Source organism: Lampetra fluviatilis, chromosome 9 (assembly GCF_964198595.1).
Source record: "Lampetra fluviatilis chromosome 9, kcLamFluv1.1, whole genome shotgun sequence".
NCBI classification, from domain to species: Eukaryota; Metazoa; Chordata; class Hyperoartia; order Petromyzontiformes; family Petromyzontidae; genus Lampetra; species Lampetra fluviatilis.
This window is the reverse complement of record NC_136283.1, coordinates 12462325-12522588: the sequence shown is the minus strand read 5'-3', so window position 1 is coordinate 12522588 and position 60264 is coordinate 12462325. Positions and strand designations below refer to the sequence as shown.

Sequence of the window (60264 nt, the reverse complement as noted above, 5' to 3'; positions counted from 1 at the left end):
CCGGATTGGTTGAAGTGCGTCACGTGACCGCGAGTTTTCTGTCGTGCACGAATGCACTGTCCAACCAAGTTCCTACCTGCCCACTCCGAAGGAACGTGTTAATTAATTGTTCATTCGTTTCTTAATCCGCTTGTCCTGGGGAAGGTCGTTGCAGAAACATATTGAGTAGGGCGGTACATACCTCCCTTTCCCTGGCGACGGACTCTAGCTCTTCCTGGGGAATTCCCAGGCCAGCCGAGAGACATAGTCCTGCCAGCGTGTCTTGGGCCAGCCTCGGGGTCTTCGCCCAGTGGGATGTGCTTGGTAGAGTTCCAGAGGAAGTCTACCGGGGGGAATCATTACCAGGTGCCTGAACCAACTGGCGGCTCTCGATTCGGAGGAGCAGTAGATCGACTATGAGGCTCTCCCAGATTACCGAGCTCCTCACCCGATCACAGAGAATGAGCCCGGCAACCCTGCGGAGAAACCTATTTTCAGCCCCTTGTACCCGCGATCTCATTCTCTCGGTCATTACCAAAAGCTCATGACCATAGGTGGTGGTGGGAACGTAGATCGACATGTTAACGAGAGCTTTGTTCGAAAACTCAGCTCCCGTTTCACTACCACGGAACTCTACAGTGCCCGCATCACTGCAAACGCCACACCTATCCGCCGGCCGTTTCTCCCGCTCCCACTTATCATCACTCGCGAAAGAGACAGTGAGATACTTAAACTCCTCCGCTAAGGGCAGCTGTTCCCCCATCACCTGGAGAGCACAATCCACCATCTCTAAATCCTTTATATGCGTGGCGGCTAGAGTCCTCTCGTCCTCTGGCTTGAGATGGCTGCCACCTATGGGTCAGATGATTGTCTGCCAGCATTAAGCAATTGGTAATTAAATATAAAAAAAAAAATTCCCTAAACAGTGTAAAATTTTGGAAAAACATTTCACGAAAATTAAATGTCACGCACAACGAGTCTGTGTGGAAAATGTCAGCTCGATTGGATCACGGGAAGTGGGTTAAAAAACGACCGAAAGATTTGCACGGTCGTAAGCAAGCAAGCAAGCACGCAAGCACGCAAGCAAGCGAACTTAATATAAAGGATTTAAAAAGCAGAGGTGCCACTTCCATGCCCCGGTACTGGATGATCCCCATACCTCGGCTGCGCCTTGATAGCCTGTCTATGAAAATCACAACCAGGAGTGGAGACAAGATGCACCCAGAGTGAACGACTTTGATTTTACGCCAAGAATACGGACGCAGCTCTCACTCCAAGAATAGAGGGACCGGATAGCACACATACGTGGCATCGGTGCATCATACTCCCACAGCAGTTCCCACAAGGTATTCCAGGGAACACGGTCATATGCCTTCTCCAAGTCTACAAATTCAGAGGTAGAGTGGAGAAGCGTACTCCCATGACCCCTCAAATATCTGTGAGAACACCACGACCCTGAATCTGAGGCCACCGGGGGCAGCCTCCTCTCCAGCTCTCTGGCAAAACCCTTGAACCAACGTTGGTTGGGGTGGCGGGAGGGGGGGCATTGGCATTCAACGTTACATGTTTACTGGGTACATGGCTCGGTCCTACAAGGTCACAGCAAACCTGCACATTAAAGCTTGTTTGTCTATGGGGCTCTTACAATTATTACGCATGTTACAACGCAATAAATAAAGAGGCCAGTTGATAATGTTGCGACTGCTGCTTATGCATTCAGCTCACCGACGGCCTAACAGGATGTGAAGTGAGCAAATGCAAGTTGAAGTGAAACCGCTGAGTCAATATTAATTAGGCTGGTGAAATTCGGCTTATAGCGGATTTAACGAATCGGAAACTCTAAGCTCGTCGCGTTCATGCATGCGGAAGAGGCTCCGTGTGCTCGTGAGAGTGACGCGTCAAGTCGTGCTCTAAATATGCACGGGATCATTTTGAGGCTAATTTTTTTGGATGCTGCAAACTCACGTGTCTCATTTCCACATCTCGCTCGAGTGTGGTTACCATTTGCCCAATGCAACGCGGTGTGATATTGAATGTGTAAGTGGAGACGTTACGTGTTTCCTTGCATTAAAACACATGAAGAGATAATCCTTGTTAATCCTGGTAGGAACCTCCTGGTTACACCAGCCCACAGGGGATTATTGTGTCCGTCGTGCAGGGAGGGGTTGGGTGGGGAGGGAGGGGCTGGGTGGGGAGGGGAGGGTGGGGAGGAGCTTGGTGGGGAGGGTGGGGCTGGGTGGGGAGGGGCTGGGTGGGGAGGGGAGGGTGGGGAGGGGCTGGGTGGGAAGGTGGGGAGGGGCTGGGTGGGGAGGGTGTGGAGGGGCTGGGTGGGGAGGGTGGGGCTGGGTGGGGGGTGGGAGGGGTGGGGCTGGGTGGAGAGGGGCTGGTCACCCCGTGGTGCCCTTATAAAACTCAACGTTTAACCTACTCACGCCGGCCTGTGCCCGCCCTCAGTCGGCCATATTTGCGGAATACACCACACCGCCGTTGACCCTGGCCATTGACCGAGCAACCCAATATTTCTACCAGCTCCCTCCCCAGGAATGTGTTTGTCATATGCGTACATGGAACACATACACCTTCATAGCGGCTGGTGGAGCAGTGTTGGCACTGAGAAGGTGGAGAGGATGGGGGCATTTGCATTGCGCTTTGCCATCGGGCTGTCTCACTGTTCTAATAAAATCAAACTCAACGTATATTCGTCAACAACACTCCCTTAATGGAGAATAAATGTATATTATTGGCGACGTTTCGAGCAATCTTCGCAGCACTCAATATTGCTGACAAGTGCATTAATTGGTGATGCCGCGTTTGGTAGTGGTGTACAAGCACAAATAACTAAAACACTCAACTATGAAAAAGGGCCCTTGCCCGGAACGTTGCCTATTTTCTATTTGTTTCCTTTTAAGGCAGTGTTATTTACGGATGTGTTGAGATTGTTTGCAATTGGCGTGAAGTGGCAGCTTGTTATTGGCCAGGGTGGAATAATTCCACTTTTTCTTCACCCGTCGCGCTCCCAATGAGATGCCGGAATATCCATCTCATTGGGACGGTGAAACCGAACACACAATTGTTTGCTTCGTTTTGAATTGCTTCTGGCCCAATTCCATTTTAGATGGGGGGGAAAGCCCTGAAGACGATAACTTAATTGTGTCTTCTTTTTTACACGACTGAATGTGAAATAGTAAATAGCAAGCGTTACATGTTTAAAAACAATTTCACCTCTCCCACGGTCTGCTCCTTTCTTTGAAACTCCTCACATCAAATACTTGGGAGTCCTTATCCCAATCTGACCCAGAAGGGTATATCAAATCAACTTTCTTTACTGCAAGAAGTTTAAACATGCTCACCATAAGTAAGTGTGTTTAATGCAGACGTGATGCCTTGCAAAGGTATCTATTTTGTGTTTGTACATCTTAACACCTGTTATATTGCCAGAAAGAGTAAAACCTATTATTATTTTTCTACCCAATATTCGTTACCATCTGCGAATGATCACCGACCACAATTCCAAGGGCCTTTAAAAAAAACTACACTTCCACATTTCTTCGCCAAAATATGTCCTCACGAATAGGAAAAGGAGGCCTATCTCTCACATACTGCGATACATACTATCTCGCGTTCTGAACACATATGATATAAAACAACTGGATGATCCCAACAGTACGAGGTATCTGAAAAGAAGAGGAACACGCCTCATTAGCGCCATGGAACCTACCCGGACGAATTTTTCCCTCACAAAAGACAAACCTGCCAAACTTATAAACCCCTAGCGTCCACCAGCTACACAATCTGGACCTGGAGAAACACCCAAAAGCAGATTTTTATCCCTCCTAGCATGTCAGTCCCATCCAACCATCTGGGGAAATCCTTCCACCAGCATGAGAAAACAAGCGAAGTGGACTGGTTCTCCTGGACGAACACACATGTTCAAAAGGTCGGAGACTTACTGATTGAGGAGGGTGTGGTCGATGCTGTTAAGAATATCAGAGCCAAACACAGTATCCCCAGTGCATGCATTTAGAGGTACCCACAAACAAGAATCACAATAAATAAGTCACAGAACCAAGGAGCTTTGAGACGTCTCAACCCTGCCACCAACCCACAATGGAAATTGTCGCATAGATGCCCCTGATCTGCCCCCCTATAAAGACCAAAAAGTGAAAATATATACACATTACATAGTAGAATTGAGTCACATGTGACACCAAAACGCCACCAGATGCCCCGAAGGAACGACCCAAAAATATTAAGACACATTGTAGCCCTATTCAGACAGAGCAAAATTATGTTGTGACGAACTATTTCCACGTCACTTCTCTTAACTCTACTTCCCAATAACAAAAAAGTTCATCATTTTCCTATTGCTTCACTCAGCAGTAGATATATATTACCCAAGCCGATTTTCCCAACATGAAATAATTTCACGGAACATTCAAACTAAGACAAACATTATTTTCGGAATGCGCGATGACAAAAATGAACACCGTTTTTGCATTCACGTACAACACACATTACCATTTAGAAGGAGGATTACCCCAATGTTGCAATTAGAACTCTAAGCCTGCACAAATGGACATGCATGCATCCATAAATATACGTGCAGTCAAAAATTCACCCCCGCACCTCCGATTAGCACGGTTGGCTACATACGGCGGTAAAAAGGTTCAACATAATACATTCATTCAATCGCTTCACATTTGTCCGAAAGACAGAATGAACGTTTCAAACAAAATGCACCTTCGTGTAGCTGCCATTGTGATGTTTGTGTTCTCGGGCGAAGTGATTGTCTATGGCAGTGAGCGGTGGTGGCGGCAAAATTGTCCTTGATGAAGGCGCTATGTGTCACCGCGAACTCGCTGCCAGCTGAGCCTGGTCACACCGACATCATTCGCTCGAGTAGACCATTGTGTTCCATTTTCATGGTCCAGCGTTCAAACGTTGCTGTTGTTACTTGTGAGTGATTTTAGAAAATTGACGCTATCTGTCTTCCGAGTCTGATACCACCATCAGACTCGGTTTAACTTTAACCATGTGAGTGAGATGAGAAATGATGTGGGGAAAAGACCAAAAAAACACGCGGTGAGAAATAAGTTTGGGACACATTTAGTACCCAGAATCACTTTAAACACAGCGTCATGAAAAAAAAATGCAAGTTTTAAAGAATTGGAATATGAACATCAGACATTATTCAAATCCTAGTGTCTTTGTCTTTAAACGAATAATTGATGTCCTTCAGCCGGTTTATTGCAAAATCTAGTTTGCCATGGCCGGGAGCCATTGTGCATATTTAGTGGGTTCTAATCAGGCGCACACCAAGACTTGGACGCAACGCGTTTATTTACTAGCACAACCAACACGACTCTACGTTCCAAGGTTAACTATGTACATTCAGAGCGACTATGTACATTACGGGTTAACTACGTAAGGTGGTGAGGGGCCGTCCATAAATGACGTCACGCGATTTTGGACGATTTTTGACCCCCCCCCCCCCTTTGTCACACGGCGTCACAAAAAGTCAGACCCCCCCTCAAATATGACGTCACAAAGCTCTGCCCCCCCCCCCAAAATAAAACATGCTTCAAATCGTTTTAAACTATTGTCATTGTAGTGCGTATTTAATGTGGCGCTGCACTCTGATGTTGTAGGAGAAAACATTTATTAAAAAGTCTATTTATTTAAGTATAACGTGTTGTCTATATTTATTTAAAGTTGCGCATTTTGATGTGACGTCACATTTCTCACCCCTCCCTCTCCCTTGTCACACATCGTCACAAATGTCTGACCCCCCCCCCCCCCCAGGGTGCGTGACGGGTTGAACAGTCACGCTCCCTCTCGGGACTCGACTGATATCTCCGGAGGCGTGACCGCCCCTGGTCACGCCCCCTTCTCGATCCTTCGCGGAGACTCTGGGTCCACATCACGTGGCCCGCTCGCCCCCTTCTGGGGGTCCCCGTGCCCCCTCGTGCGGTCACGTGCTCTCGCGGGTTCACCCAGACTGTCATGTCCTGACCCGACCTCCATGACATCTGGAATCTGCCCTCGACTGAGCCCTTGTGTATAGTACACCCACTATCGCCCGAGAACGGCTCATTTATGTCGTTACGCATATGATGAAGATGTTAATTAAGCTTCAGTCAATTGTGCTTTTACATCGCTATGCAAAAATCGGTCCTGCTTCGGTAATTGTGCCATATTCTCTGGTGTGCGACTGTGGCCACCCACAACAGACCATGGACCACATGGTGACTCTTTGCCGGATTCACAAATACGAAGGAGACGTCATCACAGCGATACACTCTTCTATTTACTCTTGATGCAAATATCTGTCTGACTCAACTGCCTGAATGTAGCATTTCCGTGTTTTGTTCTACACCTACGTCAGCCAGAAGAAGAAGTGACATTCAAATTTAATTGCAGAAAGTCTGCTGCAGTTTAGAAACACTCAAATGATGACAAACCTCTCTTAACCAATGACAATTTGTGATGTTGCAAGCTTGTTGCTATTATATGTTTTCCCTTTGTATTATGGTTAGGGAATTTACAGCTACTTGCATCCTGGTGCATTAGTCTAGACATTTAAAAGCATAATAATGGTGTACCCGCTGAACCCACGTTGTCCCAGCAATATATAAATTGGAAACTAAATATACCCTAACAAGAGTGGTTTGCCGCTGGAATTATTCAAACCCGTTGAAAGCATTGCACCAAGTTCCTATGGAAACAAGGGGTATGCAATTTTCTCTGCACGTGAGAGGCAATGGTTTCGTCGCATCTCTAACCATCAATGTAAAAGTTCTTCAAGAACTCTTGTGCGGCCTTCAAAAGGAACACGGGTAATGGGCTCCTTGGCAAAATGCACAGAACGCATTGTGACTGATTTGGTGCACCTTTGTTGCAGCCGTGTGTCAAGGTTTACGCCACTTCAGATTGCTTGTCTCGCCACGTTCCGCATTTAAACATTTGGTAATATCTGTTCTCCCGTCGGTTCAACAGCCGACAATTCTCATAGGGACGCATGTGTAGGGGTTATTACGGAGAGAAGGGCGGACAGAAAACACAGGGTGTCTGCACCCACACACGGGTGTCTACATCCACGTCCGCATCCGTTAACCACAGGGGGGCCATGGGGGCTCTGTGATCCCCCATAACCCCGCCCCTCGGAGAGAATCCCTATAAAAGGCGGGGAGCCAGAGAGCTCGGGGCCACGGTGGAAGAAGCTTACCAGTGAAGTCTGAAGACCGGCAGAATAGGCCCTGGGACTCACCTGTCTCGCTGCCCTTGTCAGGGCCGAGCTGGGCAAGCCAGCGGCGCGGCCCCAAGAGCTTCCGGACCTCTGCTCTTGTAAGAGCAAGGCCGGCTTAGCTGGGTGCCGGGATCCGTGCTTTACCAGGGCCGGATCCGACAGCCTCCCGTAGCACTATTAGAGTAGGACTAGGAACAGGACAGGGGAATTAGTGCTAGGGGTGTTTTCCCATCTAGTACGGGTGAAGGGGCCGTTACCCCTTCAAATATTGTACTGTCCTTGAGTTTAATAAAAGAGTGTGCCTCGACTCCGTCGTCAGCCTCCCTGGAACTTACTACACATGCACCAAGATACTGTCAAACACTGCTCCATTTGTATTGAGTTATTCACGTGACAGTGTTCCATTGTTTTCTTGTTTCGTTGGAACATAATACATCTCAATAATTCAGCTACAATAGTGTGATGTAAATAGTGCGGTCGACAACGACAACAACCTAGAAACACGATTCAATAAAGTGGCCTATTTCGATTTAAAGCTTTCGTGACTGCAGGGATTCATCTTCTTGGTTCTTTCGGTAAAGTCACGGAGAAGGGAAGTAATAAAATAGGAGGTGGGCGGGGGGTTTTCAAAGTCATATTATGCCCGTGCATTATGCAGGATTAGCAGCATCAAAGGGGGGGGATAGGGGTAGCATTAATAAAGGGAAGGAATGTTAATAGTATGTAGCTGCAGTAAGTAAACAACCACGTCAAAAACTAAAGTATAAACTACATAGTATCATCAGTATACTAAATATACTCTCCAATAAGCTGAGCATAATATGACTTTGAAAACCCCCTGCCCACCTCCTACGCATTTCACAAGTAGTACTAATCACATACCTGCATTTCCCATAAATATGCTAAATTCCTCTTGATATGCAAATTATTTTGTCAAGGCGCCCTTCCCCCCTTCCAACCAGCTTAAATATACGCTCCAAGCATGGTGGTGTTTCATTCAGACGATGTCTCCCCAGCAGACCTGATCTTCACCTGAGGACGGCTGCTTGCGTTGTGGCCGAAACGTCGTGAGAATTATGTTGTTATGTTTTATTTTTATTATTTTATTACTTCCCTTCTACGTGACTTTACCGAAAGAACCAAGAAGAAAAAGTGGCCTATTCTTTGAGTCTTTCCGTAAAGTCACATAGATAGGTTCAAAAAATAATAAAATAAACGAAGAAACTACGACGTTTCGATCGCAACGCAAGCGATCGTCCCCCTTTTTCCACCTGACTTTACCGAAAGACCCAAAGAATATGAGTTCCTGTAGTCACGAAAGCTTTAAGACAAGAATTAATAAAGTGGCCTGTTAATGCGTTTGTTTATCACATGAAGCGATTTACTGTACTTGTGTGTATTGCTTCATACTGGAGGGTAAGTACCGTTTAATGCAGGCAATAACAAAACGTGGGATGAGCTAACGCTACGTACAAGAGAAACAATATTAGGTTTGCTTACTAACAATATTTCCGACTCCACGTATCAAGTGCCACTGATGTTCGGTTCAAGCCATATCGTTGTACAGAGTGTTTCAAATTAGATTGAAGCGATGCTCACCACCCGTTAGCTCACCTGGGAAATCGGTGAAAGTTACAGATTTCTACGCTTGAACCATTATGTTCATGAGACGACCACTGTGGAGATCTTACTGAACAGTACTTTATTGACGATGGAGGGAACCTGGCTGTACACGCATATTGTTACACACACGATTTCTCAAGTTGTATGTGTGTAGAGAATATCAACTTAACCATGACCTCGAGTTATAATGACCTGCAACCATAAATTTTCAAAGAGTATGAAGTAACCTTCTCCGTTTGTTGACGTTTGCACTTTGTATCGACTAGTCTCTCCACATATCGTATAAACCCATGGTGTTTTGTATCCACTATACCAGCGAGAGGCCTTCAAACTGTGGCTCGCGAATCCCTGGGGGGCACGTAAGCTCTCGTCAAGGGGTACTCGAGAATTAATCGTGTAAAGGCGGACAATATTTTTCTTGCACTGCATGCCTTTTAAAATAAAGTGTACTTGCTACAATAATATGTTCTGTTCCGTGAGTTTGTTCAAGCGCCAAGACTAGCTCTTAACGTGTACTCATGCAATCTTGATTTGAAGCTTTTGTGACTGCAAGAATCCATACTCTTTGGTTCTTTCGGTAAAGTCACGTAGGTATAAAATAAAATAAATCACGACGTTTCGGGCGCAACGATGATGGACGCTTGTGTTCCGCCCGAAACGTCGTGATTTGTTTTATTTTATACCTACGTGACGTTACCGAAAGAGCCAAAGAGTATGTACTTATGCAATTTGAACTCATATACTTTCTTTATCTTTATTCTAGGGGTGCCACGGTGGTTTAAGGTTATCTCCCTCGCCTGGTATGCAGAGAGCCCTGGGTTCGATGCCGACCCTGACGCCTGTTTATTTGGAGTTAATATGTTCTCCCCGTGCGAGCGTGGAATTTTTTCTCCGGGTTCTCCGGATTTTCCCTCCACGTTTATAAACACGCGTTTAGAGTATTTGGCTGCTATAAATTTCCATATGATAAGCCACTTCGTTGAGCCATCATTTGTGGCCAGGTTGCTTCTGAAAAAGAGCTCTATAGCTATATATATTTTACCTGGTAAAATAAAAATATATATAAATATATAGTTTAGTTGTATTTGTTTATCGTGATTTGTTAACGTTTTCTATACTTTGCACTCCGATCGTTTTTGTATTCAGTCTTGATGTGAAGCTTTCGTGACTACAATAATTTATACCCTCTGGTTCTTTCTTTAAGATCACGTTATTTTTTTCTACGTGACTTTCCCGAAAAAAACAGAGAGTACGTTTTTGTATTGTTTGTTTTTTTTTTGACCCGTCCATACTCGATATCTATGGAAAAAGAGCTTAATGGATAATCGGATTTGTCCAGGATATGTAAAGATTCTGAATCTGATCTCAGAAGCGATTACGCGGTCTGCAATATAGAAAAAAAATCCACTGCGCAATACAATTCGGCACGTCGCTGTCCGTGGTGCTGAGCGTTCAGGCTCTGTCGTGACCACGTGCTCGGAGCGACTCTGAATGTATCAGCGGCGCCAGAGGAGGAACATTCGCGAATGGAGCGCCGATTTAAAGGAAGCGGCGATATGCTGAATAAACACGAGAAGTGGAATGTAACAGGAGGGTCACATAGTCGTTTAATGACGATTCTACAGGAACTCAATGATCATAGCGCACGGGCACTTTGGCCAGAAACCCCTACTCCGAAATAGTTTTCGTTGACTCCACGATGTGGCGCCACCGCTGCAAGAGATGTGAAGGGGTGGGGGGGGGCATATAGTCGGCTGAGGGGCTGGGGTGAGCCTTTCTCGGTGCTGAAATCTTCCTCGCTCTCCCCGATCGCCTTCGTGTCGCGTCACCATCACCACTTTCCAATCCGTGTGCGCTGCCGCCCACCCCCACCCCACAGGTACCTATAATAGCGAGTGACGACGTCTTGCAGAGGCCAGGGAAGACCGCGTTCCCTGCGCTCGCGATCATGAACATCACCGCGCAACTGCTGGCGCGATTGCTCCTGGCCAACAACATGACTCGAGAGGAGTTCATCAGAGCGTACCACCTACCGCCAATGGTGTATGTGCCTCACCTGCCGCAGCCGCTCCGTCTGGCGTTCGCCGTGATGGGCGCCTTGGTCTTCACGCTGGCTCTCTCCGGCAACGCGCTGGTCATCTTCGTGGTGGCTCAGCGCAAGGCTCTACACACCGTGGCCAACGTGTTCGTGTGCTCGCTGGCCGTCAGCGACCTGATGATCACCGTCTTCTGCATCCCCGTCACGCTCATGCAGAACTTTTTCTCCAACTGGATCGCAGGTGACTATCGCACTCCGCGTTGCACAAGCTGCGTCTTCACGAGCAGCGATGTCGTGCGTTCATCAAAGCATCGCTAAGTCTCAATACTTTTACATTAGTAGGGTCCCTGCTACATTGCAAGTATCCAGATAATGCTCATGGGGCGATTACATGGTGCTGCTATAGCACGTTCGCAATTGTTGCGGAGATTTGCATGTTGAATCTAGCGACCGCCCTGATTAATCCTGCGGGTGTAAAGACGGTAAAAAAACGCGCCTTTTGCTTCACAGTGGGTGTTAAAGATGCAGTGATGTCTTTCGCAAAAGTAGGCCTTTGTGTGCCCTGCCTCATGATCCAAATGTTCTAGTTTTAAAAAATGACCCCCAAATTACTTAATTCTAAAATTAGTTTAACACGTAGACTTTCAATAGCATCCATAATAGAGTTTTTTTTGGGTTAGATCGCGTACATATATAAATGTGTCGTTAAAACCCGCCACCACCCGACACAGCCAACTAGTAAGGGTTGTCACGTAAACAGAACATGCCAATTCGTCACTAGTACAGCACAGCGGTGTGTTGGAGAGCCAAGCCACAACATTTACAATCTGAGTACGACGTTTCGCCAGTAATTGGTATATATCGCATTTATCGCCCCACCCTTCCCCCACTTCTGCTGCGTAAACTTGGCAGGACCCTCCTGAAAACGAATCACGATACTTCAATGAGGCTTTCCTTAATAAATAAGTGTAATAAATAATAAACACAGGCGTACAGATACGAGTTCACGAACGCATTGGCTCTACTGACATCTCCTGGCCACCCTGCATTTCAGCTGCTTTATCAATTATTGAAATCGACATGATTTTTCAACCCAAAGTTCCACAGTGGTGGATTGCAGACGTGCGCTGCATAGACTAGCGCTCGTATAATGTGGGCTTTAACGCTACTTTAATATTTGATGACAATAATAATTGAATAGTAAACGAATATTAAATATTCTGGTGAAGCATGGCTTACTGGTTGGCGTAGTGTGTTCTAAGCTTGACGACCGAAATTCGAATATGGCGATGGCTAACGGATCAGTTCACCGCACACGTCCTTTGTACTGAAAAATGTGCTGAAGTATGGTCAAACAACCCACCAAGGCCGACTCTGCGTGGGGTGGCCTTCATCCAACAGTGTATTGACAAAGGGTGGTAAATTATCGTTTGAAAAGTATCATTCGTGTATTTGTAATGTTTAAAAAAAAAAGAATTTCAACATACAGCATGTTTAGGCTCATATTCTAACCATCATCCAACTGACTTTTATCATGTGAACCGTCACTTTCACATTAAGGGTAAAGAGGATCCTTCTTGTGACTCATTCCCACCACTAGCCTCCTCCTCTTCCACCACTACCACCACTACCGGATTCATTTTTTTTAATCTCTCTCTACTTTGGACACAAGTAATTGTACACTTCTTCCGAGATGGTGCCACGGAAAATTCTTCTGCTGCTGTTAAATGCTTTCACGGTGGGCGCATGAAGCACGACCCCGGCTAACAGAGTATTTACAATTCTCGACATGCGCATTTATTCTTTACCACTGTAGAGATGCCGTATCCCTATTACAGAACCTCTACTTGCCCTGGGGTGCAGAAGTCAGAACCTCCCTTGGAATAAAGTACATTCTCCAGGGACATCGGATGCGAACAATAAACATCAGATATGAGCCTCCCGAGGATCAGACGTGAACCAGGAACATTCGACACGAACATCGTGAACATTAGACATTAACCTCATGAACATCGGACACGAATCTTGCCGATACCAAATATTCCCCCCACGAACATCAGAATTGCACAAGAAAACTTCATGAAAGCCTCCTTGAAAAATAGACGTGAATTTCATGAATATCGGCGAGCAGAGTAAAATAAAGGCTTCGATTTCATTCCCGACCAGAGCAGCTTTCTGTTTTCTGCATGTTCTCCCCCAATTCTGCATTGATTTCCTCTGGGTTTTCCCAGTTTTCCCCCATCATAATACAATTTCAATCTCGGCTCAATTTTGCACACGGAAAAAATTGATTGTCCACAAATATCTCACGTAGCAATCATCACCCCACATTGACAGTCAAATGCCATAGCTGAGACAGCAATCGACGGGCGGCGAGCGGTATTTGCTCTGTTGTTAAAAGGTAGAGTGCAATATAAATCCAAGCTCATTCATGAATGCATCAGTCATGCTCCTTTGAACATCAGGCATGTCCCAGTAAAATCAAGCGTGTTTCACTAAAAACGAGCAATTCCCAGGAACAACCTACAGTCGATTAAATTGTCTGTGACTGAGCGTGGCCCGTGATATCACAGCTGACAAACAATGAAGTGAGATGACCAGATCAAATATGTTCTTCGTGCGTGCATGGACTAAGCCATGTCCTTAGGTCCTCGTTGGCACTGCCTGAGATGGAAAATCGTGGCTGTGTTGTTGACACGTGTGCATTATTACAAACTGCTCGTTATTAACACGTCATTCCATAACCCACATGCATTGGCCATAAAAATCGCTTTGAACAACTGCTACAGTTCACGTGGTACCAATTCTGATCTTGTCCGTGGACGAGCGTGTTCCGTCTGGCTAATTTTCACCGGCTCATATATGTTTATATTTCTCGTATGTTCTGTTTGTCTGTCCCATTCGTATTGGCTCGTGTGTATTGTCCGTCTCGTTCTTTCTATTTAATTTGTACTATGTCGTCTGCACTCTCTGTCTCACATATTATGTATACTATGTTTAATTCCAACCATTTCTCTAAGGCGGGGCGGGGGGGGATTCATACATTCCAAGAATAGCAATTACTCTATTTTTACACTCACAATCCAACAGACTTATCAAAAGCGTACAAAGCTACTTCAACCAACTGATGGATGAAATTCATATTTACATGTCTGCATGCCAATTTTATAACCATACTGATTAATGAGGCTGGTTTTGTGGGGGACCACACATATTGTAACAACTATAGGGGCATCTCTCTTCTCATTGTGAGGGAAAAGGTCTTAGCAAGGATTATTCAACATCGCCTTGCCAGGCACGCTGAGGAAAGGCTTGCGAAGACCCAATGTGGTTTCAGACAAGGGCAGTCCTGCACGGATGCCATATTCTCTGTCAGTCTGCTACAGCAGAGATATAGGGAATTCCAACAAGACCTACATCTCTGCTTCATTGACCTGGTCAAGGCCTAAAAAACCATCAACAGGGCAGGGCTGTGGGCAGTTCTTCGGGCTTTCGGAGTCCCTGACTCTCTGCTCACAATCATTAAAGACCTTCATGATGATGGGCAGGCCCGGGTACAATTACGTGGCTGGGAGTCGGAGTCATTCCCTGTTCACATTGGGGTGCGACAGGGATGTCCTCTTGTTCCCACATTATTTAACATCTATTTCGAACACATAGTTGGTGAAGCCTTCGATGGCTGTTCCAGAGGAAATTGCATTTGAAACAGATACAATGGGAGGCTGATTGATTCCCGGGTGCGGTCAAGGGATGGCTCAATTTTGGTCAACCATGTAATGTATGCTGATGATCTGTTGATTGCTGCTCGCTGAGAGGAGGAGTTGGAGGCGCTGCTGCTGAACCTGGAGTGTGTCACTAAGCGGCGGGGTCTCACCATCAGCCCCACCAAAACTAAGCACCTGTCAGGGTATTTTGTGCCACCAAACACTCCACCACCTCAGCTTCCCATTGGTGATGGAGCAGTTGTGGAAAGAGTGGAGAGTTTCCCAAACCTGGGCAGTGTGCTTATGACCAGCTCCGGTTTGATACCAGAGCTCTCACTCCGAATCAGTCGGGCGGCATTATCTTTTAATCGGCTGCGTAATGCTGTGTGGAAGCTACCTGGTATGTCGCTCTGCGCGAATCTTCCGGGTCTCCTCAGCCCGGGCATGCCCTCCCTTCTCTATGCTTGTGTAATGAGTGACTTCCGCGACACGTCGTGCAGAGGGTACTCTTCTTTATTTCACACACGGGCACAACACAGGCCAACACAATCTTCTTCCTTTTCCGCACACTTAGATGTTAGCGTCCCTACAGGCTACACACATGGTCGATCATCCGGCGTGGTTCCACCCGTCCACTCCCGGCCTCGCCGCTGGCTGACGGCGTGCCGGTAAGGGCGGTGGAACTCCGCAGGAGACCTGCCACGGGGCAGGACGATGGAGAGAGATGACGGCGAGCAGCGACGCAGTCCAGACCCAAGACTCCACACAGCGACGCCGAGTACTCCTCCGCCCCTGCTTATATAGCCGCACGCGCGGCTAGGCTCCGCCTCCGGCCACGCCCTCCCGTGGAACCTTCCCGCAGGTTCCCGGAGTATCTCGGCCAGCCCCGCCCCTTACCTTTGGCCCAGACACGTCTCCCTCTGGCATTGTATGATGTTTTAGTGGTGCCCGTACCCGTGCTTCCCTTTTCTAACCAACAGGTGTCATCATGCCATTACACTTGTGAAAGGTGGACCGCTCTAATGGGACATCTGCGCCGGTTAGAAACATTCAGGCTGGCATGCCTACGATCCATCAGTGGGCTCCTCCGGCAGGCAAGGCTGTGTTGGATAGTTAATTTAGCCCTCATGCCCAGCCACTGCATGCGCAAGCAGCTTCTGTTTGGCCGCATAGAGAGGGCTTTATGGGCACAACATGGGCTGGAGAAAGAGATGGTCTAATGCGGCACGGGAGGATGTGGAGCTGAATGGACTTGCCGACGAATAGTACCAGCGGTGTCAAGAGGCTCGTGAAGTACGCTACTGGGAAGTTGGAGGCAGTCACCATCCAGCAACAACGGAGGGCAGAAGAGCGACGCTCACAACAACGAGCAGGGCGCCGGGTGTTTCAAATGCAGCAAGTTGGCACAGTAGGGGTACAGCTGGTGCATCTACTAGACATCTCAGTAAACCAACCCATGGCAGCTGGGTCTGTCTTGAGGCCTCCTGTCAGCGAGCCTTCGACACTTCACGTGGCCTGAAAGTGTACCTGGCCTGGCACAGGCGCCATGGTGACGTTACCGTTTACTTAGTTGCGAATGGCGGGTATTTGTATTGGTATTGGTGGCAGATGAGTGTCACTTTACGGGATAACTGTCTTGCTCCTGAAGAGTATGGGCATTGTCACCAAGGAGAGAACACCATTTGCCTCCCTGTAAATCGACAGAGGCAACTGGGGCGCAAGTATGCAAATACGTATCCACCTTGATGCGTTTCATTTCGCGAACAGCACGCGTGGAAAATATGACATTATCACTTCATACAAATTTGCCAGGTGGCTCATGAGGCTGATTTCTTTCAGTTCGCTGAGGCAGTACCCTTGAGATCCGATTGTGAATCTCATTCTTAATCTGATGATTAAATCAGACCCTCAAGTGTAACTAGTTGATAGTCTTTTCCCAGTCAGTAACAAATGCGCAAAACAACCGTGCTATGCCCAAATTTAAATTATTCTTAACATTAAATATTCGTTTCGATTGGCGTGTATCGAACACTCTTTGCAGGGAAATATAAAAGGTGCGTGCCGAGGTAAGAATAATATTTAAGGAAATGAGACGACAGCATTTTGTGTCATCTTCCACCGCCATTCTCTGCTGCAAACGTATGCGATACCTGCGAGTTCAACAGTCCAGATGTATTCTTGTCAGGACAAAATTGAAATGCAGCTGTGAAGAAGACAACACTATCCTATTTCCAGCTGCATCCTTGGCCGCGCCTCCTACACAAGCCTTAAGTCATGACTCTGCACGTCATCTGACCTTTCAAATTCACACGCAGTTAAGTTGTCAATAGATACCTGGATTAAGCCAATATTTTCGTTTATTCGACATGATAATGTGAGGATTATTGGTGTCATCTGCCAGGCAGGTCGCCATGGTGGCGTGATGTTATCTCCCTCGCCTGGTATACAGGAGGTCGTGAGTTCTATCCTGACCCTGACGCCTGTACATTTGAAGTCTGCATGTTCTCTCCCCGTGGTCGTGTGCATTTTCCCCCTCTACATTTAGAAGCAACATGCGTTCAGATTATTTGGCTGCTATAAATGTCCACAGGATAAGCCACTTCGTTGAGCGATAATTTGTGGCCAGGTCGCTTCTGAAAAAAAACTATATAGCTTTGTGGGCCTTACCTGGTAAAAATAAAATATGTGGGGTAGGAGTGCAGGGACCTCCTGTTCATTAACCACTATTGAACTTTAAAATCTAAATTGAAAACGCATTTCTTTAGAACTGCTTTTTGTGTGTAGTTTGGTGACCTTTCTCTGCACCTCCGATTAGCACGGTGGGATACTGCACGGTGCTATTAGCCCAGTGTGTGAGAATTAAATACATGCTTTGTTCTTGTTATAACAATTACAACGTTGCTAATGAGTCTAGTACGAAATGTCTCGCCATCTATCGAGTGGTATGCCTCTGCTAATCTGTATTTAACTTTTTGGATTCTCTAGCCACTTTTATCGGATCAATAGAACAGTCGAGGTTCTTGCCAGGCAGAGGCGAACATAAACACATTTAAAAGTGCAAATATCGATAAAAATAAATAAATAAATGCATTAGTATTATGCAGTACGAAATTCCGAATAAAAATGTGAAGGAAAGCACTCGCGTGTACTGTGGGGCAAGGCAGACTGAGGGAGCGCTCCACCGATCTACACTGTTCCCATGCGTCACGACTTCTCGTTGGGTCGTCGTGCGCTACGGCCACGGATATTTAGAATACAACCCAGAGAATGTCAAATTGCACGACAATAAATGCGTCGCGAACACGCAAAGTGGCGATTATAACGCCCGACAAAAGCGAGGGTTCTCTGGGCATTACGAAAAACAACTCCAAAATTAATAACGATATGTACGAATGTTTATTTTTTTATACAATGTTCTTCACAAATATATATATTACCAATTTAACACGTAGGCTTTCATTATTGATCTTTACCTTAAATAACAATGAGTTTAAATAACACATTCGATGCATGTAAATTATTTACTGTGTGTGTTTGAGACCGAGATACGCAAATCTGGATTATACGCTGTAGAGTTTCAACAGAATTCGCGTCGTTAGTTGTGTCCTCAGCTTTCCCGGGGAAGGGGGAGGAAGGAGCTGGGGAACTCAAGGGGGCACGACGTGAATGCTAATCCATTGCCCCCCAATAGAACAAATACATTTGCATGAATGATAACCGAATATGAATGAGTGTGCAATATGAATAACTGAATGAATGAGCAAAAAATCAACCCGTAAAAACTAAGTTTTTCACTCTAAATCCTTTATATGCGTGGCGGCTAGAGTCCTCTCGTCCTCTGGCTTGAGATGGCTGCCACCTAGGGGTCAGATGATTGTCTGCCAGCATTAAGCAATTGGTAATTAAATATTTTAAAAACATTTCCCTAAACAATGTAAAATTTTAGAAAAAAATTTTCACAAAAATTAATTATCGCACACTACGAGTCTGTGTGGAAAATGTCAGCTCGATTGGATCACGGGAAGTGGGTTAAAAAACGACCGAAAGATTTGCACGGTCGTAAGCAAGCAAGCAAGCACGCAAGCAAGCAAGCACGCAAGCAAGCAAGCAAGCGAACTTAATATAAAGGATTTAAAAAGAGCCGTGGCTCAGCTCAGCTCCATGACCGAGCGATGATGGAGCCACTATCACTCCTCTACCGCCTCGCTCATCCTCCCATCTCTCTCTCTTTGCAGGAGTGGCTCTGTGCAAGCTGGTGCCGTTCATCCAGGTGACAGCAGTGACCACCAGCATGCTGACCATGGCCTGCATCGCTGTGGAGAGATTCCAGGGCATCCTGCACCCGCTGCGCTCACGCTCGCGATACACGGCTGCACGCGCTGTCTCCATGCTCTGTACGTGGACACACCTGTAACATAATCGATATGTCATAATCGGAGTCTGTATTTATCCTAGCGGAAGCTGATGAACTATGGAGGTCTTTTTCACAGATGTCCAATAGGGGCGGGTAATAAAGTTACAATAACAAACAATACCAAACCAATGATCGGAGTGCAAAGTATCGGAAAGGTACGCAAGTCACTTTACAAAAATAAACATAAATTAAGGATACAAGTACAATTTGCAGAAGTACATCAATTCATGCAGATTTTTATACACTAAATGCAAGCTTGGGCAAGGCAACACAACAAAAACAGTCCCATCGGCTCCAGCTTTGCGTAAATCACGTGACTTATGTGGCCAGCCCGACTCTGTATCCCGACCCTCTCCCCGCCACCTGCCAAAACAGACACTGCTCCATGCAGCTTACTTCTGCTTCGGCCTCTCTTCTCTCTACTCTCATTCCCGTGAGATAGCACGCGTTCAAGGTTTCATTATTCACGGTGATTATATTTTTTGTGTTGAGTTTGTTGGCTACGTACGGTGCAAAAGAAGTTCAACATACATACATATTCCAAATGGTTTGTTTTTTCTCTGACAAGATATCGGGTCAGCGTGGAAGAGTAGGCCAAATACCTTCTATAGGGGCTCTATTGAGCTCGCTCTCGTGGAGGCCCTGCCGCCAGCAATTGAGTGAGAAAGACATTCCAGGGCTACTGCACATGTTTACCTTTCATTAGAATTTATTTTTTTACCAACCAAAACCTCACTGGGACTCTAGAGATGTGTTATTCCAGGAGGGTCTCGCTTGCTATGCACTCGGCTACACAAATTCGTGGAGGGCCAAATTTTTATACATAGGGCCTTATTTTAAGAAACAATTCATTGTTCTTTTTTATTATTAAATATGCATGAATAATTTTAATTAGTTCACTTCCTGCCGACATAATAATGTCGTCAGGGAGCAATTGTCCCTGCGAGACGTTTAGCCAGTATCATGAAGGAGTGTTTGGATACCGGTGTAGCCGGAGAAATCCACCGCCCTTATCATGGAAGAAAACTCACATCTTGACGCAGATTAATTATATTTACAGAGCCAATGCATTCAACCCATATGTGGCCCGAGCTCATTGCTGTACTATCATCCCCTGGCCACCGTGCTTTCGGCAGCCACGCTCTTATAAACTCACTGAGACAAGGACAAATATCCCCCATGTAGCCTCCTACACTGCTGGGGCAAGTGTTGTTAGCGAGCACGAGGAGGGGACGGTGTGGCAAGAACCACCACTCGATAGATGTCTTTGTCTCCCTATTGTTGATGTTTACACACCACAATAGATGCTCATTAAATACTTCAGATACCACTTGTCACTGGGGTTAGCTATGGCCAAGAATCAAACCCAAGTCGCAGGGATTGTGAAGTGGTGTGTGACCCACTGCGTCACTGTTCCACACACACACATATAGACTGTTGGAGCAAGTGTTGTTAGCGAGCACCTATTAAGGCTGGCACGGCGCATCAGGGTATGGGTGAGCAACACCAAGCCCGGCCGCTTTTGTCTCCCCTGGGCTGATGTATACACATCAAATCAGGTATTAATTTAAGGCTGAGTCAACCTCGGGGACATTTGTCACCGATGTTGGCAGTGAGCAGGAATCGAACCTATGTCGCGGGGTTGCAGCGAATTATAGGAACCACTACACTTCCGCTTATCATGCTCATACAGAGACTCGTCTACTTACGAACATTCGACTTACGAACTTTCAGAGATACGAACAAACCTGTCAGTATGTCCAGTCGCCTGTTCGGACCGGGAGTCGTAAGTTCAACTGCCGCGCAAAAGATGGCGGTGGTGGCATCTACATCTGCAGAACATGAAAACCGAGTGGCATTTACATCTACAGGAGATTATACAACTTTTAAAGCCATTTCCCGTGTTTAGTGTACATGCCGTACAACATGTTTGGAATCAACAGGAATAAAGTTGGACTTACGAACAAATCGACTTACAAACAGACCCTGTACTCACACAAAACAAAAACAAAGAGCCCCCGTCTAGCCTTTACAGACTGTTGGGGCAAGTGCTGTTAGCGAGCACCTATGAAGGCCGGCACAGCATACGAGGGGGTGGGTGGCCAGCACCACGCCCGACCGCCTTTGTCTCCCCAGTGGCGATGCTTACACACCGCACTAGGTATTCATTTGAGGCTGAGTCGACCTAGAGGAGGCCCAGGACAAACTCAGATAATTGTCACTGGAGTTGGCTGTGGGCAGGAATCGAACTCGGGTCACCGGGTTCGTAGCGCAGCACACTAACCGCCACTCGACCGCTCCCCCAACTCACACACACATACACACAGGCACATACACTCACAGAGATTCCTCATAATTAACGTTGCAGGCGTCGTGTATGGGAGTGGGGACACAACGGTGTGCAGACTGTCCTCCGATTCCCAGGACCTACATTTCATTTCCCAAAGTACATAAATAACATCAGCAGCAGTGGGTACCTCATGTGTAAAATATCAGCACTGGAGGGACACCGGTGGCCGTGCGCATCATCTCATGGTGTGCACGGCCACATACAAAGATAACCCCACTGCCCTTGTGGTGCACGTGCTGGTAGCGAGCACCCTTTGATGCCGGCATGGCGCACGAGTGGGTGGTTTGGCCGGCAATGTTCATGTTTTATACACCGTGACAGGTACCCATTGAAGGACGAATCAACCGAGGAGAGGCCCAGGACTGGTTAAAATGTTTACAGCTGACGTTCACAATAAGTGGGAATCAAAACGCCAAAAGGGCCATTGGGCTAATTGGTTGTGAAACAAAATACTTAAATTGTTATGTTGAGAGACATATAAGTAGACGTGGATTGCTTGTCTATGTTGTTATCTATATTCTCCACAACGACGCCAATGATTATTTTAGTAACCAAACTCGGGTCGCAGGGTTCATAGCACAGCATGTTAACCACCATACCCACACACAACTACAAAACATCCCCATTCCTTTTGTTGCTGTGGGGCAAGTGCTGTTAATGTGCGCCTACCGAGGCTGGCACAGCAGGGTGGCTGGGCAGGCACGCGCCCTCACCACAGCAGTGATTGATGAATTCTGAGTTAATTCCCAAGCTCTAAACTGAGGGCACTGCCCTACAGCCCCTTAGTGCCAGGGATGTTGCCCACCCCCCCCTGCCACCGCTCTCTGCTAAAGTTTTTTTAGGCCACCGCTTTAAACAAGGTCACGCTGCAGAGCTGCTGGCCCATAAAGCAGTGTTTTACTATGAGTCTTCACATTTATTTTATTTTAAAAATTATATTACATTGATTTTAAATTATTTCACCGATTGTTAAATGGTTTTCCATTATTCTTTGGGTCTTTCAGTAAAGTCACGTAGATAGGTTCAAATAAAAATTTAAAAAACTACGACGTTTCGATCGCAACACAAGCATTCGTCATCAGGAAGAGGGGGTTAGTTTCTAAAGGCAAACTGTTTATAAAGGTTTGAAATGGGCGTAGCCCAAATGTCAGCAGCCAATGTTAATGTAGGTGGTGGGCAGCGACCGCGACGGTGATGGGTTTTCCACCAATCAAAAGGCGGCCCAGTAAAAATGTGCATGTTAATGTAAGATCGTTGAGCTGCCTCCACGGTCAGCGCCCTGAGGTGGCTATGTTAATGTAAGAGATTAGCATGATTTGAAGCTTTCGTGACTGCAGGAATCCATACTTTTTCGTTCTTTCGGTAAAGTCACGTAGGTAGAAAAATAAAATAAAACGCTCGCTCGTTCAGCAGTTCCACTGCTGGATTATATTTTTTCCGCCTGAGGACGACCGCTTGTGTTGCGATCTAAACGTCGTGATATATTATTTTTTGTTTTATTTTATGTTTCTACCTATGTGACTTTTCCGAAAGAACTAAAGAGTAGAGATTTTGCATATTAATGGTAGACCGCAGAGAAGCAACCTCGAGCTCTGCGAGCGAGGTAGCTGTGTTAGTGGGAGAAATTTAACCTGTTAATGTAAAATCAAAGAGCCGACAATGACAACTAAGATTGGAAGGTGGCAGGATGGAAACATCACAGCCAGTTATGACTTAAACTGGTTGATAACGTCCTTCCAATGATTGCTCAGTTTATACCCATCTTCTCTAATGAAATTGTGTCTGTATATATGGATGGCTTCATGAACGAATCTTTGTTGATAGCCAGTGGGTTTGCAAAGTACCTTCGTCTTAGAGAAATCAATTTCGTGTGAGCCCACCGCATTAAAACAATGATCACCCACGGCCGAGGTATTGGTCCAATGAGCATGGTTGGCTACGTACGGTACGTAAGAAGTTCAACTTACATGCATACAATAGGTTTTATTTATAATAATACAAATAATAATATACTGCACACATTATGAATTTTCCAAAAGATTACGGCCTCCCCACTCCATGCTAGTCATTGTTTTTTTTTTCACGATACTTCACCACACTGGTCAGTGCAGGTTGGTGAAGTGGGGGTAGAGCAGGTCCACTTTTGATATCCCTCTCCACTGAAGTTAACCATGACGGTGAATAGAAATTGAGTTGCTGAGATCAAAGGGCAGCGCGAAAACCGCTATACAATCTCTCCACCCACGCGCTTGATTTGACTGGATCATATTTTACAGTTGGTGGGAATTTGGCTTGGAAGAAATTTTGGAAATGAGATTAACATGGCAGCTCTATAGCTCCTCAAGGAGAGCATACGTTGACATTTCATGTGGAAAGGGAATAGGAGACCTTAACACAAAATGCATGGTCCAAATTTGCCAACTTACAAAATGCTCAGTTGTGATTTTACATAGCAATCATTGGCTTTGAAACACGTTGACAGAACTCTCCTCAAGAAGAGTAATTACATTGTGTGAGGCTTTCCTGGGTGAACACGTGCAATTACAAACAATCAATGTAAATACACTGCACTTTCTGACCCTGCACGCCCACTCATAGCCACCTACCTTGTGTGGATACGCTCTCGCTACAGTTAGTTTGCTGTGCCTTTTTTACGCCTGATGAAGGAAGCTCGTGTTGCCTCCGAAACGTTGTGATTTAATTGAGTTGTTTTCATTTATTTTATTTTTTTGATTGTTTTACCTACGTGACTTTACCGAAAAAACCAAAGATTATGAATCCTTGCAGTCACGAAAGCTTCAAATCTAGAAAGAGTATGGATACGTCTGCTTGGTTCTTTCGGTAAAGTCACGTAGAAGGGAAATAATAAAATAATACAAATAAAACATAATAAAATAATTCGCAGGACGTTTCGCCACAACGCAAGCTGCCGTCTTCAGGTGAAGAATGAAACATCACCAAGCTTGGAGCGTATATTTAAGCTGGGTTGGAGAGGGAAGACAAGCGCCTAGACAAAATAATTTGCATATCAAGAGGAATTTAGCATTTCCCATAAATATGCTAAATTCCTCTTGATATGCAAATTATTTTGTCAAGGCGCTCTTCTTCCCCCTCCAACCCAGCTTAAATATACGCTCCAAGCTTGGTGGTGTTTCATTCTTCACCTGAGGACGGCTGCTTGCGTTGTGGCCGAAACGTCGTGAGAATTATTTTATTATGTATTATTTTTATTATTTTATTATTTCCCTTCTACGTGACTTTACTGAAAGAACCAAGAAGATGAATCCCTGCAGTCACGAAAACTTTAAATCGAAATAGTATGGATACGCTCTGTATTGTTAGGACTAGGGCATAGGTTATCACGGCCGTGTGGCTTAGCCCTCCGATGTGATTTCAGGTTGCACCACGTGTTGTTAGACATGATGTCCAACGTTTCACTCCACCTCTTCATCTCCCAACACGTGGAGTGAAATACCGGACACGATGCTGAATAACACGCGGCAGTGCAACTAAAAAAGACATTCGACAGCTCTGCATTGGTTGGTGTCGGTTGCTCCATAGGTCTATTAAGTGGTGACCTATACCATTTTCCCCGTGCTTATTGATCAGCCGACATTGCAATATCTCTAATGTGTAATGACAGTGGCAATCGATAGCATGTAATTGTTGTTCGTGTTTGTCTGCCTTGTCTGCAGGTGGAGTGTGGCTGGTGGGGCTGTGTGTGGCGGCTCCCATGTTTTATGCACACACAGTGCAGGTGAGTAACAAACCATCACTGCCCATACACAGCATGCCGAGTTTTCATCCGTTTCATTCTATGATGGATGTGTATACTTCCTTCTTAAAACGGTAGAAATATCATGGGACCTCCTTTGCCAGTGTCAAAATATAAGAATATGGTTTTCCCTTTTTTTCTGGCAACAAAACAGGTGTTAAGATGTTAAAACACCAAACTGAAACCTTTTGCAAGGAATCATGTCCGGATTTACTCTACAACACACCAGTGGGCTGAAGAAGTAACTAATTGCGTTTTGTTTACGTGACAAATCTCTTACTAATTGGCTGTGTCGGGTGGTGGAGGGTTACGACATATTTATAATTACGCGATCTCACCCGAAAACTTTTATTATTAATAATATTGATCGCGAAAGCCTTCGTGTTAAAGAGAGGTAGGACTGTAGCCAGGAAAGTGGTGTGCCAGAGATACCAAGAGAAGAGAGAAAGTAGAGAAAAGAGTAGGATGGTCAACCGTGTCAAAAGCTGATGACAGATCGAGGAGTACAAGAATAGAAGAGAGACCATCATGAACATAGCCAGGTGATTCTCAACCGATAGAAGAGCTGTTTCGGTTGAATGACAGTGACGAAAACCAGTTTGGAATTGGGGAGTAGAGAGAGTTAGAAGATACGTCGGGGGTGAAACGAGAGTACCAGGTGTTCTAGGAGTTTGGAGACATTGGGGAGAAGGGAAATGGAGCGGTCGTTGGCTCCAAACGCATGTTTCTAAATCTGGAGGGAAATACCGGAGGACTCGGAGAAAAATGCACGTGACCTCGAAGAGAACATGCAAACTCCAAATATTTAGGCATCAGGGTCGGGATCGAACCCACAACCTCCTGTATAACCAGGCGAGGTAGTTCACATCGCACCACCTTGGCGCCCGACGTCTTAACAAAAATATATGGAAATTCACAAAACCATTTATAATGTTTGAATAGCTTCAGTGAGACTGCATAAAGAAGGTTAGAAAAAGCAAATTGGAAAGAGGAAACGGGCACGTAGACCTGCATTTTCCAAGGCCATTCACTGCGATTCAAGAATAGTTTATGAAAATTTAATTGGAGAAATTCTAATGAATGGTGAAATTATTAACCATCTCAAATCGGCAGACTTTGTCATTCAAACAACCAATGGGAATGATCCACGCGAAACGATCGAGGCATTCAATGAATTAAACCCTGCAATGTAGGACTAAAGATACAGATTGGGAAAACGAAAGTTACAAGTTTTGTGAGCAAAATTTTTTTTTCGGACGGACGCAACTGGAAAACACATCAGAAAATGTAAAACTAGGGCAGTTATTGAATGCAGAACAGGTAAGCAAGGGCTGGATGGTAGTGCTTTTCGAAAATAACAACAATAACGATGCTGATGACTCACGCATGTCATTCAGCATTGTGAAGGCAACGAGGGTTGGTGGTTCACACACGCATTGGTGAAGCTCAAACCACCACTGGGCTACGAGGTCGCCATCTCCTGGCTTGCCAGGGTATGGCAGTACAGCAAGTGGAATCATTGACTCCTGTCTGGTGAGTACCGAGTGGTAAAGTGTCAGATGTATCTGGAGAGGGTCAGGTGGATGGCTAGTGGGTGGGTGGTGTCATGGAAATGTGTCTCGTGAGCGGTATCAGGCTAGGATCACGTGGCAGGTCAGCTGAGTGGTGAGTATCTGCTGGCAGTGTCAGGTTAGTAGTGTCACGTGAGTGCTGAGTGGCAATGACGCGCAGAGCCCATGGTAGAGAAACCAGTAAGGGGAGAATCGTTGACAAAAGGGGACTGAGCCGATGGTGACGAACACATTCCTGCGGAGGGAGCTGGTAGGAACGTTGGGTTGCTCGGTCAATGGCCAGGGTCAACGGCGGCGTGGTGTATTCCGCAAATATGCCCGACTGTGAGGGCGGGCACGAGACGGCGTGAGTAGGTTAAACGTTGAGTTTTATAAGGGCACCACGGGGTGACCAGCCCCTCCCCACCCAGCCCCACCCCTCCCACCCCCCACCCAGCCCCACCCTCCGCACCCAGCCCCTCCCCACCCTCCCCTCCCCACCCAGCCCCTCCCTCCCCACCGAGCCCCACCCCTCCCATTTTCCATGCACGACGGACGGACACAATAATCCCCTGTAGGCTGGTGGAACCAGGTGGTTCCTACCAGTATAACGCCGTCTGTAGGAGGAGCTGCCGTCTAGTTAATGGATATAAAGGTTGTTTTAAAAAAAATGTTTCAAATTGTCTTCATAGCGTGGCAGTAACTTTTAACAAAACACCAGCGTCCACTGTTATTAATCTGTCACGCCTACTCAATATATGTGAAAAATATCTTAATAGCTTATTGGCTTCCTCCAGTATAAATTAAGTTTTCGATTAAATTCACAGCCTGCCCACATTTATTTCACAGCTTTTTGAAGGAGGATTTCATCAACTTGGCAGAACGTTTTTTCCTGTTGATCCCAAATTCTTTTGTGTAATTCTTTTCAACTAAGTTTGAAAGCATATATGAATTAACTCTGCCGTTTCATCCATCTGTAAAAAAGCGGGGTAGGAGGGGTGGGTGATAACTCTTGTAAAGATGTTCCAATATGAATTCAAGTTTGTTTAACACGTAGGCTTTCGCAGCCAATATATTCCATAATAGAGGTTTTTGGGTTAGAAAGTGTAAATATAAATGCGTCGTTAAATTCACCACCACCCGACACAGCCAATTAGTAAGGTTTGCATGCAAACAGAACATACCAACTCGTGACTAGTACAGCACACCGAGTGTGTTGGAGAGTAAATATGTTGGTCAGACAGGACGAATTATCAGCATCAGTCTAAAAGGACACCAAAGGAATATGAAATACTCCCAAATACAACTGTGGGCAGTGGCAGACCACCCGTGCCAACAAGGACACTCAATTTATCTTGATAATGTTGAAGTTTTGTGCAAAACTAGTTACTACTGGCCAAGACTAATTAGATAATCTATCGACATTGAGAGAAATAAACATAATTTTAACCGTTCGGATAGCTTAGTGCTGCTTGGAAGCGAATCATCAAGTAACACACTGTTTAACTGCATACCTTTAAGGTGATTAACTATGAGCAGACAGGTGCTGCGATTTGCGTTCACACAAACAACAGGATGTACAAGAACAATATGCATACATAATGCTAGTTGATTACCATATGAATAACCCAACCGGTAATAAATAACCATTATAATTAATATGCATTCATTAAGACCCCCCCCCCCTACACCCTCTGACCTTTGCACCTGAAGGGCTCGCAAGTGACAAAATCACATCTATCCCTCTTTTAAAGAACGAAACCGGAGGATTTCTAAAAAAATCTGGATGTCCGCCTGATGATGCTAGTTGTAATTACTGCCGAAACGTCGTACTCAAATTGTTAATGTTGTGGATTTACTCTCTAACACACCGGTGTGCTGTACTAGAAACGAATTGGCATGTTCTGTTTATGTGACAAACCTTACTAATTGGCTGTGTCGGGTGGTGGTGGGTTTAACGACACATTTATATTTACGCGATCTTACCCAAAAAAAATCTATTATGAATTCAACTTTATTATAAAGTTGTATTGCTAATAGGTACTGGCCCAATTCAGAACTAGACTCATTGATCAAAGGGTTGCAAAATAACTGGTGACACTATTTGAAAATATTCAAACTCAATTTGCCCTGACAGATACCTGTCGGTAATACGAAAATGTTTTTTGCCATTGAGGACAGAGTTTAAATGCGGACAAGTGCAGACATTGATGCATACTGTGAAGGAAGATTCCTCTCTGAACCTACCGGACGCCCAATTATCACGGCTGGCTACGTACGGTGCGAAAAAAGTTCAACATTCATAAACACACTGAATGAAGGATTCAGAGCACTGAACACGTGCACACGATAACGCTGTGGTCTTGTTCAGCAAGCGAGTGTATGCGAGAAGACACATTTGGCATTTGCTTTTCAATGAACGAGAGCACGTGCCGACTTTCATTTGTTCACAAGCGCGATCGTATCGTCGTCATTTTTTTCTACCGCGACTCCCACGCGGTAGACCTTGCGACGCTGCGACAATGGGGAATTTTAAATGGCAGCAGTACAATCAATCTCTCAGTGAACACATTATTTTGCATTGGCAGCGATGCACAAGCACAATGAACAAAAAACTGAACATTCGTCAATAGCATTATCTCTGTTTTTAAGGCAGCGTTGTGCACGAATGTGTTCAGTTTTTTTACGTCACCTGGTAAGGGATTACAGACCCATTACAATGTGCAGAAACAATTTAGCACCGAAAATATACACAGACGTATGATAATAATCAACATTTATGCTAAATCTGTGCATGAACCTCGTTTTTATTTCATCCACTTAATTGCTGGTATTGTTTTACACAATTGCTGAGCACAGGCCCAAAGGCCCCCAAAACCCCCAAATGGCCAGCAACAAGCATCACAAAGTTGTAATTTCTGAAGTTAAATTGCACTCGTTTTTTCTAATTGAGCAAGGTTATAAGAGGAAACACGCAATGAGAGACCATTCCCAAGTGGAGCAGTAGGAGGGAAGAAGCAGAAGGAAAATAGTTGTGACCTGCAGTGTGGTGGTTGAACACATGCTGGATGAGATGAAACAGTCAATATGGTAGTGTAGTTTTATAGGGGTGTTGGTGGGGCATTCCCGCATTCCAGCACTGTTAATCAAGGCTTGGAGGATCACAGAAATGTTAAATTTCGATTTAAAGCTTTCGTGACTGCAGGGATTCATCTTCTTGGTTCTTTCGGTAAAGTCACGTAGAATGGAAATAATACAATTATAAAAATAAAACATAATAAAATAATTCTCACGACGTTTCGGCCACAGCGCAAGCAGCCGTCCTCAGGTGGAAAGCAGGTCTGTCTTCAGACTCTGTCTACTCGACAAACCTGCTCTCCACCTGAGGACAGCTGCTTGCGTTGTGGCCGAAACGTCGTGAGAATTATTTTTATAATGTTTTATTTTTATTATTTTATTATTTCCATTCTACGTGACTTTACCGAAAGAGCCAAGAAGAAGAACACAGAAATGTTGTGAAACTCTCTTCTTTTGGGCGTCCAAATGCCATATCATAGCTTGCCAGAAGGCAGTTATGTAAGTGGACTAATCGCCATCTGTTACTATCCCGTTTAAAATATATTAATACTTAGAGGGCCACAGAGCTTGGGCATTTATTGGTGCCTGCTGACTGTCTGGCTGCTGCTTGTCTTCCTCCAGCGAGTATTTGTCCACATTACAGATTTAAATAATTATTAGCTAATGTGTGGGAGTGTAAATTCGTGTAAAATGTGCTATCTGCAAACACATGCCCTTGCAATGTTTTCTTAAAGTGTACATATTGTGCCCACACTGGACATCTGTGAAAAATTCTCCCAGTCGAAAGAAAGATTCTGATCTTGACATCATCATCATCATCCCCGGTTTCAATCTGTCCCGTGACCGTGGCGGCGGTGCAGGTCACGTACGACGTGCTCTATGACGCGTCGCACACGGGCTGCAGCGAGCAGTGGAGCCGCGCGGAGCACCGCCAGGCGTACACCACGACGCTGCTGCTCGTCACCTTCGTGCTGCCGCTGCTCACCATGACGGCGCTCTACGCTCGCCTGGCGCACGAGCTCTGGGTCAAGACGCGCGTGCACGACGCGGTGTTCAACGCGCTGCAACGCTCCGAGATCAACAAGATCACGAGGTGCGCTCTTGCCGCGCGTGACGTGCGGTGCGATATCGGCGTGGTGGGGTCGTATCGGGGTTGTGGGTGTGGGTGTGATTTGCTCGCGTGCGGCGTGATGTCGTGTGTGGCGTTTCGTACTGTGATGTCGTGTGTGGGGCAATGGTAGTGCAACGGTTAGCGCGCAGCGCTACGTAACCCGCCGACCCGAGTTCGATTCCTGCTCACGGGCAAAACATCAGTAACGATCTTCTTGGTTCTTTCGGTAAAGTAATTCAGACGCTGTCGCCTCGACAGACCTGGTTTTCACCTGAGGACGGCTGCTCGCGTTGTGGCCGAAACGTCGTGAGAATTATTTTATTATGTTTTATTTTTGTTATTTTATTACTTCCCTTCTACGTGACTTTACCGAAAGAACCAAGAAGATGAATCCCTGCAGTCACGAAAGCTTTAAATCGAAAAAAAATCAGTAACGATTACATTAACCCGTCCTCGGCCTCCCCTAGGTCGACTCAGGCTCAAATGAGTACCTGGTGCGATATGTAAACATCACCTCTCGTGTGCCGTGCTGGCCGTCGCAGGTGCTCGCTAACAGCAATTGCCCCAACAGTCTGTTAAGGCTACATGGGGGATCTTCGTCTTTTTGATATGTGGTGTGCGGTGAAGTGGTGTAGTGTGGCTATGATGGCACTCAGAATCACTTCTTTCCCCGTTGTGTTGCGTGGCATTGTGTGGCATAGCTGGGGTATGGGGTCGTGTGGCTTGGTTGGTGTTCGGTAGTTGTTGTGCAGTGTGGGATAGTGTGACATGTCGTGGGATAGTGCAGTGTGGGATAGTGTGCAGTGGCTGGGGTAGTGTGGAGGAGTGGTGTGTGCGATAGTGCTGTGCGTTGTGTAGTGTGGTGTGTCGTGGGACAGTGTGAAATAATGTGGTGTGGCGTGGCACCGGGATGAAGACATTTGACTCAGAGGTCGCTTTGTATGTGCTGGTTTCACAAGCGAATGCACGATGGAGTCTGCAGCATGTTGGGATGATGCTAAAGTACAAAATGTATTATATTAAATATCAAGGAGGTAAACTATAGCAGTGTAAGTGATCAAAAGAAATGACTCAATTTAAAAAACCTTCATGTACAGAACAATATTTCTGCCACTTACCCATGAAAGCTTCCCCAGAGAAAATGTATACCAGGATGTCAAGCAGTCCAGTATGTTCCAAGTTCGTTCGCTGCTTTACATATACCCACAGTTGATTTGCAGAGTTGGTGGTGCCGACCCATTGGGGGACCAAGCAAACATATTTTGGTGGCCCCTTCCCTTTCAATTAATACAATTCTCGTGAGATGACAGAAAAGATATGAACATGAAATATAGATATGGTTCGATGTGAAAACTTTAGACAAGAGATGTAGTGAAATAGGAAAACAGGGATGCAGACCAGAACGAGAATAATTGGCTTTTCTTGCATAACTACACAATGTATTCCACCACAGAAAGTATGGTGCAGGGTAATTGGCAACACAGCATACGCGAGGATGCAACAAGGTCGACAACTATATTGGGTTTGAGCAGATTTACTCTTTGCGCACATCGGGAGATTACACACAGTGAGGGAGATAGACGCAATTCATCATCATCACAATCCATGGGCAGATAGCCCGTAGGAATACACTATATTCCGTCATTTGTTTCCACTTTCCTCTGTCTTGTACCAGTATGCTCAAGTAGTGCACATATTTCATATATTTATGTCGTCCTATATTCCTACCAATCCCAATGACACTCACGCAATATGCAGGTCGTTGCAATCGGTAGGCAGGTGAAATAAGCCCCCATTCCATCCAGGGCCAGATTACGATTTTGTAGGCACCGGGGCTACAGGTACTGTGAGGCCCCCAGTAATATTTTCAAAAGGAAAACAAAGTTAAGGAAAAATCAAATTTATTTTTACAGGGCTAACAACAAATAAAATGCAGCATTCACAAGTAAAATGACTTTTCACTTCATCTCTGGAGGCCCTCCAGCTGGTGGAGTCCCCTGGGCTTGCAGCCCCTAAAGCCCCCGTGCCTTAATCCAGCCCCGAGTCCATCCCATACCAAGCAACTTAACCATCCACACACCTGGTAATCGAGACTTCAAGTGCAGTTAAGTGTTCACAGCTTGCGATACGTATTTAGTCTACACAGATTCAGCAGAGCCGCACAGCACATTAGCTTCACAAGAATTCAACCGGGAGACCAGCACCCTCATCATCAGTTATGATGATAATGAGGGTTCAGAAGCTTGGGCTGGAGCATTGCTTCTGTGCACTCCTGTCAGTCCCCACAAGACACTGCTCGATGAATTGCCTCTGGTCTCTGCCGCTGCCACGATCTGCAATGAGCCGAGATGCTGCTTTTGTTGGTCATGGATGAGCTGGGAGAAGTTTTGGCTTGCTGGCTCCCTATAATGAACTGCCTCGAGAGCGTTTACACATCAAGTCTGCACCACACCCGTCTCCAGCCCATTGATCGTATAGGTTTACATCATTCTGGCCAGATCTGGTTGAGACCAGCCGCTGCCGTAGTCAGCTGTCAATCGTTGGTCCATCAGTCGAGCAGGAATTCTCAGTGCAAGAGAGCTTACTCCCCACACCAACTCACACAACGTGCCCTGCAGTTTGTAAAACTGTGCACAAGCTTCAATGGAACCCTTGACAATTGGCTCGTTTATTCTGATTTGAGGTGCTATTGTTGATAAATATATATATTTTTTATGGCAATACAACGCGAGCCCAGTGCAATGCACCGACCACAATACGGGTTGGGGGGGGGGGACAGAAACTCCCCCAACAAAAAAAGACCCGAGATCGGCGCGCAAGGGGCGTAACGAAGGGGGAAGTCGGGCTCTCTGCCCCGCGCTGGTGGAGACCACAGAGCGAGGACATGAAAGCTTCAATGGGGAGGGAAGATAACTTAAACAGTTGGGTAGAGGTGGGCGGGGAAAAGGTGGGGAGGGAAGCATGTGACAGAACACAGCAAATAAAATAACTTACGGCAACAAATTAACTTATCGTGATCTATAGTCCCACAGAGCAGAGATCCGTTCCAGGATTTGATGTGATATGTGATATACCCCTAGTTTTCATTTATCCAAGCCCCATGAGTTGCTTGGTTTACTTATGCTTGGTGCCATCACTGCATAGTTCACAGAGGTTATTCCCTTTTCTCGCAAACTGTCATCCTGATTAGGTGGTCCTCCAAGCTGCCTCCTAGCTACCCTTTCAATATTTCTTGTTGTTGAACAATACTGTGAAGACTTCGTAGGACCTGTGTGGTTGCAAGTCCATTATTGGTGATATGATCTTAATTTCTGACTCGCTGTGGGCAAGTCCCTCTTGGGCTCCATGTTTTTATTTATTTAACGAATGTTGTACACGTGATTCTAATACAGTTAGAGTGAGTTATGCAAGAAAGAAAGAAATATGTTCATCAATGTTATTTGTGAGTGGACGTCAGCCCACGTAGCCACAGAGCCATGTGACAGCCTTCTCCAAGGGTTCGGATGTCGTCATGTCCCTGGCTGCTTTGTGAGTTGACATTGCTGGGCACGGCACAAAGGAGGGTGTTAATTCGAGGTGACCTGAACGCTGTTGACCACCTGTGGCCCTATCCAGGAGTAAGAAGCGTGCCGTCAAAATGATGGTGATCGTGGTGATCCTCTTCGCAGTATGCTGGGCGCCCTTCCACGTGGTCAACATGCTGCTGGACTATGGTGAGTATGGGTCCCTTGTCCTCACGGACATCGGCTGTGCTGTTCACAGCAAGCATCGGTAGTGTGTTCGCCACTTGTCGTAGAAATCCACAGTTCTAATCCGGCAAGCCGTATTCTGCTTTAATGGACGTTAAATATCCATGATGCCATTTAAAGAAGATTAGGCCATTGTGTCGGTGTTCTGGTCGAATAAAAATACTTGCAAAATTACTTAATTGGGAAACAGTAATCATTACCTCCAACTGCAAAAACGTATAGAGTCTCAATGAGGCATTCTTGCGTAAACAAGGATAAATAAAATTAAATCACATGGTGACCGAAGCAGCCTTTCATTCGGATGGGCAGTACAATGTCAAACAGCCAAACTCAATTGGCCTAGACTCGATGTGTATTTGAACATAGGGGGAGGAGAGAAAATGCAACTCTTGTACTAGTGGTAGGAGTGTTATATTGTTCCCTCTCAAATAACAGGCTTCATGTGCCCCATCAGCTACTCGAGGTGACTTCACCATGGTTAATTGCCCGCCAAAAGTCTTAATTATTCCACTTGCTAGTCGGGTTTTACAGAAGGGATGTTGGGCCGAGTCAACCCTCAAAAACTCGGATTTTAACTCAGATACGATTCATCTTCTTGGTTCTTTCGGTAAAGTCACGTAGAAGGGAAGTAATAAAATAATAAAAATAAAACATAATAAAATAATTATCACGACGTTTTGGCCGCAACGCAAGCAACCGTCTTCAGATGGAGAACAGGTCTGAAGACTCTGTCTACGTGACAGACCTGTTCTCCACCTGAAAGCAGCCGTCTTCAGATGGAGAACAGGTCTGAAGACTCTGTCTACGTGACAGACCTGTTCTCCACCTGAAGGCGGCTGCTTGCGTTGTGGCCGAAACGTCGTGAGAATTATTTTATCATGTTTTATTTTTATTATTGTATTACTTCCCTTCTACGTGACTTTACCGAAAGAACCAAGAAGATGAATCCCTGCAGTCACGAAAGCTTTAAATCGAAATTCAGATACAATTATGAGCTTCTCGCTCTACTCATGAGATGCATGACCATACTGTATTAGCTTTGGTATGTCATGAAATAACAGGTGGACGATAAATGTAAAAAACAATTTACCCTTTATTTGTGTTTATTTGCACGGAAAGTGTTTGCTGTTGCTGTGCCTATTTATCTGTGGACATTTAGCTCACGTGCAAAATCATTTTACTGACAGTCTGAGGTGTGATGACGTGTGAAGCTCGTTCATATGTATTACATCTTAATACTGATGTGTATATCACAGCGGGGACCTCGGCAGAATGTCTTTTTTTACGTGGAGCATGCAAATCCCTGATGCTGGCAGAATGTGGAGGAATGCTCCAGCATATATAATCCTTGAGGATCCTGTACTCGCTCTTTGCAAAAACAAATTTCGTCTTTTGTTTTTGTTGCTGCTGTGCTCGAGCACCACTGAACTCCCTTGTAAAATAGTAAAGAAATTGGCTGAACGAGACCTATCCATTTAATCTAAGAAACTTAAACTCACTTGACAATTCTCCTTGCACCATGGGTCTAGGCCATTGACGAATCTTCTGGATCAGGCCTCTGTTGCTCATTCAATGGAAAATTATGATCTGTTGGGTCCATAATATCTACTTTTGGGTTCAAACTATGCTGAGTACCACTCTCCAGTCTGCTGTTTCATCTTTGTCTTACAGGCATATCGCCTGGTATGGGCTACGTTGCTTAATGTAAGATCACTGAACAAATGCATGTTGAACTTCTTTCGCACCGTACGTAACCAACCGTGCTTATCGGCAATGAAATGACATGTAATTTAGACAATGCACATCTCTGTCCAATCTGTCTCCCTGTCTCACAATCTGTCTCCCTGTCCCTCTGTCACTGGTGCCAAAAGGAAACCTGAAGATGAGCTTTGACATGGAGGCAATCACCTTGGCAATGGTGCAGCTCTTCGGATTCAGCAACTCGCTGTGGAACCCAATTGTCTATGCTGCCCTCAACCAGAACTACAAGAAGCAGCTGGCGATCGCTTTGTCCTGCCTGATGTGCCGGCGCCCAGATCGCATCGGCGTGAGTGACCCTCCGGGGGGGGTCACCGCGCCACCGGGGGCCGCGCTGCGCCTGCAGGGAGAAGGCGCGCTGGCAGGCGGAGGACCATGGCCGCAGGAGAGTAAGACTTACGCGGAGAGTAAGACGGGCACGACTGCGCTCAGCGCCACGATCACTCGCGCTGCCAAGATGCACGTGAGCAACAGGAGAGGTGCCGCTGACGTCGGCCATGTTGGCGGCCGCCAAGAGGGCGAGCCGAGCAGTGTTGGCGCCCCAGTGGGGACAGGCGGGGATGGGGTGCGCTGGGCTCGCGCCTGTATCTGCTCTGCAGTGCCGCTCCAAGGCGCTGGTGGTTCCGCGGGCAGGACGCGCCACCACCTACCTCTCTGCCGATTTCGCAGCCTGCGCCGACTCTGCGGAGGGATTGGTACTGGGGTGGAGCAGCACGCTATGGTGGCGCTCACCATCACTGACCCTATCTCCCCACTTGGAAAATGGGCCACTTGGCAAACAATTTCGTAAATGCCTTAAAATGTCCCTTTTTTTGCAAAGGGTTCATGTTTGGATGAGGGTTAGATGGTGTCTGCGAATGTCTGTAGGTTGTACGCTACTCAAATTTTCGACACAAAAACATGCACCAGCATTGTTGCTGTGCAACTTTGTTGTTACATTTTTAACATATATCATCTTGGTATTTTCTATTTTATTGCCATTGTGCTATTGGTATGTTATGAGAGAAAGTATCGACTGTATTTGGAACTCTCAGAGCACTGTGGCACCGTGTGAATTTGTAATCAGTACTTATGAAGAGGAGTCGGAGACTGGTTAAAGCATTTCTTTAGTCTTCAACCCACAGCCTCGAACACACCTTTAACAGCCCCTTTTAAACCCTCCATCTCCGCCCTCGTTCCCAATCCACATCTCTGTCTCGCGCGCCGTGTGCGTGTGACGTCAGTGCCCTTTAATCCCCTGACCCCCGTCCGGTGTATTCCCATGCATGTGATTGGTGTGTGATATGTTGAGTGCGGAGATTGCGTGAGGATGTCTCGGACATCCCCTACACTTATGAAAAAGATTTTTGTATTTACAAAATAGGAGAGACACTTTCCTATACACTCTGCCATGAGATTGGTAGCGCTGTCACATTTTATGTCAGGATGAACTGTTGGCTTATTACATGATGAGCACTATAATTATGCACGGGGGATGTAATACGTGGGCGGGGCGGGGGGGCAGGGGATGTCATGCGAAAGAGGGTCGCACCCACAGGTGGAGATATTAGGGGTAGGAGAGGATCGTCGGTCAAGGACAGGTACTTTAACTTTATTGTGAAGCAATTTTTCTGCCTAGCTGGAGGGAGTGGCAGGAGAATAGACGATCACATTCAAAGGATCTGTAGGCATATAGTAAACCTAACATTTGTTGGTCTATCAGGAAATTGCCTTTTCAGATCAATATTATCAAGCAGAATTCATTAATTTGTTTCTCAATCCACTTGTCCTGGTGACGGTCGTGGCGGTAGCATGTTGAGTATGGCGGTCCAGACATCCCTCTCCCTGGCGACAGACTCCAGCTCTTCCTGGGGAAATCCCAGGCGTTCCCAGGCCGGCCGAGTGACATAGTCCTGCCAGCGTGTCCTGGGCCGGCCCCGGGGTCGTTGCCCAGTGGGACGTGCCCGGTAGAGTTCCAGGGGAAGTCTACCGGAGGGATTCCTGACCAGGTGCCCGAACCACCTCAACTAGCTCCTCGTTATCCGGAGGAGCAGGGGCTCGACTCTGAGACTCTCCGGGATTACCGAGCTCCTCACCCGGTCACGGAGAGTGAGCCCGGCAACCCTGCGGGGAAACTTAATTTTGGTCCCTTGTACCCGTGTTCTCATTCTTTCGGTCATTACCCAAAGCTCATGACCATAGGTGAGGGTGAGAACGTAGATCGACATGTAAACCGAGAGCTTTGTTCGAGAACTCAGCTCCAGCTTGACTACCATGGAACAGTACACCGCCCGCAACACTGCAGACGCTGCCCCAAATGCCGCCTTTCTCCTGCTCCCACTTACCATCACTAGTGATAGAGACCCCGAGGTACTTCAACTCCTCCACTAACAGTAGCATTCCCCCCTCACCTGGGGAGCACAATCCACCGCCTCCTAGGAGTGAACAATTATCTCAGATTTGGAGGCGCTGATCCTCATCCCAGCTGCTTCACACTCGGCGTCAACCCGTTCAAGTGCACGCTGGAGATCACAGACTGGCGACAAAAAGAGGACAACATCATCTGCAAAAAAACAGTGACGCCACCTCCATGCCTCCGTACTGGATACTCTCCAAAGCTCGGCTACGCCTTTATATCCTGTCCATGAAAATCACAAAATATCCTGTCCATGAAAATATTTATCACAGGAGTCGAGACAAGACGCACCATTGACCGAGTCCAACACCCACAGTGAACAACTTTGATTTAACATCATAGGCATAGGCTTTACCTGGGACGCTGATAAGTATGATCCCTCTGTATTTGGAGCACCCTCTGATCCCCTTTCTTAAAAATGGGGGCCACGACCCCAGTTTGCCAATCTAGAGGTACTGTACCCGCCTTCCATGCAACATTGAAGAGTTGTGTTAACCACGACACTCCCACACTGTCGAGCACTTTCAACAACTCTGGGCGAATCTCGTCCACCCCAGCAGCTTTGCTGCTATGAAGGCTCTTGACCGCCGCAGCGACTTCAGCAGCCATGATGGATCCGACCCCCCAGCTGTTTCCAGGGCTGCCTCCTGAGAGAAGGGTACGTCGACTGGGTTGAGGAGCTCCTCAAAGTGTTCCTTCCAACTCTCGACTACCACCTTAGTTGAGTTCAATGTTATGCTACCCTTACTAAAAACAGCCTGGGCCATGTCCCGTCGACCCCTCCTAAGGCATCGGATGATTTGCCACAACATCTTTAAGGCTGCCAAGTAGTCCCTCTCCTTGGCCTCTCCAAACACTTTCCATACCCGGGGTGTTGCTTTACATCGACTGCTCCTGTTGCCACTCTCTTGGTAAGCTGGTACCTCTCAATCGAGTCGGGAGATCTTTTTTCCGAGCATAGCTTGGAAAACCTCCTTCCTCAACTTGACAAACATTGTCCACTTGGACTCAATGTCCATGACCTCCCCTGGAGTTTAGGAGAGGTTTTCCTGGAGGTGGCAGTGGAAATCTGTCTGCACTGGGTCTTCCGTCAGACGTTCCCAGAAAACCTACACTATTCAGTTGGGCTTTCTACGTCTATCTGGTCAGTGTCCCATGCACCGGATCCAACTTACCACCAGGTGGTGATCAATTGAAAGCTCCGCCCCTCTCTTCACCTGAGTGTCCAGAATATACGGCCTTAGGTCTGATGATACAACTATAATGTCAATCATTGACCTTCGACCCAAGGTATTCTGGAACTAAGTACACTCATGAGCATCCTTGTGTTCAAACATGGTGTTGTTATTGACATTCCTTGACGAGCACATAATTCCAATAACATATCACCATTCAGGTTCAGATCAGGGGGGGCATTCCTTCCAATCAGGCCTCTCGTGTTATCTCCATAGTTGTCCACGTGAGCATTGAAGTCGCCCAGTAAGATTACAGAGTAGGTATGCGGCACTCGAACGAGCACTGCACACACCGTCTCCAAGAAGGCCGGATACTCTGAACTGCTGTTTGGTGCACAAGCACAGACAACAGTCATAGTTGTCTTTTCTGAGACCTGAACTCTCATTGAGGTAACACTCTCATACACTGGGACAAACTCCAACTGAACAGCACCCAGCCGGGGGCTTGTGAGTATCCCCACACCCGCCCAGGGCCTCTGATCAGGGGTTACTCCGGAATAGGAGAGAGAAGTTTGGTTCCAGTGCCAATGCTGTGTGTCGAGGTGGGACCGACGATATCTAGTCGATACCATTCCACCTCCTCCACCAGCTCTGGCTCCTCCCCCCCAGTGACGTGACTTTCCACATCCCAACAGCAAGTGTCCATTGCAAAGGTTCAGTTCGTCCGAGACCATCCCTCTCCCTGCCACACTGGCATCGCAGCCGCCCCTCGTCCTGCGGGTGGTGGGCCCACAGGATGGTGCCACGTAGCCATTTTGGGCTGGGCCTGACCGGGTTATGTGGGTCACCCGGCCATCAGGCGCTTGCCGATGAACGCCACCCCCAAGCCTGGCTCCAAAGGGGTGTCCCGGTATATCGTGTCCGGGCGATGTTCTCTGATTTTTTCAAATTAGAACCACTCATAAGGGGCTTTGTTTTGGACCGTTATTTGTCTGGAACCTCCCCCCAGACCTGTTTGCCAAGGGAGACCCTACTAGGAGGACAAGACTCCAGGCGGCATAGCTCTGAGGGTCATTGGAACACACAAACCCCACCACCACGATGAGGTTACGATCTTTCGGTAAGGAGCAGCATTAGTTTGAGTAAGGAAGCTCTGGTTTCAACCTTTTACAAACAGGAACATGTTTTTACGTGCATTCGCCGGTAAACAAATGGCACCAGCTCACAGGAATCCACAGGCTGTGTTGAACAGGCTGTGTTCAACAGGCTGTGTTCAACAGGCTGTGTTCAACAGGCTGTGTTCAACAGGCTGTGTTCAACAGGCTGTGTTCAACAGGCTGTCTCATGCAATATTACTCAAGAAGCAATGATCTGTGGGAGTACTGTTTCTCTTGTCAAGTAATTTTTTTAGCTGCAGTGAGAGCCCATTGTGGTAAATTATGTCTCCGAAAGAGGAAGCTCACAAACTATGCAATTAAATGTTTTTTCACAAATACCCCAGTACAGAATGTGTAATCTTGTACGGAAGATGACGTTTCATGTGTGGATTCTCAGCAGCAAAGCAAGGGCGTTGTCTGGCCACCGGGCACATTTGTATCCATCCAGCCTCACATAATAAAAACATATATATAGCTGTGCTATAATATGAGTAATTAATTACTGTAACCGATCATTGGATTCCTTATTACCATTGTCGAGCACTGGCTCAAAGGCCAAAAATGCCAAGCAGCCTGCAACATAACGACAATAATAATGTTGTAATAGATAAGAGTTAACCCGTTTCTTCAATCCTCAAGCATATATGAACTTGGGAAGTAAACGATGGGAGGGAATTCTAACGTTGATCCATGCAAGGGGAAAGGCAAAAAAATAAGTGTTGCAACCTGCAGTGTGTTGGTTGAACAATGTGCTATTCAACTAAGCTAATGATAAAATAGTGGGGGGGGGGGAGTCTCATCTCTGTTCCCACATGTCCCGCTGGATGGGAGGTGATAGGAAGATATTTGTGACATCATCAGTTGCATCACGCTGGACAGAGATTGAAGGGAGTTTCCCACCACGACTCACCATGTTGGGGCAGTCTCCATTTTTAAAAACGACCAAGCAATTGGGTCCTTTTATCCAAATGTTTTCCTCATTTCTGCATTCTGCACCTTTATTTGTTCATAAATGAGCAATGGTTAACTAACTGCATTAACCACAATACTTGTGGTGAGAATGCAAACAATTTCAGATTGGTGTTTAAACATCTTAACACCTATATTCTTGGTTCTTTCGGTAAAGTCACGTAGAAGGGAAATAATAAAAGAATATTGTTTTATATAAATATTATTTTATTATTTCCCTTCTACGTGACTTTACCGAAAGAACCAAGAATATTAATCCCTGCAGTCACGAAAGCTTTAAATCAAGATCTTAACAGCTGTTTTGTTGCCAGAAAAAAGGGGAAATCCTTATTCTCATATTTTGGTACTGACAAAGGAGGTCCCATGATGTAGCTGCTCACGCCGAGCTCTCATTACTCTGATAGTGCATTGTCTTTGGGCTGTACGCCTTTTGGCGTCCTCTGGTCTAACACCGTTTGAGACTAGGCTCGAAATAAAGCTGTCTCTGGTGTGGACCAATCAGTTTCAAAGACAATGCATATACTATCAGAGTATGTTTTTTCTTTTCATTCTGACCACTAGTATATGTGGTTAATGCAGACACGAATCCTTGTAAAAGGTTTCAGTTTGGTGTTTTAACATCTTAACACCTGTTTTGTTGCCAGACAAAAGGGAAAACCTATTCTCATATTTTGGTACTGGAAAAGAAGGTCCCATGATGAAATGGCTAACCAAGTTAAAGGTTGTCATGCTGGCTATTTAACTATACCAATACATTGTTTCACTGGCTTAAATGTTTGGACTTTGTGCAGGACATTGCTTTCAGCGTTGTCTTGATGACCAACCTGTTGCAAATGTAAGGAATAGGCCAGGTGGCCAACCCTATGTCTGTGTGGGGTGTAGCCTGCCAGAATAGTTTTTACAACTTCACAGGCAGGCCATGTTTAAAAGTATCAGAGCTACTGACAACTGACTTGGTCGGTGTTGCCACACATCAATCTGCTTGGAAGGCCTCGGAACATTCAAATCGGATTTGTGCAAAGGGAAGATTAATTAATTAATAAGGGATGGTTAATAACCGTTGGAAAAGGGTATTGGAAGAGAGAGGAGAACCTTCTAGAAAGGGGGGTACAGTATATATAAGTAGCCCTATAAGTATGGTCTCTATGTGTTTGCACATTATCTGAGAATAAACAATAAAGTTGAGCTATACTTACCTCGTCCGAAGTCCTTTTCACAAGCAAAAACACTGCAATCTTCCAAGTCTACCACCCATTTCCTTTGATGAAGGTGATAATTGGTGTACAAGATTATGGTAACAAAATGACAATTCAAGCAATTAATTCAGGATAAATGAGAAAGCAATTTGAAACCCACTTTATATTCGCAACATTTCATGAAAGCTTACATCTTCCAAATAACATAAGTTTAACGACTTTACCAGTAAAAAGTAGTACAAATGGAAGTTAGATCCAGGAATATAAAATAATTCGCCATAAATACATTTCCAACTCAATTTATCTGATCTTAAGAAACAAACACTATCTGTCCCTGCACCACTCTGTCCAAAGTATCCTCAAGTAATGCCAATGACTGCACAGTTACTGCCTTATGCATTCGAACTCGATGTGACTGTGGACAATTGTAGAAAAATCCTTTCTCACCATCACGAGACAATATCTGTGAGATCTCATTGACCAACACGTTTTTTAATTATTTTACAACTTTTCAGCGCAGAAGAGGGCCCCATGCATGGAGTGTTCAGGGAGACGCTTCGGATTTCATTTGGTACCAAGCTCTTACGCATGTGTAGTAGCATGGTTGGGCAGTGTACATTTCCCATTCATCCTTACCTGTAGTAGCAGGCATGTGTCAATAGGGGGTGGTATACTGAATGGGTAAGATGAGTCGGTCAGTTGGGCAAATAGGGCTCCCCAGACCCTAAGAGAGGGGTTGGGGGATATTCCAGAGCCCCCTAGAGAGTTCCAGAAGGAAGGCGTGGCTAGGGGCTGAGAGACCCTGGAACGGGTATAAAAGCCGGACCTCTGGACGGGTCCGGCAGTCATCGTCAAGCTGAAAACCTGCTTAGGCTAGGACCCTGGGAACCCCCGGACCCATCGTCCTTCTAAGGGCCGGGACCGAGTGGGTCAGTGGTCGGGACCCCAGGACCTTGGCTGGGTCAGGTCAGCTAGCCTCCCCTAGGACCCCTTAGCCGGAGGCTGAGAGTACGTAGCCCCAGTAATAGGGCACGCTAGCCCAGAGGCTATACCTCCCCAGGAATCGGGTGGAGTGGCCGCTACACCTTTGTGTTAGGGTCGTTACTGTTGTTATTGGAATAAACGTGTTGCCTCTACAAGACGTCTCTACTCTCCGTGAACCCACTACACATGCAAGCCGCTCTTGGACAGACACAGTGGCAGGGTTGGCCATGGGATGTGTGCTTTGAGGATACAAATATTAATGCCTATTCGTTGCTCTCTGCCACATCACTGCCGTGCAACAACTTTGCATGGTTAAGGTGTTTAGCAAACAATTAATTTGATGAATGTATGGGTCTATGTTCTTACAGTTTCCTCTCTGGTGCTTGTACAAAAAAAATCCGACAAGACATCGTTTGAGAAAAAGCAGCAGGTTAAAAACGACTGCAAGGCAATTTCTGCTTACTGTTAATTTATTTAATTTCCCAGCTGATCAACCACTCCTGCAGGGCTTTTGTGTCGCTGCCAAAAGAGCTTTGCTGCCTCTTAACGCAAGGTAAATGGTACGTAACTAATTCATTTCATTTCAATGGAAATTAGATCTGCTTCAGCATATTGGAAGAGTAGCATGAAATCCAAAAATAAATATGTATATATCAGAGGTGTGGACTCGAGTCATGCGACTTGGACTCGAGTCAGACTCGAGTCATGATTTTGATGACTTCAGACTCGACTTGGACTTGCCTCATCTTTGACTCGACTTGACTCGGGACTCGAGAGCAAAGACTTGAGACTTACTTGTGACTTGCACAACAATGACTTTGTCCCACCTCAGAGGTGTGGACTCGAGTCATGCGACTTGGACTCGAGTCAGACTCGAGTCATGATTTTGATGACTTCAGACTCGACTTGGACTTGCCTCATCTTTGACTCGACTTGACTCGGGACTCGAGAGCAAAGACTTGAAACTTACTTGTGACTTGCATAACAATGACTTTGTCCCACCTCTGGTATAAATGACAAATACAATACATGAACACAAATGATGGATCTAAGTACAAAAAAACAATTGTGCAAAACGCACAACCTTTACCTGTTGCAACGAAGACACAGCTTCATAAAAACACGGAAGTTTTAAATAATTGGAAGATGAACGTTCAACAATTCAGACATTAATATTGTAATAAAGTCCAACTGCCTCTGCATTGAAACAAATAATATAATGTTCATCTCTTTTCATATCCTTCAGACATTTTATTGGAATATCCATTTTCCCATGGCCGGCAGCCAGTGTACAAAGTGTAGGAATACTGGAAATCGTATCCTATTTGTTAATTGAAATATGCTATTGCATTCATTACGTTTAACTGCTTCACTGTCTAAAATGTATAAAATGTTCAAAACATATTGGATCACTGTCAGTGTGCTTTCTAATTATGAATTAACGTCACGGCAATTGGACTCATCCAACTCGAGAGGTGGAACGCAAAGTGCGGATTTCGCAGTCATTTAATGACGACTGTCCAGGCAACTCGACTGATGCGGAGTGAGACCTGTGCTGTCAAACCAGAGCTGGTCATACGCACACTACACAGGTAAGTTTTGAAAGGGCTGATGGTAAGGCCCCACATCCTAGTAGCACTCTCCAAGTCAAGCAGCAACGCCTCCAACTCCTCCTTTGAGTGAGCAGCCATCACCAGATAATCAGCATAAATAACATGGTTGATCAATAAATAGTCATCCCTCAACCGCACCCGGGCATCGATGAGCCTCCCATTGTATCTGTACTAGATGGAGATTCCTCTGATACAATCATGGAAAACTTGTCGATCGACATGGTCGAAAAATATTCAAAATAATGTAGGAACCAGAGGACATCCCTGTCACACCTCCAGCTAAACAGGGAATGTTCATTAAGCCGTGTAAGGTCTCACAAGGCAAGACTTGAAATATATTAAAATAAATGTCTAGAAAAGTTATCAAAGCCAAAATAAATATGTAATGAGCTACAATGATAGGCGCCGCGGAGGCGAGATGTTACTTACCTCGCCTGGAACACAGGAGGTTGTGGGTTCGAACCTGACCCTGACGCCTGTATATTTGGAGTTTACATGTTATCCCCATGGTCGTGTGGATTTTTCTCCACGTCCGGTTTTTCCTTCCACATTTCGGGTATTTGGCTGCTATACATTTCCATGTGATAGTCCACTTCGTTCGGCTTTCATTTGTGGGCAGGTCACTTCTTAAAAATGTATTTCTAGCTCCGTGGACCCTACCTGGTCAAATAGAAAAAGTTTACAGTTTTTAGAGATTTCATGAATAATAATGAGTTCGTTATCTTATCTCGATTCATATAGCACTTTTTCCAAGGCATTTTACAGCAATTATACAATTGTACGTGAGGTTATGGTTTACAATTAATAATTGGGTTATTGTAAGTAGTGGTGTAGTTTTAAAGACAGTAAAACAATAGGGATTGATAAGGAGGGATTGGGATATGCTTGGTCGTAGCTGGGGGGCGACAGAAAGATGGGGGGGGGGCGTACAAGTAATGAGGCAGCATTGCATTGGGAAGACAAAGGGGGTCGGCGAAGGGCAGGAGCCATGAGGGGGATGGGGACTACCACGAGTGAGTTTAGTGGAATATCAACACATTCATCAATAACACTGCCTTAAGAGGAAACAGCTGATAGGTGGCATTTCAGGCAATGGCCCTTCTTCATAGAACATAAGTGAATGGGATACATAATACTGGTAGGAACCTCCTGGTTACACCAGCCCACAGGGGATTATTGTGTCCGTCGTGCAGGGACGGGCTGGGTGGGGAGGGAGGGGCTGGGTGGGGAGGGTGGGGAGGGGCTGGGTGGGGAGGGTGGGGCTGGGTGGGGAGGGGAGGTTGGGGAGGGGCTGGGTGGGGAGGGTGGGGAGGGGCTGGGTGGGGAGGGTGGGGAGGGGCTGGGTGGGGAAGGTGGGGCTAGGTGGGGGGTGGGAGGCCGGGCATATTTGCGGAATACACCACGCCGCCGTTGACCCTGGCCATTGACCGAGCAACCCAACGTTCCTACCAACTCCCTCCGCAGGAATGTGTTTAAATATAAATGGCAGATTTGTGTCCTATGAAGAGGGGCAATTGACTGAAACATCACCTATTCAATATTTATTCCTTTTACAGCCAAAGTGTTATTGGTAAATGTGTTGAATTTCCATTGAGCTTGTGCACCACAGCCAATACAGCATCACAAAAAAGTGTGTTTCATAGATATTCAACTCGTTAACATAAACATATTATGGAGCATTACGGACATACACCAAACACCACTCCTATACCTGCACATACAAAATAAAAAATGTTGTCCATCAGCCTATTGGTTTTCCAGACCAATATTATCAAGCTGAGTTTGTTCAAGCAAGAAAACTCTGGTGTGAGCCTTCTTGTTAACAGTACAATAACTTTTAATTTATTTTAAAATATGTATCCACCAGCTCGCAGGAGTCCAGAGGCTGTGTTCGACAGGCTGCACGATGCAATATTTCTCAACAAGTGATGTTCTATGGAAGTGCTATTTCTCCGACATCAAGTTATTTTATGGAGCCCCAGTGAGAGCCCATTGTGGTAAAATTATGTGTTTCGCAAGAGGAAGCTCACAAACTATGCAATGAAACGTTATTTGATTTTGTTTTAGTATGCAGTTTATTCGGGCAACACAGCACACAAAATGACCTGCTTTTCACAAACGTCCTCGTATTTTTACTCCTGTACAGCAGATGGCGTGCCGTGGCAAAGCTATGCAAGAATGACACTCTTGACCACCCCGTGTGGCAAAATGTCTCTGCGGAAAGCTAAGGGAGTTGTTTAGCCAGAGGGCCATTTTCTTTCTCCAGCCTTATACCTACCTTCAGCATAGTATAAAATATAAAGCTGCGCTATGAGATGGCGTAATTAATTACTTTATCGATAATTGGTTTATTTTTATTTTTAATATAGTTATTGAACACTGGCCCAAAGGCTCACAATGTTCAGCAGTCAGCAACAAACTACACGAATATTGTTGTAATAGATAAGGTTTAAGGGGCCGTTCATAAATGACGTCACGCACCTAGGGGGGGGGGGGTCAGACATTTGTGACGATGTGTGACGAGGAGGGGGGGGGTCAAAATCGTCCAAAATCGCGTGACGTCATTTATGGACGGCCCGTCACCCGTTTCTTGACTCTGCAACGTCATATGAACTTGGGAAAGGAGACGATGGAAGATAATTATAAAGTTGAGCAATTCTAGGGAAGAAGCAGAAATGGAAGTGTTTCAACCTGCAGTGTGAGCGGTTCACCACAGCGTGTCTTATTCGACTATTTGGATAACAAAAAGTCTCAACTCTGTTTCTACATGTGCCACTGCATGGGAGATGATGGACAGAACTTGGTGACGTCATCGGCCGCATCACACTGCACGTAGTTTGCCTACTTGAGGCAGGATGTTGGAGCAGTCTCCACTTTTCAAAGGGACCGACTCTTCGGGCTCTTTTAAAATCAACTGGATGAAGTATAAATTCCGTGGGGATTGTTTTTGGGATCTGCTTCACCAAGCAGCTGGACAGTGAAGTATGGTGAATCGAGTCCAAGATCAGTTTAGCTATCACTCGCCACTGATGTCAGCCGTGTCCAGAAATCGAGCTCAGGTTTCCTGGGTCATAGCACCATGCATAATCCCACTGCAAGTCTGTCCTAAGTATAGGTTACTTTAACTGATAGGAACCACCTGGTTCCACCAGCCCACAGGGGATTATTGTGTCCGTCCGTCCGTCGTGCATCCAAAAATGGGAGGGGTGGGTGGAGAGGCGAGGGTGGGGAGGGGCTGGGTGGGGCTGGGTGGGGAGAGGCTGGTCACCCCGTGGTGCCCTTATAAAACTCAACGTTTAACCTACTCACGCCGGCTTGTGCCCGCCCTCACAGTCGGCCATATTTTCGGAATGCACCACGCCGCCGTTGACCCTGGCCATTGACCGAGCAACCCGACGTTCCTACCAGCTCCCTCCGCAGGAATGTGTTCACCGCTCGAGCCTCTGCATATTTGTACAGAAAATGCCGACTGTGGGTTTAATGAGATGTTTTTTGGTAATATTGCATGCACTAGTACTTGTGTCTTGATGGTCGTAACACTGCATTGTTTTTTTATAAACTTCATGATTTTTCCCAAAGGTTTGTCTAATTGTAAGTTATTGAGGGCAATTAAACGGTGGTTTCGTTTTTAGCTGTCTGAATTAAATTGCCGTGAAGGGCAGGGTAAGAACAACCTTGTTACTCTCACTTTTATGAATGACAAAAGTTATCTCCAAATTTACTAACTTAGAAAATTATTAAATTTGGATTGTACACAGCGATCATCACCCCGTACTGGCAGACTAATGCCCCAGGTCACTTGTAAATTAGAGTATTCTCTGGTCTCTTGCGTTCTCACCTGGTTAAACCAAATAAACTTGACCTTAGGTATGTACTAATTAAAGATAAAGGTGCAGCCCTGCAATGACTTGTTTATGGGGCATCGCGATAGCGAGATGTTAACTCCCTCGCTTGGTAGGCGGGAGGTCGTAGGTTCGATCCCGACTCTGACGCCTGTATGTGTGGAGTTTGCATGTTCTCCCCGTGGTCGCGCTGATTTTTTTCTGGGTTCTCGGGTTTTCCCCTCCACATTTAGAATCGACGTAAGTTTCGAGTATTTGGTTGCTTCACATTTCCACATGATAAGCAACTTCGTTGAGTTATCATTTGTGGCCAGGTCGTTTCTTTAAAAGAGCTAAACAGCTCAGTGGGCATTACCTGGTAAAATATAATACATTTATAAGGAGTTATTTCTTCCAAAAATTAGCAGATGCTGTGGATCTTTTCACAGAACACAGAGAGGACATGATAGACATGCCCACATTTGAGGGTTCCGGTTCCGATGCACCATAAGTATGCCCCATACTTAAAATACCTCACGACCCCAAGCCAAGACATCCCTCCAGCATTATCCTGGGTATATATAGCATCTGGGTGCCATGTATGAAACAGCACCGCCTCAACATGTGCTAGTGCCGCATCAACTCAAATGATATACAGGCGTCAGTGGTTAGGATCGATTCCACGGCCTGTATACTAGGCAGGAAAGCATCTCGCCACCACTGCGCCTAGCAGCGTCACTCCTTTCACATGATTACAGATATTCCAGGTGTGTTCCGTGTGTGTGTTATGTACTGCGTGTGATTAACGTTGTAGCAGAAACATAGCAGTGGCAGTAAAAAAAAATAACACGTTTTATTTTACGAATCTTTTGCTTTATGTGTACGTTCATTGAAACAGCTATTCATAGCAAAATATTGTGAATGTTACATTCATGTATACGTCTCTTATGCACACCTGCTCTGACATGTGCTGCATATGTGTGTGTACATTGTATATCAAGTTTGTTTTCTCTCTCATATACAAAATATTGTTAAGAAATACACCAGTTAAAATGTGGATCATTTTATATGAAATAACAGATGCACAAATGAATACATATCATGCATAGCATTTACTAAATAGGTTTGACAACATCTGCATGTACAGCCCATTTCTCAATCCACAGTTGAATGAGGGCCTCTTCAAGCCCTGCATATGACCATACTTCACCATGTTGGTCAGTGCGGGTTGTTGGTGAAGGCAGAGAGCATGGAGACATAGATGTACATTCATTAACACTTTTCCTGGACTGCCCTCTACTGCCCACCACGTATTTCCACGGCCTATAACAACTTGTTACGCATGGTGATCGCATAACCAACCACTGTACAGGCTCAATGGTACTTCGCTTCTGAGATCTGAACCAGGCTACAGTCTACATCATAGACTACCAGTACACTCACCCAGCTTAATAACCAGGCTACAGTCTACATTATAGACTGCCAGTACACTCACTCAGCTTAATAACCAGGCTACAGTCTACATCATAGACTACCAGTACACTCACCGAACTTAACAACCAGGCTATAGTCTACATTATAGACTGCCAGTACACTCACTCAAATTAAGAAACAGGCTACAGTCTACATTATAGACTGCCAGTACACTCACCCAGATTAATAACCAGGCTACAGTCTACATTATAGACTGCCAGTACACTCACTCAAATTAAGAACCAGGCTACAGTCGGCATTACTGAATTTTGTTTTTGATTATTTTTATTTTATTTTTTATTTTACGTGATTTTACCGAAATAACCAAAGCATATGAATGAGAACACGCGTATTGTGGGTGATTTGGTCACAGGCGGGCTGACAACACTGAGTTATAAAAAGCACATTTGTGCCTGTGCTATTTAGGAAACTTTAAATCACGACATCTCGACGTATGTAGCATCCCTGGTGCTTTGCAGCCTCCTCCGCACACATCTACTTGGGTCATCGTTGTCACACACTGTGTGTTCACGACCAAAGGAAAACAGACCCAAGCCATGCTGAGTCTCTTCTGGAGTGGATCAGCGGGACTCCTTGTGTCTCCGCTTCAATCGCCATGTGGTTATGGAGATCAGCCCATCTCTCCCTCAACGCTCTCTAATCCTCGAACCCTACACCGCTCCATTGCTAGAGGGAAGCAATGTGATTGATTTTTTTTTAAATAAGCTTTAACCAGGTTTAACATACAAACACACTCGGTTAGATTACGTAATCTCAACCTAAATTTCTGCCACTCACGAACTGCGCATTTTTTCTCTGTGGAGTTGACCCCATCGTGTAACGCCTCTGCCCGACATCAACCCAAGGTGAATGCGTACGGCTCCCTTGTGCAAATTATCCACACAGCCCAGTTAAAGCAAACGCCATGGGACCTCGCTTGTACTGACCAGCGGTGAGACGTGATTTGCATAGGTCCCAGCACGGGCTTCCTTGTGCCATTTCATATTATTGAGCTGTCAAGGCCTGGACCCCCTCCAGCCCGTGGGTCGTGATGCAGTAGCACCACCTACACACTCTGTAGCTTATGCCACTGCTGCTGGTTTCTCCCGATAAGATTGACGTGAAAATCATTTCCAAGCCCATTTTCCCGGCTCACGAACTGTGCCAGCGCGCGCGTCCCCAGTGGTCGTGGAAACATGGCAATAGTTTTAATTTCAAAGCAAGCTCGTGTGACTCATACAGTCGGGTAAGGAGTGTTGCTGCAAGGACCGGGAAGAACTGGCTGTTGGAGCTTATAAAGCTGATGGGATTGGGCAGCGTGCGGTATGCGCTTTAAACTGCGCGAATGACTCTCACCCTTGAGCGCACGCACGCACATCTTTGCTGTCGGGGTGTATTCATGACCTCCACCTGTTGTTTGCTTCCCTGGCTAAATGTGTAAGGCTGGCGCCGTGCCCTTTAGACAAGCCGGCACGCACTCTCATCCCCCCCGCCCCACCAATTCTTGCTGCCCCCCTGCACAGCTGATCAATGCAATAGCCCAGAGGAGTGGAGGCTGCACATTCTTGTCCGCAGCCTAAGGGGCCCTCTGTGCCCACTCAATGTAGCCCCCCCCCCGTCTGCAGCAACAAAAAAAACACCTCCACTCCTAAAGGGATTCGCTTACAATCGCGAAACTATTTTGGTTCGTCGCTGCGCACGGTTTTGTAAAGTGGTGAATCTTTAAGTGTGAATCATTGAAATAATTAAGGCAGTCTGAGAAAAAGTTGTACATAATCACAGACACGATGGGTTTCATGGTCGTCATCATCCATGGTCTATCCACTGCTGGATCAAGGCCTACCCACTCTTTCGCCAACCCGCGCAGTCCTGTGATGCCGCATTACATCTCACTCCTGCACATGAACTGTTCTCATCCCTCCATCCTTGAGTGCATTCTCTTATTTGGCTGGAATTTCACCACCAGTCTCGTCCACCGGCCATCATTCCTGCTAGCAGAGGTCGCAACCGGGTACCCGATACCCGTACCCTACCCGATACCCGGCTACCCGTACCCGGTCGGGTACGGGTACCCGTTTGCGACCCTGGTGCGGCCGGGTACGGGTACGGGTAAGGAATCAAAACCCGTTTGCGACCTCTGCCTGCTAGCCACGATATATCTTGACCAAAGCGACACTATTGCTACGTACGTACATATAATGGTTTAGTGTGTGCCATGTATGTTTGTGGTCAATGGCAACCGATTAGTACGGTGCGAAAGAATTTAAAATGCATACTTACGACATACAGACAAGCAATGATTACAATGTCAGTTGATATAACAGAGTCTATTACATGTTTGTGTTTAGTTTGTTCTCCTTCCCCCAGACTTCCGATTAGCGCGTTTGGCTACATACAGTGCAAAATAAGTTCAACATACATACATACACAGTGCCATACAGTGATGTTAATTGCTTTTGGAGTTTTGATTTTGCCAGTTGAATATGACACTTAGAAGAACTTGGGGAGAGGAGGAATCAAAGCAAGATGGATGAGCATCACTGGGATTCTGGTAAAACAGATTTATCTCGTGACCGATTCAAAGTTTGACTTGCCTCAATACATTGCCAAACAATTTGGCTAATTTCTAAGTATGTTATTTGTTTAGCACCTGCAAGCACTTGCTGGAAGCAGCAGGTGTCAGCCATACTTTGCAGGATTGTAAGACCCTGGAGACTGTTGTTGGCAGGCTTCATCATCAGGTCGATGTGTTCTCATGTCAAAGCAAAACGAGATACAATGCAGCTCTGTTAGAAGCGTTATAATAACCATACTTCACTGCTCGTGAACAACCCAGTGAACATGGAACATTGGACCAACATTTCCAACCACATGCCAAATTGGCCCAACGTTGAGTATCTACTGGGAATGCAGAGCTGCTTATGATGTGAATGTAAGTGGTGGACCTGCTAATGCATTGCTCTAAATATGTAGCAAGTGTTACTTGCGGGCTTATAAGCTTCCAGGAAGGAAGTTTCAATACAGACAAAAACATTGTAATTCCCATGTTAGCGCTGATCAGTGGAAATGGTGTATTTTGATATAGGCAGAACTTATTGAAATTATACTACGATCAGTCTAAAAATAATCTACCCAGGCTGACCTATGCAACAGGAAATGTATTATTTAGCGTTCATTTATCCTTGTGCCATATTTTCAATTCTCATGTGACACCGTTGGATTTGCTCAATTTTCTATTTGCTTTTCATTGCTGTACGTATTTAATAATGTTTGGGGTCATTTTGGTGATCAAGATCACTTGCAAATGAGACTCATCTCTGGTCTCTTGAGTTCTCACCTGGTTAAACAAAATAAACTTGAAACACTACCTGACAGCCACTTCATCCAATAAAAAACGCTCTTGATGCATCAATGGAAACACATTGTGTGAGTAATTTGGAAGTTCCCTGTTTTTAGTCTCTATACTCTCCATGTGTCATAAGCAAGGTGTGGCATTGCACAGAACAACAATGGATTGTACTGCCATGCGATGTCACTGATACTGCAATTCAACAGCGTTGCTGTTGAATTGCAGTATCAGTGTGAATAAACTACCGTTTGGATTTGTGGCACCACCTCCATGCGTATGAGTTGCAGCAATCAAATGCAGAGTTGATTGAAATATTTACAATAGTAACACTTTTTTAGCCGAATAAATATTTTTTTAAGTGTTCATATTGGAAAGGGAAATACCTACAATAATCGTAATTTACAGCAATTTGTCAATCAACTGTGGGTTGAAAGCATTAGGGTTGCCCACTCTCCGGATTTGACCCATACAATTCGGGAATTGGCATCTATGTTCGGGTGGCAGGAATTTATTTGTTCCGAGATCTGGTGGAATAGAGTTGAACTTGATTACAGTATGCCGCACAGTTTTGATAGACCGAGGCTAACTGAGAAATGTCTGGGTTTGGACTGTGGAAAAGGTAGCGACCCAATTAGATATCCCCATATCATGTCAGTCAGCGGGATTTCGGGGTTGTTTGGCCATACATCACCATACTGGTCAGGCCGGATTACTGTCGGGGCTGCCTATGACTCGTTCAGACATAATATTCCACTGACATTAACCATGGCAAGTTAGGAGCTCAGGTTGCTGGAACTATAATGCAGTTCGTGAAGCACTGCGTCACCGTCCCCACCCCAATGCTCTTGAAAAACAAAAACATTTTGAAAAACAAAAACATAGATTATAGGCTCAATCACATTACTGGCATATTGCCAGGTGTGATTAGCCACAATTGAAACATTTGTGTTGTGCTCACATTGTGTGTGTGTCAAATGAGGCAGTTGTTATTTTAACCACGTTGAGGTATGCAGGTGAGCTTTTCATCGTTCAGCAACGCACCTTACTTGCGAAAAGGTGTGTCACCATCTAGTGGGTGTTTTGGGCTAAGACAGTCAAGTTCACGGGGAAAATTCGGCTGCTTCACGGAGTGCATTGAGATGCCTGTGCGAGTGGTAGAGTTTGTGGTGTTTGCTTCACGACTAATCTTCTACAGGCAGGGCCTCCAGTCCTCTGTCCACTACAAAAAAAAACTCAATAGTGCTGACACCCTAATAATCAGGTCAAAAGCCAAAGTGGCCCCATACTCAAATGAGCACTGGGGGTGGGAATTAATTATTTTGGTGGCCTTGAGCCAGCAGTGGAAATTCCATATTCCCATGACAGAGTCAGTGTTTTCATATGATGACCACAGTCTTGATTACCAGGGGGAATGATGGGCTAAATTGACCCTCAACCATAATTTTCCAAGTGACTGGAACATTTCTGAGTGTACATTCAGCTCTAGCCACTGTGTCCAGTGTGGGATGTGATTTGCACCGGAGCGTGCGTGTGTCCAACGCAGCGTTAAAACTTCACTCTTCTCATTCCGCAGAAACATTGTGTATTTAAAGAAAAATTCCCATATTATTTAACCAATCAATGGGTAAACTGGAGTAAAAAAGATCAACACAAATGGGTGACCATTTAGTATATACGTGTAAGTATTCCGTGTTACTATTTTAGGAGTTTGCTTAAAGAAAGACTTGATTTAAAATATATATTGCAGATATGAACCTAGGCTGTGTACGTGCCAGGCTTTTCTACACATGCCTGCAGCTTCATTAATGAGATTATAACCAATTTTAAAGGGGAGTACTCCAGTGGTGTATTAAAAGAAAGCCACAATGATGTCAACGGAGTGTGCCTCCAAGTGAGCTCTAAACTATTTATAATTTGCGTGACGACTTCGTCAGAATATAATTTGGAATATCTAATGTTACTGGCGAAGCTTAAGACACTGAAATAATTTAAACTTGACAGGATTGCAGATGTAAAGAAGTGATGGTCAATGTGGTGGCATCAATGTCATTAACCAGTGATGACCTTCTGACCTTCACTCTGACCTACACTATCATCATGACACGCTCCTTGGAAAAAAACACATTTATTAAAAGTAAAATTGATAATATTTGAATGAAAGTGTATTTATCTTATTAAGTTATGAGTAAAATTCGTTTCGGAAGCCAGTCAATAAGCGTATTCAATATTTGCTCGAATACATGATTTCTCATTGAATGCAGACAACTTGGTGATTATGGACGTACTGAGTGCCCACATAACTCAAAATGCTACCTGTTATAACTTATCACGTGGACTCAAAATGGTGAAGAGATAAGACATTGTTAAATACAAAAAAATTCAAGGTTTATAAATGTATTAATTATACTAAAGACCAATTACGAAATTCTCAAAGGACCTGTCATTATTATTTCACTGAACGCCCCTTTTTATATAAAAGTTACATTTTTGAGAAAAATGTATTTAGATCAAACTCGTTTAAACCAGAGGCACCATAACATCTTGCCAACTGGTGGGCACTGTTCCTGCTTTCCCGCATCACTGAGTTTAGATGTTATCTCAGTGTTGTGTTATTTTGACCATGTGATCACAATAGCAAAAAAAATGTGCTTAAGAAAGTAAATATCTTAAATACTTCATTTTATTTTAAAACTTTACAGCTAAGCAACTGCATTGCCATGTGGAATTAAAGTGCTGACTTCATATGATGTCAGCAACGTTTGTGCTGAAATGGAAATTTTATTTTAGAAAAGCGAACTCCTGCCAGTGAGAATGTTCGTATTTTACACGTTTCAGCCAAGTGTCTCATTGGTAGAGCGAGCGGCTCGTAATCGGAAGGTTGTGAGTTAAATTTCTGGTTTGGGGTTAACTCAAACCATCATCCCTCTGTGTTAAATAAAAATGAGCACCACTCTGTGGGGAAGCCAACAGTTGTTGTCCTATGAAAAGACTCACCCCATTATAGGAATGAGGAATTTCCACCACTAGATTAGAGTTGTAAACTGGAGATGAGTACTGCCCCCACGTCCATTTGAGCAGGAGTTCACTTTGACTTTGAGTAAACTTTGGGGGGGGGGGAAATATTTTCTTGGCATTAAATGATGCTAAATTGGAAATATTTTAGTAATTACAGTGTTTTCTCAATTAATTCATGGATGGTGGCCTCCCCAGTACAGGTTTGATGAGCTGTGGCCAGTTCATCGTAGAGTGGGAAAACTACTGCATCCAATCTCCACTGAGATGAGAACGTACTGGTTACTAATATTGTCTACAATAATTGATATTATCGGGTTAATCTAATATGGTGAATTTTGATACAGTAAATAGAAGTGGAGTGACGGTGCAGTGTTTAGCGCATTACCATGAACCTGACAAAGGCTGACATTAGTGACGAGTGGTGATCTGCACCAGTACTGGGCTCCCAGGTTCACGAAATCCACACTGATCAGCAAAGTAACGCATTGTCGAACAACCCACGTAACCGACATAGCACAGGGTGAGGGTCTTCATCCAGAAGTGGATTGACATACCTTGAATCCTGTAAATGGAGCACATGCCATAAGTGGTCACTTAGTATAATACTCATGTACGTACGCATAAAATGATTATCATCCTCAAGCATCACCGTCATCGATTGCGTTGACGTAGTATAGAATTAGACGTCATAATCTGGTTCTGTCCGTTTGAACTGCCCTTATAAGCACATGCTTGCAACGCCCAGGAGGGATCACGTAAGTTGAGTCACCGCATGAAGGATTAATTGTTACTTGTTTATAGTAATAGGGTTATTTAATTGTGCCGTGAAATATTTTTTACCCCACTAATGCCACTTTTAACCCTGCATTCCACAGCGCATTAAGCCATAAGTTTAATTAAAATCTCAAAAGTAATACTTTTTTTAAGTTGTGAGACGTGCATTTGGACACCCCAGCTCATAAACTATTGGTGTAATAAGCAGCATGTTACTAACATTATGATTACTTTTATTTAATAAAATGGAATTGTATTAGCATGCTGTATGTGAAATCAAAGAAAACATAACTTCAAACACATTTTCTGTTGAATTTAATTAAGATGAACCAAGATAACAAAATGAATGAACGAATTTTATGCAGATCTCTATAGCAAAACCCCACATTAAAAACAAGGAAACAAAGTATTTTTAGATGAAGAGATGGGCGATAACACAGTGTAGTGCTATTGGGAAATATGAACTTGATCGTGAAAAACAACATACTAATATGCCGACATAGGCATGTGCCCATGCGATCGATGGAGAGTCTACTCCCGCCTTGAATTGGTTGAAAAAATTCACTCAACTACAGGATAACATGTTTCAATACTGTTGCTTTTCCATCCTGCCATACAAAAGAAGAACAGGCATTGACATAAATGGGGGAGGGGGGGGTTATGAAAGTGCGCAAAGTAGCATGGAGAGGTATGCCTGGAATTACACTAAATTACCGAAAGAGAAACACGTGGATTATAGAGCAAATGTAAGTTAAAACATATGGACGGTTGGACACTCGCCGCCGTACGTAGCCAACCGTGCTAATCGGAGGTGTACATCACTTAGATGGGATTATGGATGGTGTTTGACACCGATGACAAAGTGGCAGCCAAGGATGGAACATATATATGATAGGATGTCCACTGTGGAGTCCACGGGATAAGCATGTGTGCAGGATATTATTGAATTGTTACATCGTAAGACTATGAGGGATGGCTAAAGCTTAGCGAAGCCTTCCTCTAACAGTGGATAGACCTTGGCTAATGATGAATGTTTCGAGCAATGGCACATCTTCAGATCAGAGTGAGCAGAGCTATTGTGACATCCACATGAGTTAAACGTGTGTAAATATTGATTTCTCCCGCAAGTATGGTTTACTTGTGGGAAGGAAAGTACTGGCATCTTTAATGTATGACCAGGTTAGAGTCCATTAATTGTCTGTGAATGGGCTCAAGGAGTGTAGGCTTGGCTGAATGGTAATGTTGAAGTGCTCCCATCTTCAGAATAAGTTACTCAAGTCACCACAGCCCAGTTTCTTCTGCCGATAGAACCTGATCTGCATGTGCGTTGACAGCGTGTCACTCGGTTCTCTCAGGCTGTGGAAGCGAAAAACATCGCCTCTCTCCACCTTCTGTGCATACTGTAATGGTAGATATAGATACTGACCAGTACGGGTTGAATAACAGCTTACATGCATTATAGAGTAGATGGTTAAGTGAGACTAAATCTGGCCTTTGATCATCATCAACATCATCATAAGCCATGGTCAATCAATTGATTAAGGCCACACCGAGCCACCACCATTTCGAGTGATCTCATGATGTAACAATCCACCTCTCTGGGTGTTCCATTCGTCATCTGTCACTATGTCATTATTATTTTCCATCGGCCATCATCTCTTCTAGCGACATGGCAAATTATTGCACTTTTAATTCTTAAAGGTTTGGACAATGGGATTTTTGGTTTGAATATGGGTCCATATGAAGCCTCGTGCCTTCCACGTCTTGGCTATATTGTGGCTATATTGTGGCTATATTGTGGCTATATTGTGGCTATATTGTGGCTATATTGTGGCTATATTGTGGCTATATTGTGGCTATATTGTTACTATATTGTGGCTATATTGTGGCTATATTGTTACTATATTGTGGCTATATTGTGGCTATATTGTGGCTATATTGTGGCTATATTGTGGCTATATTGTGGCT

The 60264-nt window shown here is 45.3% G+C and overlaps 1 protein-coding gene across 1 annotated transcript; it reads left to right on the top strand.

Moving 5' to 3' along the window:
* The first annotated feature begins 10796 nt into the window (after nucleotides 1-10796).
* LOC144934075 (pyroglutamylated RF-amide peptide receptor-like) lies at nucleotides 10797-37165 on the top strand. The gene is made up of 6 exons (XM_078859449.1): nucleotides 10797-11127; nucleotides 18826-18984; nucleotides 25050-25111; nucleotides 30618-30850; nucleotides 34484-34581; nucleotides 36489-37165. Exons 1-6 carry the CDS (start codon nucleotides 10797-10799, stop codon nucleotides 37163-37165), a joined length of 1560 nt encoding a protein of 519 aa, XP_078715575.1.
* The last annotated feature ends 23099 nt before the right edge of the window (nucleotides 37166-60264 follow it).

Bases quoted from the DNA above. Each gene is read 5' to 3' on its own strand.
- LOC144934075 (XM_078859449.1), top strand. From the start codon at position 10,797: ATGAACATCACCGCGCAACTGCTGGCGCGATTGCTCCTGGCCAACAAC. The intron at 25,112-30,617 runs GTGAGTAACAAA...GCGGCGGTGCAG, and splicing joins TTTATGCACACACAGTGCAG to GTCACGTACGACGTGCTCTA. The intron at 30,851-34,483 runs GTGCGCTCTTGC...GGCCCTATCCAG, and splicing joins GAGATCAACAAGATCACGAG to GAGTAAGAAGCGTGCCGTCA.